The sequence below is a fragment of the Palaemon carinicauda genome, chromosome 1, assembly GCF_036898095.1.
Source record: "Palaemon carinicauda isolate YSFRI2023 chromosome 1, ASM3689809v2, whole genome shotgun sequence".
NCBI classification, from domain to species: Eukaryota; Metazoa; Arthropoda; class Malacostraca; order Decapoda; family Palaemonidae; genus Palaemon; species Palaemon carinicauda.
The window spans coordinates 303,338,370-303,408,766 of record NC_090725.1 but is presented as its reverse complement, the minus strand read 5'-3'; the positions used below and the strand labels follow the sequence as shown (position 1 = coordinate 303,408,766).

The following is a 70,397-nucleotide window of genomic DNA, read 5'->3' as shown; positions in this document are numbered from 1 at the left end:
AGTTCTTGACTTGATTGCTACAAGATGATAGGAAGTAATGAAGATTTCGAGCAAGCAACCTCAAGTCATCACTGCGAGACACTGTCCCAACTCCAAAGACACTCACATGCTCCCGGAGAAGTGGAATATCTATTGAAATAGTTGTATGTAAAATCAGATAATGTAAAACTGGATTGAGATCCTTTTTGCCTGCAATCTTGCAATAAAAGATTGAAATACTGTAATCTGTTATAAATCTGCATGAGAATGTTTCGAGAGTACTTAACTCTCTATTACCAACAAATAGCACGTCTTTAGTCGCCCAGCACATTTTTTTTTTTTTTAATTGATTCAAAAGCTAAGTAGATCTGAATCAAAAGCAGGGTTTAATTTCAAATATGAAGCAAAATTAGTTGCTATCTTTTCATAAATGATAATTTATCTCCTTTAAATGTTGTGAAAGATTTGTGGTAGCCTATTGGAAACGTTCCTGCTGGGAAATTTGCTGGTCTAGGTTTGAAACCCATTCAAGATTGATCTGGTAGTGAGGCAACTTCACCATTCTCGTGAGCTAAGGATGATGGGTTTTGGGGGAGCTCATAGGTCTACCTGCTGAATCCTCAGCAGCCATTGTTTGGCCCTCCCTAGTCGTCCTAGCTTGGATGCTGATCATATGTATATTTGGTCAGACTTTAGAGTGTTGTCCTGCTGTTGCATTGTCACCATCCCTTTACTCTTATAAACAAACCACACTGGCTCTCACAGCTGTGGCTTCAGACTTTTTCTTTTTTTTCCGGAATGGCACTGGTTCCCTTTGATAGCTGTATAAATGCCAAACTTCCTTTACATTGGAGGATGACGATTATGAGTCCTTCACTTCAGAAATTTCCGGGCAGAGAAAGACTACAGAAGTTAGTGGTGCAGATCATCCTTATTTTAGAAAGTGATTCCCAGCAACTAAGTAGGCAGATCAGACAAAATATTCCCGAATAGGCTGGGTAAACCAGGAAGTCCTGTGAGGTGCCAATGAGACCTAGCCCTGCTAAGGTCTCAGAAGAGGAAGTCCTCTCCATCTACTTACTCCCTACAAATACTGTAAGCTTTTCAGTGTTGGTTTGGACTGTGGTGACTTATTATGGGTTGTCTTCCCCCTTCTTTTAGTGGGACTTTCTACTCCTTCCTCCATAGATAATTGACTTCAGGTCAAACGACGAGTAGAATATCTGGCTAAAGGAAGGAAGATTTTTCCTGAGCTCTGGAGAATAACTATAGTTTATGCTAGGGAGAGGAACCCCCTGACTTTACTGCTGGCTAAAGGCTTTGGGAGGATGAGACCCAATGTAGACTTGACATGCCTCACTGTCTTTCTGAAGCTCTCACTTTTTTTCATATGCAAACCCCACTGCTGGATGGTTACATTCATATCACTTTACACTTATGAAAAAAGAACTACGCTTTGCTGTTGGGTAATGTTTTTCAGATTAGTATCCATTACTTCTGTCCGGCCATGGTACCTTAAGTTTTAAAAAATCACTCTAGTGGTCCCCTTTGAGTCCCACAAGTCATGGATTCCATTTCAATGGAGTATTGACAAATTGCTGATCTTATCATCCCATGTGCCATTTATGGACCAGAGATTGAATTTGATGAACCTGTCACTTATTGGGCATGCATATTCAAGTCATCCACCCCCACCCACATACCTAGGGTTGAATACTGTTCAGGTGAGGATGAATCTCTTGGGGCTTCTTTTACCCTATTCTTCTTCTTCCTGCATCAAGAAATGAGATTGTCCAATTCGGCCAGAGTTTCGAGGAACAAGCGATTGGCATTGAAAGGGACCTTTATTTTATTGGTCCAGTTCTTTTAAGATTTTATGACCAAAAGTATAACAGAAGAGGGAGACTTCTATGTTAAGGAAAGGAATCCCCTGACTTTACGGCTGGCTAAAGGCCTTGGGAGGATGAGACCCAATGTAGACTTGACATGCCTTACTGTCTTTCTGAAGTTCACTTTTTCAAATGCAAACCCCAAACTCTGAGGTGCTTCTTTTGAGGGGATAATTGAAACTGCTGGATGCTTACATTCACATCACTTTACACTGTTAATGAAAAAAGAACTACGCTTTGTTGGGGGTAATGTCTTTCAGTTTAGTATCCATTACTTTTCCTGCAATGGCACCTTAGGTTTTTATAAATCCCTCTTGTGATCCCCTTCGAGTCTCACAAAAAAAAAGACGGATTCTAATTCAATGGTACCTTGACAAATTGCTGATTCTATCATCCCATGTGCCATTTATGGGCCAGAGATTGATTTTGATGAACCTCTGTCACCTATTGGGCATTCATATTCAACAAGACATATCCACCCCCACCCACATACCTAGCGTTCAATACTGATCAGGTGAGGATGAATCTCTTAAGGCTTCTTTTCCAATATTCTTCCTCTTCCTGCATCAAGAAATGAGACTGTCCAATTCATTCATCAAGGGTTTGAGTTCAATGGTTTCCCGGAGTTTTGAGGAACAAGGGGTTGGCATCAGCAATAAAAGGGACCTTGATTTTATTGCGCCAGTTCTTTTAAGATTTTATGGCCAAAACCATAACAGAAGAGGGAGACTTCATTACTTTGTTCCATCAATTCCATGTGTGTTTTCTTGTATTGCCAAAGAATCTTTTTGCGCAAGTGGTTATCAAGGCCTACATGGGTCCTTCCAATTGCCTGTAAACACAAAGGATATTTACCGTTCCGGGAGCAGGATGTTGAAGACAGGAGGCCACATTTCCCGAGTTTTACATAGACATAAAACAAAATTACTTTGGACCCCTAACAACCAGTTCAGTTTCATGTGAGGGCCCAAACAATTAATTACCCCAGGACAACTTGTACATAATGCCGGTTGTTGCAGCTAGCCAAATTATACAAGGTCCTAGATGACAACTTATCCAGCCCTTTATTCTTTCATCTATTGTTCCTAATTATAACATCTTACAGAATACAAGTAAGCCATAATGTAACCAATAAAAATGAGATGTCAACCTGTTAAGCAAAATTTAAACTTATGAAGATCAACAAATTCAACTGCCAGATTTAGGGACATTATTTAACTAACACAACCTTGGGGTCATCGATGGAATAAAACTGCAAGAATATAAGGGATGGTCTGAACGGTGAAAAGTCAAATGTAACATGCACAAAGATCTATCTTAACGACAATACCAGAGATTAATATCTAGATCATGAATGTGAAATGTATTAGACGGCAAGTTTCTATTCAACAAATTAGGATGAGGCCGCGGTATTTGTTTCGACTTCCTACTATATGCTTTGTGGTTGATAGAAAACAGCTTATGACTACAGTATTTGGTTTTAAAATTGAAACCTGCATCATGTGAAAAAACATCCCTTCCAATTATTACCCCAAAAGAACTTCTCAAACTAAATATCCCTTGAACTGATTTGGATCATTGGGAAAATATTTTGGCTCCTGGGTGGAGAGAGATCTAATAAGGAATTGATAAAACAATGTGAAGTATTATTTCTTCCTGGATACAATTTCTCGTCATTTAATCAGGTTGTAACAGGCTGCGCAAGAGCTGATTCAAATAAATGACTGGTTTCTATAGCTAGGGAGAATAAGTTTGTCTTATTTTAATTATGAATGAAAATATTTTGAGAATATTCGTGTGGTTTGGTCATGTTCTTAATTATGATACGTCTGTGCGAGTTTCTTCTACAGGTTGGATTGTAACCTCTCTCTTTAAAGACTATTTTTATGCCTAATAAGTTTCTCTCTAGGTGTTGTCCCAGAGCAAAGTCGACCACTACAGAATCTTCTTTTTTTTTTTCATGAATAAGTGAAGCAAGTAGAGAGGAACAGCTCTATTGGTTGGTTGAAGCTCTGGTTATATAATTTAAAGGAATAACAATACTCTGTCTATACTGTATATATATCACTTAACTTGACTTATTTGCTTTGCAGGTAAAATTGGAAGCACTTGAGACTAAAGTGGAAGAGATTAGAAGGGAGCAACAAGAAGCCAGGTTAAGAAGTAAAGCTGTAGCTTCTTTAACAACTCCACAAACAAACACAGCTTTTAGTCCTGGCTCCAGAAATAACACTCCTAGCAAGAACATATCTCCGCACAAACGTTCGTCGTCTCCAGAAAGGTAGAGATTTTCTCTGGTTAAAATTTGTTTGTTAATTAGGGTTGGAGATTACTCATGACGTTTGTATAATAGTTGCTTTCATAAATGTTAAGGATGTCATATAATTGTTATTTTTTATATTATAGAAATTCTGCGAGGAAAAGAAGTGCTAGCAGTAGTCGTTCTAAAAGTCGCAGCCGAAGTCAATCCAGGTCGCCTCATCGTAGGTCTCACAAGAAGCATCGTCGGGATTCTCATTCATCACGCTCTCATACGCGTTCACGAAGCAGAACTCGGAGCAGGTCTAGGTCACACTCGAGGGATCGTCACAGACAAAGCAAGAAGTATTCTCGTTCCCCCTCGCCTACAGTAACCCCACCTCCGCGCTTTACCAAACACAAGTATGTATAGCACTAATTAAGTAAATGGTTATTTGATGATAAAAAGACTTGCCTTTTTTGCCATTGAAAGAAAATTGGAACTTTTTAAAGTTTTGCTAATAATTGTATGTAGGGATTGTTAGTAGTTTTAATTTTAATATTTTTTTTTGCAGGGATAAAGGACCTATTGTTAGGTCTCGTTCAAGATCGCATTCCCGTTCTCCCCAAAGGAATTATGAGAAATATGATCGCTTTGAAAAGGAAAGATATCCTAAAAATGATCGCTATGAGAAAAATGATAGGTACAGAGAGGACAAGTCTAACAAGTACGAAGTAAAGGAGAAAGGAGACAAATATACCAATAAATACAGCAGCAGTAAATACGAGCGGTATGATGTTGAGAAGAAAAAATATGAGAGGGAGGACAAAAAGTATTATGATAATGGATTTGGTAAACCTCACAAAACTAAGAAGAACGGTCGTCATAGATCTAGATCTCGCGATAGAAGACGGTAGGTAAAGTAGGCTATTGGTTTATTAGATAATAATTGAGACAGGTGTCATGCTCACTTTTGGTGCAATGGAAAAAGGGTTTCACTAATTTATGAAGGAATCATATATGTGTAGAATTATCTGCACTATTCATAGAAGAATGGTAAAAAGAACGGGATGCGTGTTTGTGGAAACACGATGGCTATGTTACCAGGAGCTGGTATTTATGAAATTGAAATGTTATTTTATCCAAAGCCAAGTTAATAGTTCAATCTATTTAAGCTATAAATACTTTTCAGAAACCTATTTTCTATAGTTTACTCTTGACAGTGAAAGAATGTTTGAATGGTTTAAAAAAAAAATGTCCATGTGTATGCGAGTGTACTATGTTAATTCTAGGTGTAATCCAAGAGTTCTATAAAATTTAAAGAGAAGTATCTTTTGTCTCAGTGAAAATGTTAGCTGTATAGACTTGGTTTTTTAACTGTGATCATGTATATAGATACAAACCAAGTTTAACTTATTGTAATTTTTTTGGTAAACATGTATATTTACATTTTATATATATTAGAAGATTAAAACTATTTTTATTACACAATGTTCTGGTATTTTTCTCTTCCTTTATGATGAAGGTTCCATAATAGCTCCAGAAATTCTCAAATTGCTTGAGGGTCTCCTATTGGTAAGTGTGATAGTCTTTCCTATTTACTTTTTAAAGTTTTACAGTTTTTCATTTGATAGCAATGGAAAGTAAACTTATTCAGCTAAATGATAACTGATGTTGCGAGGTCCTATGATGTGTTGTTATGAGGGATAAAAAAAGTAAAAACAATACTAGTACAAAGGTATATGATGATTATTTTCAAAAAGATTAGTTGGAACAGTAGGAAAAATTTAGAGGAGGCAGTAGTACAGTAGCATGTGTTGGTTTAGAAAAAACTAATGTATTTTAATAGTTTGTTTATTATACAGAAATTAGTAATAATTTAAACATATCAGTAATTAAATGCCTTGACGGTCACTAGTTTGGAATCCCTATTAACTACTGTATAGGTGAAGAGTAAAATTTATATTTACCTCTGCCAACGAAGTTGGGAGGAGGTTATGTTTTTCTGTTTGTGAACAACTTCCTGGCCATAATTTTACTCTTTTAGTGAAACATTTGGGAATCAATTATTATGTTGAGATGTGTTTGGAAGCCCTAAGATCTTGACCCCATGTTCGCTCATGGTTGTCACAGACTTCAAATACGCCTACGGTCTAAATTTACTCTGGGAAAGAATAGCTGGTTTCGAGAAATAAGCTGCCGGGTCAGAGGCCTGCACTCTGGGTGCTTTTTTAGTCTACTGGGTCAGGCCTACCTGAATGTGCCCTCTTCTACCCGAGGTTCATCTTTCAAATTTTACTTCATAGTTTAACGGGGGAGATTATCCCCAACTGCTTTGTCGCTGAATTCTATAATCTTTCTTCAGTATTGCTATCCAAACTCTATTGAGTAATACTGTATTTCCCTTATTCCTTTTGTTTTTATATAACTGCTTGGCTGAATAGGAGATGGGGTCACAGTTGGGAAAGCATTTACATTCGAAGCTGTATGGGAGAGTGATACCTTAATGTCTGCAGGACTGGAGTTGGAGACCTGTTGAAGCTTGATAGTTTTTATTAGAGTTTGCAACCTCACCATCCTTGTGAACTAAGGATGGGTGGTTTTGGGGGAGCCTAATACAGTAAGTCTACCTTCTGAGTCATCAGCACAGCCAGTGTCTGGTACTAGCTTGGTTGGGGGGGGGGGGAGGGGAAGAGTTGGGTGTCTGTCCTCTCAGCTTTAATCCATTTCTATTTGGGGTTGCCGTTATGAATGAGACGTCTCCGTTGATTTTGGTTCTGGGCTTCGTTTTTGCCGATACCTTTTTATAGCAAATTCCCCACAATGGCTATTCAGGTGAGCTGAAGACATTTTCCTGATTAAAGGACTTGCTTTACTGAATTTATAATGTTCACAGTTTGCTCTTTAGTAATAAAATGCTGGTGGAGGACACTTTTAGGCTGCTATTGAAGTTATAATTAGAAAGACACTTGCTTTTTTTTTTTTTTGGCATTAAACCATAAATTCCAGATTGAGTATTGGTAGCGAGCAAGAGACAAATGTCCAACTGTGAATATTTACAACACACAAGTGTCAAACAGTATTGGCAGCACGCAGGGGACAAATGTCAAAATGTTCAAGTTTGTAGTAGGGTCCAATCTCCAGTAGCAGTATGCCCCCTTGGGTTATTACGATGTCAAAATAAGTTAACTTTTACTTACCTGAAATAAATTTTTCTTTTTTATTACTTACATGAAATAAATTTTTCTTTTTTAAATACTTGGCATTTTACCAACTGATAAAACCATCTTATGAATGGTTAACTGACGAGGAATTTCACTTTTTTCTAACTATACAAATCTGAGTCCTATAATAGCAGTATGTTTTTAGCTTGGCTGAAACTTCACCTCTTAAAATTTATAACAAGGTGTCAATGTTACTGCCGTGTGGCCTGGAAATCGCAGCCCCCAGGCAGTACAAAGAGCTTCACCTAGTAAGGAGGGAAAACTACAAATTATTTTAAATTTGTAATTTTTCCCTTCATGAATACAAACCATTGTCCTAATAGGAGAATTGTCTTTAGGAAGAAGGAAGAACCTATAACCATACTGGTTGCATTTAAATCCTGGGAAGTCAGTGCACTCAGACTTGACAGAGGTGCATGTGTGTTGATCCCTACCGCCTCCCAACACGAGAGTAGGTTATCATGGGTTGAGCTAGGTTTCTGTTCACTGACTGACGTTCGATAGAACCTACTGTACATCCTCAGATGACGTAATATATCATAAATTGTACCCTTTCTCCCCCTCGTTCGGGGGATAGGGAAGATACTAATATAACGGACATGTATAGATCAGCTTCTCAGTATGGAAGCTAACCCCCATCAACATCCAATCTAGCAAATAACAGAATTGTCGCTCTACCTTGAGAGGAGAAGGCCCAGACACACTTACTCTAATCCTAGACTACCGTTGCAACTTATCTTAGCGCAAGTTGCTCGTTTTCCTTAAGAGAGCAAGGCAAGCTCTGTGACCTATGGAAATTGCTCAGCACATTTGTAGGCATACTCCCATGGATAATAGGCTGTAAAGGTTGTCTGTTACTTCCAGACTCCAGCCTTTAATACTTGTGCCTCTGACTGGTTCTTTCTGAAGCTTAGAGTACTATAGATCCACTGTTCTAGCTTTGTGCGATATCGCCTGGAGTGGTCCTCTGTTGGAAGCACTCTTCCGATTATTTTCATGAAGGTAGAACGAAACATCATTTCAGGATCTCCCATTCATTCAGTATAGGAGGAAGAGTCCAAGTCGTTCTTGCCATATAGTCGCCTTTGTAGGGAGGAGAGGAAGGAGTTATGATGTCATGGCTGCTTGGATTCTAGATGCTTACCATCAGCTGCTGAAACAAGATGGAAATCTTGTATCCTTCAGAAAGTTTTGTGTGACAGGAAAATATATGCCTTGTTCCTAGTTGCTTCGCGGGGGTCTAACCTGATTTCAAGCGAGTCTAATTAAGAGACCTGAGGACTTGGAAATGCTCCAAGTGGTGGTTACAGCTTGCAAGGAAGTAAAGACACTGACTATCCCAGTGCCTCTGAAGTCTAGTTGAGGTCTGAAAGGGTTGGGCCCCCTATTGGAAACGTTCCTACCTGGAAATCGCTAGACTGTAGTTCCAAGTCCGACTCAAAGCTCAATAGTTTCTTGTAGTGTTTGCAACCTTGCCATCCCTGTCAGCTAAGGATGGGGTATTTGGGAGAGCCTATAGGTCTACCTGCTGAGTTATCAGCAGCCATTGCCTGTCCCTCCCTGGTCCTAGCCTTGGTGCTTATTATATGAATATAGGGTAGGTCATTGTCACAGTCCCCCGCTTCTGTCATTCATGAGCGGCCTTTCAACACTTAGATCGGGGATGAACGGAAAATTTACTGTGGAAATTTAAAGCTTCTCTAATAAGGGAGAGATAAACAGATCATCTGGGTACCATTCAACCTTTGGCTGCTAAGGAGCATTTAGGGTCTTAATCCACAATCGGTAGAAGACATTGAAATTCAGAAAGTGTCCAGGATTCACATAGATATTGCAAGGTATCTTTGAACTTAGCTGACTGTCAATATTGTAAGGTATCTTTGAACTTCGCTAACTGTCTGTGACTAGGAGAATAAAGTAAGTTTCTAGTCCACTGCATTGCAAACAGGACAAGTGAGGGTGAGCAATGAAGCTTTAATGTCACGCAATGGTGTAAAGATAGCCTAAAACCCAACACTAGGACTGTCGATTGCGAGTGATTGCTCAAATAGTGTTCTTACTTGAAAGAACCCTCGCAGCTGCATTGTCTGCTGCACACAACAATGCACCTGTTTAAGAACTGCCTCCTTTGTAAATCTAGTCATGAACCAGTAAAGAAGCTCTGCAAGTATTTCTAGTAAGTTTAATAGCGTGTGCATTCTTTCAGTAGACACCCAGTATGTGCAGGACATCGTGCCAAGTGGCCTGACAACTGGCAAAATCATTAATAGTGACCAGTGACTTTTCTAACAAACTTGCCACCTCATTGGGAAAATTTCTGAGAAGCTTGCGCTTTTCCTTCTTACGGTCTATACTAAGTTGAGGGTATGCATACTGGTATTGAGACGTCAAATGCACGGCTTAAGGTTTTAGCAGTTCCCCCTTCTTCCAGGTGGCGCTGGTGAAACGGGTTCTCCTCTCAGTGACCAGTCTCTCTTCATGCACCTCGATACCAATCGAGGAGACCCTTCATATTCTTGTTGATGCTTGATACCTCCATAGGCTGAAAAGCTTGTTTAATCTCCCCAGCTCAACATTCCAGTCCACCGACTGGAGCATCACTTGAGTATATCTTCTTGCAGAGTATGCCCCAAAAATTCCATGGGAAACGGGTGGAGCTGTGGCCAGTTGACAAACCAAGAGTCGACTGTAACTATCATGTTAAAGTAGGCCCACATATTCCACCCTCTGTCTAGGGGTACTAAAGATTCAGAGTCTTAATCCACAGATCAAGATGAGGCATTGTCTCTCGATGTTGAAGTAATTCCCCGAAACTAATTGGTACATAAGTGGAGATCGAAAGTGCTCAAAAGACTATCGTGAACACGTGTGGGGTAGTAGCCCAGCCGAAGCAACGACCTTTAAATTGGTAGCTACTTTCCTCAAAGACAAAGCCGAGAAAAGTCCCTGTAGGGCAGGGAAATGATGAGGATGCGTGTCCTGAAGTATACAGGGACGGAGTTATCGCCACTCTTATGATGGACCGCACATAACTAACCATGGCCGGTGTGAATTGTCTGGAGAACCTGTAAACCTTCTCAGCAGCCTTTATTCCTGACTAAAAGAGGAGTTTGGTAGAACAAGCAAAATCAGCAAGCAGGTCTGGAACATGTTTCTCCCTAAACTGACTGGCATACACACTTTAAGAAGATGCAAGTAAAGTCATTGACCTCTGTGACCCTTTCTGCCTTTCCTTTATATGGAAGGCCAAGTCACAAGTTAATGGAAGGAGTTCCGTCAGAACTTTTTCCTGGGGAAGAACAGCCTGGAATAGCTAACTGGACCTGTAGGTCACCAGATTCTCTCTCAGCACTTGCTAAAGGTGTAATGGGGAACTCTTAATAGTTATCCTTGAAGGGCCTGGTCCCTTGACGATAAGATAGGTGGAAGAGGAGACCGGTTTAGTCCTTCCACCCTTACCGTCTTGATGTCTTTCGGAGTGGGAACCAGGTTGTAACTTGTTGCATTAGTGCATTCCATAAGGGACTTACCCCTTTTTACTCCCTTGTCTGGTAAAGCTGGAGACAACCGCATTACTTGTCCGTTAACAGTGTACTGTACTACTTCAAACCGGGGCGTTGACAGGGTCATAGTGCAGTGCATTGTGATCGGCCAGCGATCAAACCTCAATATAGCTTGGAGGCTTACCTTGGGTGTAGATTCCATGGTGAATGACTGTGAAGTCAGGACATAGCATCCTTATTCCATCTGGGTCCCTACTATCAAGTGTGGACTCCTCTGGTTTAATCGATTGGGGAGGGTGTCCCTGAAAAGTCTACGAACTAAGATGCTATCAGTAGATGCTATCAGTAGATACAATGTAAAGACAATCATAGAGTTCCCAATCGCTGTAGACGATTGTAGAGGTCCCAATTTTTGTAGATAATTGTAGAATTCCCAACTGTGGTAGACAATCGTAGAGTTCCCATCTCTTTAGGCAAACTTTAGAGGTCCGAATTGCGAGAGGCAATCATAGTTCCCAATCGCTGTAGACAATCGTAGAGTTCCAAATTGTGGTAGACAATCGTAGTTCCCAATCACTGTAGATTATCGTAGAGTTCCCAATAGAGGTCATCATAATCATCTACGCCTATTGACGCAAAGGGCCTCGGTTTGATTTTGCCAGTCGTCTCTGTCCATTTATCATCATCTACTTCGCGCTTTATAGTCTTAAGCCATGTAGGCCTGGGTCTTCCAATACTTCTAGTGCCTTGTGGTGCCCAGTTAAACATTTGGTGAATTAATCTCTTGGGGAATGCAAAGAGCATGCCCAAACCATCTCTATCTACCCCTCACCATGATCTCATCCACATATGACATTTGAGTAGTCTCTCATAGTTTCATTTCTAATCCTGTCCTGCCATTTAGCTCCCAATATTCTTCTGAGAGCTTTGTTCTCAAATCTCAAAAAATCTGTTGTTATTGTTTCATTGTCATACCATGACAACATGTCCATACAGTAACACGGATCTCACTGAACTGATTTTTATATGTAATTTCAGGTGATTTTATTTCCAAATTTTACGTAACCTACCCATTGTCTGGTTTGATTTTTTCAATCTTTCATTTAACTTAAATTCTAAAGATCCTTTATTAGATATTATAGTTTCTAAATCTTTAATTGATTCCACCTCATTAATCCTTTCTCCTTTAAATATTTCATCTTCAATTGCATACAGTATTCTGTTATATGTCTTTCTTCTATTTATCATGAGCCCAACCTCTTGTGATATTTCAAGCATTCTGGTAAGCAAACTTTGCAATTCCTGTGGTGGTCTGCTAATAAGGACAGCGTCATCATCAGACTCTAGGTAAGCTAATTTCCGGTTATCAATCCAGTTTAACCCTTCTCCACCATCACCAACTGTTCTATGCATTACAATATCCATGAGGAGGATAAACAATGTAAGTGACAACACATTCTTTTGGAGTACTCCACTTTTCACTAGCAGACAATCGTAATGTTTCCAGATGCTACAGACGATCGTAGAGTTCCCAATTGCGGTAGACAACTGTAGAGTTCCCAATAGGGAATGACAATCGTACAGTTCCCAATAAGGGTAGACAATCCTAGAGTTCCCAGTCGCTGTAGACAATTGAAGAGTTCGTAATAGAGGTAGGAAATGGTAGAGTTCCCAGTCACTGTAGACAATTGTAGAGTTCCCAGTAGAGATAGACAATCGTAGAGTTCCAATTTGCGGTAGATAATCATAGAGTTACCAGTTGCTGTGGACGATCGTCGAGTTCCCAGTCGCTGTAGACTATCACAAAGTTCCAATTTGCGGTAGACAATCTTCGAGTTACCAGTCGCTATAGACGATCATACAGTTCCCAGTCACTGTAGACAATTGTAGAATTCCCAGTAGAGGTAGACAATCGTAGATTTCCCAGTCGCTGTAGACTATCATAGAGTTCCAATTTGTGGTAGATAATTGTAGAGTTACCAGTCGCTGTAGTCAATCGTAGAGTTCCCATTCACTGTAGACGATTGTAGAGTTCCCAGTCGCTGTAGACTATCATAGAGTTCCAATTTCGATCATAGGCTTCCTAATTGCGATAGACGATCATAGACTTCCCATTTGCGGTAGACAATCGTTGTGTTCCAAATCACAGTAGATGATCGTAGAGTGCCTAATTGCGGTAGACAATTGTACAGTTCATAGTCGCAGTAGACAGTGGTAGAGTTCCGGTTCCCAGACGCTATAGATGATCGTACCATTCCCAGTTGCGGTAGACAATTGTAAAGGTTTCAATTGCAATAGGCGATCTTTACAAACCACTTAGCATTGGGTATGATCTCTGTATGTATCACCCTCACATACTCCGAGACCATTGAGATACGTAGCTATGTTGATTGGATGTATTTAGTCATCTTCCCATTCAAGCGTTAGCAGTAGCATTCGGTTCAGAGCATTTGACTACCACATTAAGCACTGTACTGCACTACATTGTTTTGATGTGGTTTCTATCTCGACATTGTACTGCATATTATTTTTCGAAGATACAGTAATTGTGTATTACTAAGTTCCAGTACTAGGTAAGACAACTCATAACATTTAAGTCACAATCATAACACCCATGTATAAGCAACAACAAAACACTGTTGTTTCTATGTAACAACACTCACTGATACCGTACTGTAGTGTGTATTCCTATAATATAAGGTACTATCACTACAATACTGTACAGCTTAATTAGCTAAGGTGAGATGACATATCACTCATAAATTAATGTTGTCTTCCCGAGGTTAGCTCACAACCCTATCAGCTCGTCACCAGACACATACTCTGTATCTACTACACAGTAAGGTATTTAGAATATAGTACAACCTATCAGCTCGTCACCAGACACCGCAGCTTGTATCTACTGAACAATAAGGTATGTAGTATACAGTGTATCATAAATACACTACGAGTAGTTCTTTTTTAATAACTTAATATTTATCCTACTACAAGTGAAATATAAACTATGAAAAAAAAGAAAAAAAAAAGAAAAAAAAAAACCTACCGTACAATTCTACCAACTGTTTATGAAATTCTATGTAGTAAAATCTCATGATGCATAATGTAATCCTTGTGTAGTGGTAGCATTCATGAAAAGTAAAGAGTATGCTACACATACAGTAGTGTACATGAACTGTACTGTATAGTGAAAATCCTTACGTAACATGTACGTGAATTAACATCTCAAAAAATACAGTAAATTAAAAATGCTAATGACTTTCTCTCTCACATTCTTTCTGTAAGGATGTTATTTATAAAGAAGTACAACTTACTTGATACTGTGATATACCGCAGAGAGGCACCATTGGTGAAGTAGATGAGGATAAGTCATGCAGTTATAAATGGATGAAAGATGAAGACATAACTGCATGGTACGACACGCGTACATGGATGTGCCATCAGTGCTGTAAAGAAAAACTAACAACAAGAGTTGGTGTACCATACGTATGTATCAAAATCTTCACTTGCTTGATAAATAATTGTGGGATATGCTTTTGCGATCACGAACAAGTGAGATGGCGCTCCCAAAGATGACTGCAATGAAGAGCAGATGCAGAGGCGCTAAGTAGGTAGGAGCGAGATCCCGCACAGGAGACATGGAGCTCCTGCAGGACCTCACAGGAGACATGAGTGCACAGATGTTATGCTCCCGAATGATTCCAAAGGAGACGTGACATTTTCATAGGAGCAAGCGATCCAAACAAGTGATATGGCACTCGCATAGGAGTGCCCGATTGCAAACAGGTGAAATGAAGCACCCTTAGAAGCGAGTGATCACAGTGCATTAATGCTTAGTAACACTCCCAAAACGGAGAGAAGGGTGTCGCCCTTTTTTTCCCACCAGCAGTGTGCCGAAAGTCCTATTAATGCATGGATCCGCGGTCAGTGTTAAGAGATGCAGGTACTGCAAAAGTGAAGGAATAATTAAGTTCTTCTATCGACAGTGTGCAACAATGTTTCATTCCTAAGTTACGATACAACTGTCATCACTATTACACACTAGCGAAGGAATAAACAGCAACAGGAACCAGTTTGTATATTGGTGGGTAAAGTGAAAACAATCCTTTTAAAAGAACAAGGGTTTGTATTCAAGCAGGCACCTCCGAGACATAACCTAACAATTGAAAAGTCACGAAAAATAAATAACTCGTAAGTTATCATCCACCCAGAGGGGGAGAGGTGAGGGAGGGAGAACCCGTTGAACGCACAAAACGGAAAACGGGAAATCCGCTCGCTTACCGGAGCTAAGAAAGAAAACGAGAGAAAGGGGTAACTCGTGACTGCGAACAGAAAACGGGGACCCCAAGCTCTCGCTCTCTTAAACACAAAAACAGGACTAAAAATCACACAACACTATTATAAACGTCTAAAATAAAAATGTACATCCATATAACACTACGATCGAAGAATAGCATCTGCTAAAACTTAAAATAAATAGCACAGTCGAGTGACGAACGCCTCGGAGGGGCGGGTACTAAACAAATACAAAGCTAGATCGCTATCTCGTTCGTAGGCTGGACTTGCTAGCAAAAAGTACCATGAGCATAAATACACAAAAAAAAATAATAACGGTTCTAAAGGCATAAGGCCAGGGACTTAACCAAGAACCTAAGTGACAGAGTACAAACGGGCAGACAAAGATGAATTCCCAAACAAGTGAACAAACAATGGCCGCCATGAAAGGCCAGACGGGAATAATAAAACAGACTATACTGGATATAAAACAAAAGCCCGGTACAATAAAAAACTGTCAAAACAAACTATGGTACTTAACATTGGAATGTGTGAAGATGGAGCTTCGGACATGACAAAATAAATCCACGATTGATAAAAAAGACCGAGAGCACCACAAAACAATTCAACACTTGAGATTCCAAAAAGAAGGATGTTGTTCAGATGGCGCTCGCGTCGTGGCGTGGGTGGTGTGGCGCTGGGGGTTGGCTAGGGCCTTTGTATCGGCCCATCCCTTTGACGAAGGAATTAACTAAATGGAAGACAACCTGTGAATAGTGGATTTCACGCGCCTTTGCTTTATACACGACACCCAAAAGGTGCTCGCGCGAGGGTTGTAACCTCAGCATTCCATGCTTTTATCTTTCTCTGGTATAATTGGAAGATTTTATCAGAAAAGATATTTAAGAAGGACTCTTTTCACCGGGCGCCACAGGTCGACCCAGAAAAACATAGTTATAACAAATAGTTTAACCAAACCACTTGGTAAAACAAGGACAAATTCAAACAAAAATTTATTACTTTCTTTACCATACAGAAGGCCCTAGAGATCAACACTTTCTTGTTTTGTGTGTGTGTGTGTGATATTGAAATCGTAATGGAACCCTTAACCACGCTTTATTTCCAATTATGTGGCACACAAGTCCCTTGACTCAAGTAGATTGTCCTTAACAAAATTTCTCCTAACTAATGTCTTAAGAATTTGCATTTAGTATTTCTTCTCAATCACTTCATAAAAATAGAAGTTTACATCATTCAGCATAATTGCACTTAAATGGACTGTTAAAACAAATATTAATAAACAATGGAAATTTACTTTCCAAAAATACACATTTTCTAATCCACAGATATTACTACAAATGTTTCACAACACCTGTAAGATCTGTCTACACAGATTTAAAAATTCCTTTGTAACCAAGTTCCTTATTTTATTATGCTAACAGAAATGTGGTATTAAGTGCATAGAGCATACTACTACTAGTAGATGAAACACAAAAATTCCTAGATAATTCTTTGGGTACTGATCCTTTACTGATTATATAATGAATGGAGGACCATACATGCCAAAAAAAAAAAAAAAAAAAAAAAAAAAAAAAAAAAAAAAAGGAAGCATCAAAATCATACTCTTGCTTGTTTTTAAAATTAATACGTGAATCGTTCCAATGCAAGGTGACATAAAAGCATTAATTATTAACCCAAATATTAATTTTTTTTAATCATGTGAAAATTAAAGTCAATCTTACGATGGAACTTGGTTTCAACTGAATTCTTACAGACCTTTTCTGCCTTTCGTGCAGACTATCTTGCTTGGTGAGATGCAGAAACACGGGAAGACTTGAAGCAAGAAAGGCATCCAAAGGTACAAACCTAGACCTACATAATATTCATTTCTCAAAATGCACCTTAGAGTTTACCATAGTTTATACTGATAATTAATTGTTCTTAGTGCAATAATGAGTTGTGCCATTTTGGAACAAGTTTGTTCCTTTCTCCTGAATAATTTCTAGGGCATACAATTTGTTCTGTGCTGATAAAAACTCGTGGAATGCATTACCTGTCCATCACATTCATAGTTTGATTATAAACAGCTTGTAAATCTCAACTACATAGCAACATGGCTGTACAAACTACAATAGTTACATTGATATACTGTGACAATTTACAGATACATTAATCAACACACCTTTTATTAATTCTACACAATGTAATTCAAAGCTATGATAAGCCTGCTTAGCTTACATATCACACTATCAACATTAGTAATGAATCTAGAGGAAATGCTCTTGAATTCACACTTTATAATTTTGAAAATGTATTGTGAATGATCACCATGAAAAAAGGTGAATGTGATATAAAACTTTTATATTAACATTGCTATGCACCATCATGTGTGCATTTTCAATGTAAAAAAAAAAAAAAATACTTAAACCATAGTGGCTAAATGTTACTTTTGATAATACTTGATCATTGTTCTATCCAAAATAATACTTACAAAAGTGGGAAAAAGGACAAACAGGGATAACAGAATCATTGCAAAACCTATCACCCCAACATCTCTTCTTTCTCAAGTAGGAGTACATTGCACAGTTCATATTGAGAAAGTCTGGCTGAGAGAATGAGAGAGTAATCTGAAGAGCAAACAGTCACAGGTTCTTCAGCTCATCTTCGCATTTGTAAAATCATCATTCCTAGTATGTACGTCATAAGAAAAATATTAATACTTTGAGTCTTTCCATAAATGAGATGGCTTCACAAACCTTTGATCAACATAAACATACAAGATTCAAGCCATAAAATATATATTTTGAATTTCATTAAAGGTAAATGGAAGGCCTTGAAATTTTATGTGAAAGAAAAATGTACCAATAAAAAATTAAGCAGTTGCAGTATTTGCTATTACACTGCAATGAGCCTTGGCATTGGAATAACACTGAGACAATTAAAATAATTTATCACTGCTGTAAGCAATGAATTTATCATATAATTCAAAACTTTTTCTCATTGTTACTTTTCATGTGAAAAAGTAATAGCCAATATCCATTTGCATGCAAAATTAACAACTTTTGCCTGTTGGAAATACACTCGACCTTTGAAATATTATTAGTCATTCTGGCCAGTAAGAAAAATATGAAACCATATATGTCCGAGAGCTTAAGCATTCCATAAAATACTATTGGTTACACAGGCACCACTCTACGTACAATTATGGACTAACATATAGGCCTTCTGAATTTATTTTATAATGAAAGGCTATAATAACTTAAACCCTGAGAAAAGAGCCATTTTTCCATTATGCTATTATAAAAAGGAATAATGGGGGAATTAAGATTAAAATTTAACCAAGAATAAAGAAACAAGTACTGTAAACATTAAATATGAAAGACAATTCCTGCCATAACTGTTACTTTGTCAAATATTTGGCCCTTAAAATGTAGCAGACAACAAGACAAAATATGTACACTGTCCTTCCAATGATTTATAATAACATAAGAAAGTAAAGTAATCAATTCTGCTATTAGTAAAATGTATGGTCAACTGATAACTGGACAAAAATGTTACATACTGTACAATGATAGTATTACAATGACTCAGTTCTATTCAAGCACAGAAGCTCTGCTGAAAAAACAAGTGACATTTAAATTGTTTGGTGGTGTACTATAAAACTTTAATCTTTCTTTTTGTCTTCAGCAGATTTTGGTTCCTCGATGGCTGAGCCATTAACAACAGCATCATTTTGTTTCTGTTCTCTGGCCTCTTTTTCCATATCCTGGGAGAAGCCGAATTCATTTACTCTGGAGGGATCAACACGGTAGATGTAACGCTGTCAAAGAAGGAAAATAATAAAAGGTTATAAGGTAGTTTATCCAGCATGGAGAGCTAAAAGTTTTAACTTAATATTGCTACCCATTTGGAATTCTTCTTAAAAGTTTTTGGTAAGCAATTATTTTTGTTCAATTGAAAATTATCACTTTTACTTTCTTGTTCATGCATTTCCCAAATCTGAAGACTATAATTTAAAATAGAAAAGGAAGAGTCAAGTTAAGTCTCCCATGTAATCAAGCACATGAGCATCAACGGAGGTGAATCCTGAGCAGGTAATAAGCTAATATGAGTGTTAACAGGGAAGTTTCAAAGGGTAAAAAGAGGTCTCTCATGTAAAATTGAGCAAAGGTAAACAGCTGTCTCCGTGTTAATACCCCAAGAATGGGCGATAGTTCAATATTGTGCATGGACCTGATAAGGTTTACCCTTCCATGGGGAAAAGTCCTGTTAGGCGAGACATGTGTAAGCCCCGATGATCATTTACTTTAGCCAGAGGACAGTGTACTCGGTCTGTCCTGTATTTAAGAAAAATCCAAAAGGAGAGGGATCTGGGATGCAATAGCCTTCCTGAAGTACGGCTTTAAGGGACTGCTGGCGAGCAGTGATGAGTTACCCTCTTCCAATGCTGGTACTGCTTCAGAGCAAATGAAGTCAAAGTCTAAAAGAACCATTGTAATCAGCCACAATATCTTAGCCAAATGGTAAACCCAACAAAATCTAAGTGTAGCCCTCCTGATAAGGCATGAAGTTTGCTAAGGTTAGTAAGAGCACACCATCTTACTAGTGAGGTCTTAGATAAAACATTAGAAAGACGCTCTTAAGGCCACCTGGAAGGATTCTTGGAATCAAAGCTAGGTCCCATAAGGGAGACCTTGCCATGGGCTTCAGACTTTAAACTTCTAGTAGACAAGACGTACAAACTCAGGTCCTGCCTCCTTTAGTGACAGAAGTCTACAAGAGATTTAAAATGCAAGACCATATGGTCTCACCAAGCTGAAAACTTGGTACCCTTCCCTGTGAAGGTTGTAAATCTCCAGTAGATTGTGGCAATAGATGAAAATACAGAACAAAGTAAAGTATCTCAATAGGTACCATTGAATAACATATATATGTGAAGCTTTTCTTAGGGGTAAGGACCCCAAGGCATTTGCCATTTAGTCCAGTAAATCTTGGAAACCATTCCAGTTGATACCAGCATGGGCCATGTAGGTGTTGAAGGCATATCTAACCATCACCAGATTTTAGCAAATTAGGATGAAGGGTTTGAGGGTACACACTTCAAGGCCATCCAAATCCTGTTGTATTGTATCTGTGGCCCAATCTTTGTAGCCACAAAAAGTAAAAGTGAAATAAACTTGCGATTCAGCGATGTTAAAAACACGGCCATCATTGGAGTTCCCACAACTACTACACAGATTGTGCTGGAATAACTAGGTTTATTCTGCTTAGAGTCCACAATTAAGGTATGAGCACTTGAAAGAGCATTTTTGTGCAAGTAATCCTATGCCTACCTGTAGATTCAGACTGCCAAGTCCTCCTTGGTTTTTAGGTATTCCATGGTGGTGCTGTTGTCTGGCTTGACAGCGATGTTTCAACCTTTAATAACACTTTGAATTCTAGAAGGCCTAAGAACATTGTTTGGACTTTTAGGCATGTTGATATATGAAAGATTCTCTTCTATTCATACGTCCTTGTTAGCTTGTACGACGTGTTGGGTTCCTAGCCTGCTTAGATGCATCTATGAACAAGGAAGACCTCCGAATCACTTGGAAACAGAACTGCATTCAGCAGGCTGCAAGGTACTTGCAACCAGAGTATGTCAAACCATATTTCCGACACTAAAACTAGAGGGTTGTCAAGCATGGATGTCCCTTTTCCTATTGTTAGATAATTTGAACCATAGAAAAACTCCCAAATTTGCTGAAAACGGATTAACTTCTCTAGGAAGACCAAAATATACAACTGTATTATTATTTTCCATTTCTATGCAGTTATGGTTAAGTCTAGAGAAAGGGAGAAGAGTGGACTCGGATTACTTGATGTTTTCTGTTAAGGACTTCACTACCCCTGAATGGTGTCAATCACCATGTCCAGGTATGCAGCATGGATAGCCAGATGGGACACACGTTTGACATGATCACCAAATCCCTGGCCATTGCATGGAAGGAAGTGGCCAGGATTAGCTTGTTGTTCAATTATTTACCGCGATGAATGCCTACCATGTAAACCCCCGTCACCAGTAACTTTGTAAATACTTTGAGAGGTAAAATGATGAACTTGTCCCCCCCACCATGAGGAAGATAAGTGTTGTTAGAAAGTATACTGTACTCATTACTACATGGTCTTTCCAGTATCCCTTTGGAGCATAGTTGCACCCAGTTTTCAGCCTTTGAATTTATCTCTGGGTCAGCTTTCAAGTCCCTTAAACCTTTGCTTCATAGTGTAACTGTTGAGTTTTCTCCTAGTTACATCTCTATTCTGAATGACATCCTTGGTGATCTCAAATTCCACATATAGATTTTGACATTAGACAGGAATCTGAGGGATTGCTATGCCAATTATCATATTTTTAATTTACTTGATTATAAAAAAAAATTCAAATACAGCACTGTACCAATGCGTCATAAAATTTAAAGGAATTACTTCTCCCAATACCCACTCTAAAATATGATATTCATAATTTTATGAATGCACATGCCAATATAACTCGGTGAAAATTTTTTTTTGTATACGGATAGAAATTACACCTGCTCAAAAAAAATTAATATACATTTTAATTTTGATGAAATCATTATAGATTTACATAAAAAAACTATCCATTTCTAACCTGAAGTATTGTTTGAAAAATTCTCATTCACATGAAACATCAACAAAATCACTTACCTGGTATAAAAAGATGAAGAAAATTACGTCGTCTCTCAGGCAACCTAATCTGTACATAGTAGGCATCTTGATGACAAATGCAAATATGTCATCAATGAATGTGTTGAGGGCTTTATAAGTAAGCATTCTCCAAGGCAAATGAGCTACTGACTTCAGTTTGTAATTAATGAAAAGCTGCGGTGTCATCATAATGAAGCCTGAAAGATAACATGTGTATTAACTGTAGCCCCAACAAAGAATCTTGCTTGTAATTAAAATTTTAATGTTCTAGCTTAACTAGTAATAATAATAATACAGATATTTCTGGTTAACTGTCACTATTAGATAAACATATTTACAGTAAGTTAGCATGGTAAAGAGCCCTGGAAATGAAAAGATTCAAGCTGAATATTGGAAAGACAGAGCAGGTGATTAGTAGCCAAAAAGGACATGAAGTAAATCTTTGAACGGAAGACGGTACAGTGCTAAATCAGATCAATGAGTTCAACTACTGTACTTGAGATCTATATTAACAGAGGAAGGAAGTACACTGAGAAAGCAGTGAGACAAAGTGAAAGCAGCACGATGGAGAAAAGTAAGTGGAGTGGTTTTAGATGAAAAAATGCCACTATGGTTGAAAATAAAGGTTAATAAGGCAGTTATGGGGTCCAAACTATTATGTGGAGGAGGAACTCTTGAAAAGAAATGGATTGCTGGTATATTACTACTGAAAAGGAGGTTAATTCGAGATATAAGAAGAATGAGTGGTGTATTAACGTAAATGAGAAGGCCATGGAAGCTTGTACGAGATACTATGGCTATGTAATAAGATAGGAGGTGGAACTGATCAAGAAAGTTAAGAACATGCCAGTGATGGGGAGGTGTGTTAGGAGTCAGCAGATCAGATGGAAGGATGTGGTGAGGAGGGATATGGGTGAGGTTGGACTGAAGGAAGAATATACAAGAAATAGATGGAGAAAATCAACTTAAGTGACCAACCCTGCTATACAGTGGGACTAGGAAAGTTGAGGAAAGAAAAAGAAACCATATTTGAATTTAGAATATAAAGAAGACAGAATTATAATGTGCCCTACTAATATCATTCTTCCGCATCCAATCAAATCCAGAAAAATCAAGCTACTGTACTATCCTATTGATTGCTATGATTAGACGATGGCACAAATATACATTCAAAATATATAATTCTTACAATAATAAAAAATTCTAACGTACTGTACAAGTTACCTTTGGTATTTCATTGGATAATGAACTCAAAAACTCATTGTAAGAGTATAATGTTCTCACTCAAAAAATAATCATAAAAGAGCCCCCTACATCCTGAAGAGCATATACTGTATTAGTAATTAATATAATTACATTTAAACTTTTAAATATTGGCTGAAGAGGAAAAATAAAGTACAGTATAATAGCAAGATGAGAAAATAAGAAAACCAAAGCTATTACATCATTAAAAGGGTATTCTATAGTATGTAACTGACAGTAAAACTACCTGTATGAACACAAAATTGAGAAAAAATAAAAGAGAAGTGCTGTACATAAATAAGAAAACAAAATAAAATGAAAGCAAATTATAAAAAATACAAGAAACCGATTACCCACTCGTAGAGATAAAATTATTCTAACAGTCAACTAAAAACACCTTTAGGAAGAAATTAAATCAAGATAATCTTTCCTGAACCAACCAGACCCTTCTTGGATCCACCTAAAATCAACTTCACCATTCATATGTATACAATAATTTTATATGGTGTTAACTAGTACATTGTGCAACAACAATAAGGCCTGAATCTTGTCTCAAAAGTAATCAACAACTAAATTCATAGGTTTTCCAGAAACTGTACACTCTAATAAACAACACCTAGTAAAAAAATATCTTTACTAGCAAATATGTTGAACATGAAAGGTAAAACATGAGGCTATAATAAAATTGAATTAAGAGTAACTTGGGGCAAATAACTAGTGCATTATTTACTAATTTGATAACCTCTAATATGAAGCTTACTGAAGTTATAAAGAATGTAATAACTACAACACTAAACGTAGGTCAGAGGTCTTCTTACACTTCTCTATACACCGGAGGAGCAATAACAAAATTCTTATAAACCTTTAATTAGTTATTATCTCGTCTTTCAAGAAGCTGAATTTGGCTAACCATTTTCAAAGTTCTTTAGAGCAAAACTTGTCCCACACACGAAAATAAAAAGAAAACCAAATCCTAAAACAGGAAAAATTAAGAGTTAAAGGAAACTGGCTTAAATATAAATGTAGTGTTGAATATTAGGGACTTATAAATACCGACTATAATTACTGCTGAAGACGTCCTTGGTTCTAGTCTGTGCATTAATGACCATTATCTTTACTTTCATAAATATTCTAGTTTGGATTATTCCTTGATCACAGATATTTGGGATATTATAATCAATGGATTTTTAATTGAATAATTCACAATATTAACGACTTAAAACTTCAAAACAAGTATACTTTTTATCAATTTTATGTTCTTTCAAAATGAATATTCTTGTATAATGAGCCAAAACAAATATACCTTATGGTGAAATAATATTACTGTAACACCAATCAGTTTATCATGAGGGATGATGAGAACTCGGGTGTTTGATGACACGATACATAAAGTTGTCCAACTAGAACTTGCTCTTTCAAGTATAAAATCAGAGCTGAAAAAAGATTTGAAAGATGGAAAAGAAAGTTAATAAGAAATACCTGAATGCATAGTACTATACAACCCACACCACAAAGGATTTATAAACAGAGACATGCCACTTACCAAACGTTAACAAGAATCCATAAAGCATTGAGAGTACAAAGGAATACCATCCTTTGTGCTCCTGATAGAAGAGTGAATAAACACAGTAACCCCCTAACAAGGGAAACAAGGCTATAGATAAGTAACGGAAGGCCAGTTCATCATACTGTCTTGTATGACTCTGTATGTAAGTGCCTTTGTCTGTGAACTTCAGCATAGGAATGCCAAAAACTCTCTTCTCTCTGTTAATAGACACATCAGTGACCTGGTGAATAGAATATAATATTAGTATGAGTACTTTCATTCAGGTCATATTTTACATCAATATTTTTAAAAAATTTAAAGAGCATAAAACAAATTGCCTTACAGTATCTATATATAATTTACCTCTATGTAATACAAAGTATAAACACAACTGGTTAAATGATTCTAAGGAGAACTGTACTACCTAAGAAAGAATTTTCAAATGTTCCCATAACTTTGAATATAACATTCAAATATAATTTTCATAATCTGTAAGCTGTCAGGCAAGGCAGCTGACAAGTTGTACAGAAGAAATACAAATTGAGGTTATTAGTTATTTTTGGAAGAAGTAATATGATCTCAAGAGGCAAGAGTCCCTTCCTTTACTCATTTATCCTACTTGACATACTGTTTTCTGTTAAGATTTGCAAAGGATATTTTTATATAATTTTCCATGTATTCTATAACCAATATGGTGCTTCAAAGATATACCTATTACATTTGTAGTATTAAATTGTTTGACTAACAACTGTTTGTACTGTAGAATTAAGATCTACAAACAATGAGCAATGAGGTACATAATCTTGAAAATCTCTTAAGAGAGTAAGTGATACCTCAGTACATGTCCATAATTGTTCCAGAACCATGGACTTATACAAAACAAATTTTTGAAATAAGAAATAATGTTTTCTAAAGAAAATTATACTTTATGAGGGATTTTATACATTGATAAAGTTGCCAAGAACAATTTAAACACAAAATGCGGAGAGGAACTGAATGCCTACGAAGATGGTGGTGAGGGAGGGAGAGGAGGAAATGTTATTGTTTCGAAGAAAGGTACCTTTCTAATAAAACTTAAGGCGTCTGTAATTCTGAGTTTTTTCTCTAGCTACTACTGATCATTCTTTCATGAATTGCACCTGGTTAATGCTACCCAATCTTGACTTTTACTAACAAAATTCTATCCAATGAACTTTATTTCTGTCTTCTCTGGATGTTTCTAAAATGTGGTCATTCCCAAAAATTTAATTATGGCTTGTTTGGGGCTTCCTCTCCCACATCTGAAGAGAGTATATCCATCTTCATCAGTGTTCTTCTCAAGCTCCTGCAGCACCTCAGTGATCAGCTTTTCCTCTGATCCTCCACATTATTATCACTGACACCCAGGCCCATGGACCTGCCCAGAATGACGATATTATCCATTCAGCCCTCAAAGTTCCTTTCAGTTATGGCTTCTGGGCATAAATGCCTCCAAGCAGATTTCATAGTCCTGTAAAAAAAATTTCCTGCTTGGCTTTGTCGATAAGACTTATGCAGGGGACAATAGGATTCAAATGGTCATTCCAAACCTTTCTCAGGGTTATTTCTGTCAAAGACCCCGTCAAAGGACCTCTTGAAAATTGCCTTTCTTTACAACTTCTTGAATTTGGAGATAACCTGCTGGTCCATCAACAGAATGAGAGAAGTAGTTGTGTTAAGGAACAAGAACCTCATAAAGCAACATTTCCTCCTGCAAGTTTGGAGGGTGAGCATTATCCATTACAAGGAGGCCCTTCAGATGGAGTAATTACTTTCTCCTTTGAATATTTTTTTTTCTTTTTTTTTTACGCTTGTGCCAAAAACATTAAACCATTTACTAAAATACTGAATTTTCTTAGCAATGTTTTTTTAGAAGTCCTCAAGTTTTCAAAGTGGTAGATTAGCAGACATCCTTCATTGGCTTTTACCCTAATATTGCCTTCTATTTCTGTATGATAAAGGTCATGTTTGGAATTTTCACAATACTGTAGAATTTTTTTTTTTTTATTTAAAAAAAAAATTCTGATTTTAGAGGATTCTGGATTTTAGAATTTCAGATAAAATTCCATCCTGGTTGTCATCACTGCTAATAATATAGAGAAAGTTATTATGACTTGTAATTCAGCAGACTTACCATGTATTCTTTTTAGAAAAATCTATGTTGTATCCATAAATTTGGCACACACCCGTTTTCGTTAACTAATCAATCACGGATAACGAGAGCAGCCATAAAAAAAGATGATAAAAAATGGCTTATCAAAATGGGGCAAAATGTTATTTTCATTAGTAAAATAAATTTTTGAATATACTTACCCGATGATCATGTAGCTGTCAACTCCGTTGCCCGACAGAAATCTACGGACGGGATACGCCAGCGATCGCTATACAGGAGGGGGTGTACTCACCAGCGCCATCTGTGGTCAGGTACTCCAGTACTTCTTGTCAACACCACCTCAATTTTTTCCTCGGTCCACTGGTTCTCTATGGGGAGGAAGGGTGGGTCAATTAAATCATGATCATCGGGTAAGTATATTCAAAAATTTATTTTACTAATGAAAATAACATTTTTCAATATTAATCTTACCCGATGATCATGTAGCTGATTCACACCCAGGGAGGTGGGTGAAAACCAGTATACATGTTAATCAAGAAGCTAAGTATCCCGTATTTCATTTTTATTAGTTATTCAAAATAACAAATAAAATAGATAAGTACCTGGTAAGGAAGTCGACTTGAACCATTACTCTGCCTTTAATAAGTACGCCTTCCTTACTGAGCGCAGCGGTCCTCTTAGGATGCTGAACGACTCTTAGGTGCTGAAGTATAAAGGGCTGCAACCCATACTAAAGGACCTCATCACAACCTCTAACCTAGGCGCTTCTCAAGAAAGAATTGACCACCCGCCAAATCAACTAGGATGCGGAAGGCTTCTTAGCCGACCGTACAACCCAAAACAACAATAAAAGTATTCAAGAGAAAGGTTAAAAAGGTTATGGGATTATGGGAATGTAGTGGCTGAGCCCTCACCTACTACTGCACTCGCTGCTACGAATGGTCCCAGGGTGTAGCAGTTCTCGTAAAGAGACTGGACATCTTTGAGATAGAATGATGCAAACACTGACTTGCTCCTCCAATAGGTTGCATCCATAACACTCTGCAGAGAACGGTTCTGTTTGAAGGCCACTGAAGTAGCCACAGCTCTCACTTCATGTGTCCTTACCTTCATCAAAGCAAGATCTTCTTCCTTCATATGAGAATGAGCTTCTCTAATCAGAAGCCTTATGTAGTAAGAAACTGCGTTCTTAGACATAGGTAGTGAAGGTTTCTTAATAGCACACCATAAGGCCTCCGATTGTCCTCGCAAGGGTTTTGACCTTTTAAGATAGTACCTAAGAGCTCTGACAGGGCAAAGTACTCTCTCCCGCTCGTTACCCACCATGTTGGATAGGCTAGGTATTTCGAACGATTTAGGCCAAGGACGTGAAGGAAGCTCGTTTTTAGCCAAAAAACCGAGCTGCAAGGAACATGTAGCCGTTTCAGATGTGAAACCTATGTTCCTGCTGAAGGCGTGAATCTCACTTACTCTTTTGGCTGTTGCCAGGCAAACGAGGAAAAGAGTTTTTAGAGTGAGGTCCTTGAAAGAGGCTGACTGGAGAGGTTCAAATCTTGATGACATAAGGAATCTTAGGACCACGTCTAGATTCCAGCCTGGAGTGGACAACCGACGTTCCTTAGAGGTCTCAAAAGACCTAAGGATGTCCTGCAGATCTTTGTTGGTGGAAAGATCCAAGCCTCTGTGGCGGAAAACCGCTGCCAACATACTTCTGTACCCCTTGATCGTAGGAGCTGATAGAGATCTAACATTCCTTAGATGTAACAGGAAGTCAGCAATTTGGGTTACAGTGGTACTGGTAGAGGAAACTGCATTGGCCCTGCACCAGCTTCGGAAGACTTCCCACTTAGATTGATAGACTCTGCGAGTGGATATCCTCCTTGCTCTGGCAATCGCTCTGGCTGCCTCCTTCGAAAAGCCTCTAGCTCTTGAGAGTCTTTCGATAGTCTGAAGGCAGTCAGACGAAGAGCGTGGAGGCTTGGGTGTACCTTCTTTACGTGAGGTTGACGTAGAAGGTCCACTCTTAGAGGGAGAGTCCTGGGAACGTCGACCAGCCATTGCAGTACCTCTGTGAACCATTCTCTTGCGGGCCAGAGGGGAGCAACCAACGTCAGCCGTGTCCCTTTGTGAGAGACGAACTTCTGAAGAACCCTGTTGATGATCTTGAACGGCGGGAATGCATACAGGTCGAGGTGGGACCAATCCAGCAGAAAGGCATCCACGTGAACTGCTGCCGGGTCTGGAATCGGGGAACAGTACAATGGGAGCCTCTTGGTCATCGAGGTAGCGAACAGATCTATAGTTGGCTGACCCCACAGGGCCCAAAGTCTGTTGCAAACGTTCTTGTGAAGGGTCCACTCTGTGGGGATGACTTGACCCTTCCGGCTGAGGCGATCTGCCGTAACATTCATATCGCCCTGAATGAACCTCGTTACCAGCTTGAGCTTTCGACTTTTTGACCAAATGAGGAGGTCCCTTGCGATCTCGAACAGCTTCCTCGAATGAGTCCCTCCCTGCTTGGAGATGTACGCCAAGGCTGTGGTGTTGTCGGAGTTCACCTCCACCACCTTGTTTAGCTGGAGGGACTTGAAGTTCATTAAGGCCAGATGAACCGCCAACAACTCCTTGCAATTGATATGAAGCGTTTCCTGTTCCTGATTCCATGTCCCCGAGCATTCCTGTCCGTCCAATGTCGCGCCCCAGCCCGAGTCTGATGCGTCCGAGAAGAGATGATGGTCGGGGGTCTGAACAGCTAACGAGAGACCCTCCTTGAGAAGAATGCTGTTCTTCCACCACGTTAGAGTAGCCCTCATCTCTTTGGAAACAGGAATTGAGACCGTCTCGAGCGTCATATCCTTGTTCCAGTGAGCTGCCAGATGGTACTGAAGGGGGCGGAGGTGGAGTCTCCCTAACTCGATGAACAGGGCTAGCGATGAAAGAGTCCCTGTTAGACTCATCCACTGCCTCACCGAGCATCGGTTCCTCCACAGCATGCTCAGGATGCACTCCAGGGCTTGGTTGATTCTTGGGGCCGACGGAAAAGCCCGAAAAGCTCGACTCAATCTCCATACCCAGGTAAACGATGGTCTGGGAAGGAACGAGCTGGGACTTCTCTAAATTGACCAAGAGGCCCAGTTCCTTGGTCAAATCCATAGTCCATCTGAGACTCTCCAGACAGCGACGACTTGTGGGAGCTCTTAAAAGCCAGTCGTCTAAATAAAGGGAGGCTCTGATGTCTGCCAAGTGAAGGAATTTCGCAATATTCCTCATCAGTCGCGTAAACACAAGAGGTGCCGTGCTCAGGCCAAAGCACAGGGCTTGGAACTGGTACACAACCTCTCCAAAGACGAATCTCAGAAAAGGTTGGGAGTCTGGATGGATGGGAACGTGAAAGTAGGCGTCTTTCAGATCTAACGAGACCATCCAGTCCTCCTGCCTGACCGCTGCTAGGACCGACTTCGTCGTCTCCATTGTGAACGTCTGCTTGGTGACATAAGCATTGAGCGCACTGACGTCCAGCACCGGTCTCCAACCTCCTGTCTTCTTGGCCACCAGGAAGAGACGGTTGTAAAAGCCCGGGGATTGATGGTCCCGAACTATCACCACTGCCTCCTTCTGTAGCAGGAGCGACACCTCTTGTTGTAACGCTAGCCTCTTGTCCTTCTCCTTGTAGTTGGGAGAGAGGTTGATGGGAGATGTGGTCAGAGGGGGATTGCGGCAGAACGGAATTCTGTATCCCTCCCTTAGCCACTTGACAGACTGAGCGTCTGCACCTCTGCTCTCCCAGGCTTGCCAGAAGGTCTTGAGTCTGGCTCCTACAGCTGTCTGGAGAGGAGGGAAGTCAAAGCTTGCTTTTCGTGGACTTGGCACCTTTCTTGGACTTGCCCCGGTGACTGTCTGCACGGGTACTTCCTCTACTGGAGGCTCTGCCACGAAAGGGCGGAATGAATCTGGTAGCAGGTGTATCAGCCACAGGAGTGCGGTAAGATCTCGGCACGGAAGGTAAGGTTTTAGCCTTACGTGCTGAAGAAGCCATGAGGTCATGCGTATCTTTCTGGATAAGAGCCGCAGCCATCCCCTTGATTAACTCCTCCGGAAACAGGCACTTGGAGAGAGGAGCAAACAGCAACTCTGACCTCTGGCAAGGGGTGATACCAGTCGATAAGAAGGAGCATAGATGTTCCCTTTTCTTGAGGACTCCTGAGACAAAAATAGACGCAAGTTCGCCAGAACCATCGCGAATTGCTTTGTCCATACTGGACATGATCAGCATGGCCGAGTCTTTGTCAGAAGGAGCAGTCTTCCTGCTTAAGGCCCCCAGGCACCAATCGAGGAAGGTAAAAATTTCGAAGGCGCGAAAGACTCCCTTCATCAAGTGGTCCAGATCAGAAAAGGACCAGCAGACCTTCGAGCGTCTCATAGCCGACCTGCGGGGAGAGTCAACCAAACTTGAGAAGTCGGCCTGGGCAGAGGCAGGAACCCCCAAGCCAGGTTCCTCTCCCGTGGCATACCAGACGCCCGACTTAGAAGCCAGCTTAGGAGGAGGAAACACAAAAGAGTTCCTTCCCAGTTGCTGCTTGGACTGCAACCAATCCCCTAAAACCCTCAAAGCTCTCCTTGATGATCTGGCGAGGACAAGCTTGGTATAGGCAGGCGTAGTAGACTGCATGCCTAGAGAAAACTCGGAGGGAGGAGAACGAGGGGTTGCAGACACGAAGTGTTCAGGGTACAACTCTCTGAACAGAGCCAGGACCTTGCGAAAGTCTAAGGAAGGCGGCGAAGACTTGTGTCCTTCCACATCAGATGTAGGATCATCCAGATGAGCAGCTTCATCCTCAGAAACCTCATCGCCTGAGAGTTGAGTAGCGAGAGGTAAAGGCAGAGCGGCAGGCTGAATGGTTGAATCCTGCAGAACGGGTGCATGCGTACTAGCGGATCCATCATCATGCCTCTGCTGAATAGACTGAGGGCTGGCAATGACAAAGGCAGAGGGCTGGAGTGAGGGAGGTTCTGCGGCGGTCTGAGGAGCAAGCGAAGTGGTCAGAAGCGAATGCTGGAAGACATGAGGCTCATGCTGCATGGTATGCGGCTCATGCTGCATGGGATGAGGCTCATGCTGCATAGAATGCGGCTGCTGCATGGTAAGAGGCTCGTGCTGCATGGGTTGAGGAGGATGCCTCATAGCATGAGGCTCCTGCCTCAAGGGTTGAGGAGGTTGCTGCGCAGTATGAGGCTCCTGCCTCAAGGGTTGAGGAGGTTGCCGCATAGCATGAGGCTGCTGCCTCAAGGGTTGAGGAGGTTGCCGCATAGCATGAGGCTCCTGCCTCATGGGTAGAGGAGGTTGCCGCAAAGTGCTGGAACCTGGCAACTCCCGATGCGGCAGCTCACGCAAGGAAGCAGGAGGAGCCGCAAGAACATGCGTCTGGCAGGGAGGACTGCGCAGAGGTGGAGGAGCGCTCGCAGGAGGAGGGGTGTTAACCTTCTCTGCCTGATACTCCTGCATCAAAGCCGCAAGCTGAGACTGCATAGTCTGCAGCATAGACCACTTGGGGTCCACAGAAGTTGGAGCAGAGGCCTGTTGAGGCACCACTCTACCTCTCTTAGGAGGTGTGCAGTCATCAGATGACTGCGGCGAGTCCGAACTGGCCCAGTGGCTACACCTGGGCCGTTGGACTAGCTCGGAAGGGACCTTACGTTTGAGAGGTCGTGAGACCTGGGTCCACCGTTTCCTCCTGGAAACCTCTTCCGCAGACGAGGAATTTAAGGGCTCATTCGTCTGGGAGTGGAAGTGACGATCTCTATCAGATACGCCCGCAACCACTGAGGATACAACTGTGCGCCGATCAAGGCCTGCCGAACCCTTTTGCCCTTCGACGTTGCTTCTCCCCTGGGCTTGGGAGCTTGCAAGAGGTCCCGGACTGGGAGGACGACTGGCACGCACAGAAGTATCCTCATGCGCAACACTGACACTGACACTAGGCACAGCACTGGCACTAACACTTCCCACTGCACTCTTCACTTTAAGTTCCTTGACATCTGCCAAGAGAAGATTGTGGTCACTAACTAACGACTCCACCTTATCACCAAGAGCCTGAATGGCACGCAACATATCCGTCATATCAGGCTGAGCACTCGTAGCAGGTTCGGGGGTCACCACCACAGGGGAAGGAAAAGGTTGAGGGACATGGGGAGAGGAATAAACCAAAGAGCGAGAAGAACTCCTCCTAACTCTCTCCCTCTCTAACCTAGTTGTATATTTGAGGAATTCATTAAATTCGAATTCCGAAAGCCCAGCACATTCCCCACATCGATCTTCCAATTGACAGGATTTTCCCCTACAATCGGAACAAACGGTGTGAGGATCAACAGAGGCCTTCGGAAGACGCCTATTACAAGTCCTAACACTACATCGCCTAAATTTAGGAGCTTGAGAGTGGTCGGACATCTTGAATTTAGAGAACAGTCAAGGGGGAATTCCAAAGTAAAGCAAAGATCGTTAACCAATAATTCAAATTAATTCCAAAAGCTATCTAAGCTAAGGGAAAAGCTTCCTGTACAGCGAAGGCTAAATTTTAGAGCAAATACTTCACCAAAACCGTGAACAAAGACTCCAAAATCAACAGCGTATCCATGTAGGTCTTGCCGGCGGCACGACAGAGGAAAAATTGAGGTGGTGTTGACAAGAAGTACTGGAGTACCTGACCACAGATGGCGCTGGTGAGTACACCCCCTCCTGTATAGCGATCGCTGGCGTATCCCGTCCGTAGATTTCTGTCGGGCAACGGAGTTGACAGCTACATGATCATCGGGTAAGATTAATATTGAAAAACATGATGCATTACACTCAAATACTGTGAAGAATCTATATGTAATAGACAAGCCTGATCCTGAATTTTACCATAATTATACCAAATTATTGGTAAAAATAATGAGGAAAGTTATGGTATTAGCAAAACAAAATTAAGAGCTCCTCTCCCTCCTATTTATTAAACCTTTCATTGAAAAGGTGGCATGGGCCTGATGAACGTGTCCCCTCAAGTGATTTTCGTAACTTTCATCCCAAAATGCCTCTCACTTGATGATAAGTTGCTTTTCAGCATTAAGGAATTTGTAGATTGGGGTTTTGGGCATCTAGAAGTATGAGAATCAACTCTTCAAGAAGAGGACAATGCATCAAGTGAATGGTGTAGATGGCACGGTAAATTAAAACACTTTTTGATTATGTGGCAATGAAAGATAGAAGGTCCTCATGTTTCACAGAAGAGGAAGGTAGGTTGAAAGTAATGCGTCTGTAATTAACCATTGACGAATAGTCTGCTTTTCCCCATTAAGAGCTGCAAACAAAATGTTTACATCCGTAAAAAACTTAGATACACAGGGAAGTAAGCATTCAAGAAATGCCAAAGGCCACCACCTACCGCTAAGCTACTTTTCCTACAAAAGTATGATGTGTGAGGGATTTCAAGTCTCACATAAAATGGGCTATAATATAAGTAATAAGTTTGCTATGAGGCACAACTTGATCACAGAGACAAAATAAATTTTCAGAAAATATATCAAACTATAATGTTACTTACTTTTGTTATCTTCCATAGTTCAATAGCCAATCCAATAAAGCACGAGACTTTAATAACAAAGTTTGTTTCATTATCTAACACATACAGAAGAACAATGACAGATTGAAAGACATTGAAGAAAACTGATCGTACGGATAAACCTTCGAGAGATTGCCTGTTGTTCCAAAATTGTATGTCTGAAAATAGAAAATACAGTAATTAGTGAATTGAAAGAAAAATGATAAAAAATATTCAGAACAACTTGAAAGAGTGAAAGGGATATTTATATCTTCATGGATTTACATTAATATTCTCAACTTGAATAAACTATCAATGTATCCCCCTAAATATTTGACAGAACATTTCAAAACATTTTTGGTTTATAAATAAACATTAGCCTCCTTCTTAACAGCCAAAGACAAATCAGCAGTACTAAGTTTCTGCTATAGAAGAATCTTGAATTGCTTTCTCTGTTAAATAAAAGGAGATTTTCACTATTACAAATCTTCCTATGCATTGATTTTGTGCATACTTAAAAGCATACAGTATATATGGATGTGAGGATGTCTCTACAGTGAAAGTAAATTTTAGCTTGGAAAGTGTTTACGAGTGTATAATGGGTTTATTGGTATTGGCTGGGTTTATAAGAACTTAAATTTATAGACAATAAAAAAAAATGAGACATCATAGAACTAATGATTTTAGTATCTACTTATTGGGTTTCCAGCAATTGGGGGAGGGAGGTGGCTGGATTGTAACACTAACGATGGCTGGGGGATTATTGTATATCCTAATTTTGTTATTTCAAAATCATTGTGGACCTTTTTGATACCAAAACATTCATAGAACAAAAAGGATGATCATAATAGTCAAAAACAAAATTAACAGCTCCCTCTCCCTCCTCTTTTATAAATATTTCATTGAAAAAGTGGCATGGGCCTAATGAAAGTAACCACTTAAGTGGGTTTTGTAACTTGGATCCCAAATTGCCTCTGACTTGATGACAAGTTGCTATAAATCAAGACTGATGATGAATCATGGGTTTGCCATAGAGCAAACTCACTCTTAATTAACTCATAAATTTTTCATATTTAAGTATCCTGAGATTAATTAAATTTCATAAGCATAGTGAAGGACTTCCACAGTTTAGAAGTTTCTCTTAGAATGTTAGGAAATAAGAAATATTCATCATCTGCACAGTAAAGGCTCAGCACGTAGCTAAGATAGCGCAATAAGTTTCTGATAATCCCAAGTCATCAGAGTAGCAAATTAGATTGAATGAATTTATGGATTAGGGCCACATGGCCATGGGCCAGAGCCGGGAAGGCCTACAGTTCACTGAGTGAGGTGCACTGATGCTACTAAATCTTTACGGGACAATCGATATATTAAATAAAAACTTTGTAAAACTTACCATTCTTAAAGGCAAGGAATTCAAACACTGAATGCAAGAGAGATATGACCATAGTGAGGCCAAGGAGGTAAGGCGAAGTTTCAAGGAAAGCTTCCTTAATTGTGTCCTGATCTTCGTCGTCTTCTTCACCACCGAAGTTCTCTAGCATTGCCGTTCCCGGCCACCTGAAAGGGGTTAAGGAACAAGGCTGGAGGTTCAATTAGTTAAGATAACAGTCACTTTTCTGTTAGGTAAGGAGGGCCAAATGGAGACTAAGGGTGTTGGGAATTCATATTTAGAGCTTAATAAAGGATATTTATTTTGGGTTAACTTAAAATATTCAAAATCATAAACATAAATTATAAGGAATTCTAAGCAGTTATGCTTTTCAATACATGAATTTCCCAGTCTTATTTGAGATTAAACTATTATACTTCAAAGAGCAATAAACTTCAATGAAGCCAGAACTTTAAATACTCCTATAAACTTCAATGAAACCAGAACTTTAAATACTCCAAGTCTTTGCTGGGATAAATAATGTACGTACTAATGTGCGTACCTTGTGATAGATCATGAAAAAAAAAATTATACTACTTGCTGAGATTTAATTTCCTAAAAAAACCTTATTTATGGATTAAAAGTTGAATTTATTCAAGGAACTCCAGCTATGGTCAATCATTAAATATACGTCCAAAAATTTATTTATCAGAAGACATACAATCCAAATTTCATAATCAATTTCATATGGCTAAAACATGTATAAGCAAGCTCCATTCAAGCAATTAATGCTTCCTCATCATATTGAAGAAACAAAGCATAAATACTAACCCATATGAAAATTCTAAAGAACAAACTTGTTTCATAGACAAAAAACACTTATGATCCCATATCTTTTTAGTTAAAAAAGATGACATAGAATTTACTAAGAGCAGGATATTCTTCCAACCAGAGAGCAATTTCACTCAAATCATCGTCTTATCATTAATTAATCGAGCTACCTTGATTGATTGTTTGTAACTGATCAGCTGGGAGAAAGTATAGTTTGCACAAATGAATTCTTACCTCATTTCTATGCCCTAGTGGAATCCTACGTCTAATCAAGTTGACAGGTTTTTAGACAAAAAAGCAGTTTTCTAGTTGGAATGCCACCATCAACAGCTCTCAAATTATAAGATTTTAGGTAAAAAGTACTATACCTGAAGCAGTTATACTGTCAATCTACTCTAGACTATAAAAGTACTGTACTCCAAGTTTGGAATGAGTTTGATATTACTAATTTGAAAGAATTAGCTCCCTGAACACAGCCAGTAGTTCTATGTAATTTATGTGCATCTGTGACTCCACAATTGATCTAGTTCTTGACAGATAAAGACTCTCTCAAGAAGCACCCTATCCTGACACAGGCTTTGCAGAACAGAGAAAGTTCTGAAACCTGTAGCTTGAGATTCACTTCTATGGAGATAACATTGATGAGAATCCCACAGAACAGGCACTTTTCAGATCCTTTGACCCACCTCAAAATTGGTTTAGATGAAATTGAAAAGGCTTAATCTTCGGTTGACAATAAGGGATGAATTTCTCCAGAGGTGTCTGGGTTCCTAAAAGGTTTATCCATTTATGAGCCAACAAAACAGGTTCAACAGAACCTTCTGGTCTCAAAGAAGACTCTTTGGAGAGTTGTTGAGGAACTACTAATTGTGTGAATAAAGAATAATCTTATTCCAAATAAAGATTAATGTTATTCTGAATACAGTAAAGATTAACTTTTACTCTGAATAAAGATGATCTCTTATTACTAGATGTAACCACTTTGCTATTGGATTACTCCCTCTTGTGATGACTTGAGGAGCAGTATTCAAACTTAAACATAGGCAACTGAACTGGTACATGCTTTATTGAAACGTAAACCTGAGGTATTTCTGTAAATCTAGTCGAACTGAGAACGGGGCTCAAGGGGTAGAATACTTGAGGGAAAAAGAAGAGAACTAGCAGGATTCTTTAACCCCCTCTTGCCACATTCTACCGACTGCGACCAAACGTTCATTACACTCCTTGCTCAAAAGAAGACTGCGAGCAGTCATGCAAGAAGGGCATAAGAAATGGGGGTCAATGTTGTACCTAATCATGAAAGTGACGCACATCCAATCACCAATTCCAGAGCAGGATTACATGCCTATACATTGTTTTTCCTTTTATTATAATATACTGTATAAGGATAAGGGAGATGTGCATTAGTGTTGTAATTCAAGGGGTATTAGTTTGTTGAGTGTCCTTGGAAAAGTGTATGGTAGAGTACTGATTAATAGGATTATGGATAACACAGAGAATGCAATTTTAGAAGTATAGGGTGGGTTTAGAAGAGGAAGGGGTTGTATGAATCAGATTTTTACAGTTAGGCAGATATGCGAGAAATATTTAGCAAAAGGTAAGGAGGTGTATGCTGCGTTTATGGATCTGGAGAAAGCGTAGATAGAGTTGATAGGGAAGCAAAGTGGAATGTGATGAGGTTATATGGAGTTGGTGGAAGGTTGTTGCAAGCAGTGAAAAGTTTCTACAAAGGTAGTAACATGTGTTAGGATAGGAAATGAAGTGAGCGATTGGTTTCCAGTGAGAGTGGGGCTGAGACAGGGATGTGCGATGTCGCCGTGGTTGTTTAATGCTCGAGTGCTTTGACGAGGATTGAAACTGGTAGACGAGAATGACCATGAATGGGAGGTAAATCACTTGTTGTTTGTGGATGATACTGTACTGGTTGCAGACGCGGAAGAGAAGTTTGGCCAATTAGTGACAGAACTTGGAAGGGTGTGTGAGAGAAGGAAATTGAGAGTTAATGTGGGTAAGAGTAAGGTTATGAGATGTACGAGAAGGGAAGGTGGTGCGAGGTTGAATGTCATGTTGAATGGAGAGTTACTTGAGGAGGTGGATCAGTTTAAGTTCTTGGGGTCTGTTGTTGCAGCAAATGGTGGAGTGGAAGCAGATGTACGTCAGGGAGTGAATGAAGGATGCAAAGTTTTGGGGGCAGTTAAGGGAGTAGTAAAAAATAGAGGGTTGGGCATGAATGTAGAGAGTTCTGTATGAGAAAGTGATTGTACCAACTGTGATGTATGGATCGGAGTTGTGGGGAATGAAAGTGACGGAGAGACAGAAATTGAATGAGTTTGAGATGAAGTGTCTAAGGAGTATGGCTGGTGTATCTCGAGTAGATAGGGTTAGGAACGAAGTAGTGAGTGTGAAAACGGGTGTAAGAAATGAGTTAGCAGCTAGAGTGGATATGAATGTGTTGAGGTGGTTTGGCCATGTTGAGAGAATGGAAAATGGCTGTCTGCTAAAGAAGGTGATGAATGCATGAGTTGATGGGAGAAGTACAAGAGGAAGGCCAAGGTTTGGGTGGATGGATGGAGTGAAGAAAGCTCTGAGTAATAGGAGGATAGATGTGAGAGAGGCAAGAGAGCGTGCTAGAAATAGGAATGAATGGCGAGCAATTGTGACCAGTTCCGGTAAGCCCTGCTGCTTCCTCCGGTGCCTTGGATGACCGCTGAGATAGGAGCAGTAGGGGATTCAGCATTATGAAGCTTCATCTGTGGTGGATAATGTGGGAGGGTAGGCTGTGGCACCCTAGCAGTACCAGCCAAACTCAGTTGAGTCCCTTGTCAGGCTGGGAGGAACGTAGAGAGGAGAGGTCCCCTTTTTTGGTTTCATTAGTTTGATGTCGGCTACCCGCCAAAATTGGGGGAAGTGCCTTGGTATATGTATGTATGTATGTATGTATGTATGTATGTATTATTATTACTACTTGCTAAGCTACAACCCTAGTTTGAAAAGCAGGATGCTATAAGTCCTGGGACTCCAACAGGGAAAATAGCTGTGAGGAAAGGAAACAAGGATAAATAAAACATTTCAAGTGCAGTAACAACATTAAAATAAAGAGGAGATAGAATAGTGTGCTCGAGTGTATCCTCAAGCAAGAAACTCTAACCCAAGACAGTGGAAGACCATGGTACAGAGGCTATGGCACTGCTCAAGACTAGAGAACAATGGTTTGATTTTGGAATTTCCTTCTCCTAGAAGAACTGCTTACCATAGCTAAAGTCTCTCTTCTACCCTTACCAAGAGGAAAGTGGCCACTGAACAATTACAGTGTAGTAGTTAACCCCTTAGTGAAGAATTGTTAGGTAATCTCAGTGTTGTTAGGTGTATAAGGACAGAGGAGAATACAGTATGTGAAGAATGGGTCAGAATATTCGGTGTGAGTGTAGACAAAGGGAAAATTAACCGTAACCAGAGAAGGATCGAATGTAGTAGTCTGCCCAGTCAAAGGACCCCATAACTCTCTAGTGGTAGTATCATAATGGGTGGCTGGTGCCCTGGTCATCCTACTACCTAGAAAAAAGCAATTTTCACACACAGTAAAGAGAGAAGAACAATTAAACCACCCAAGTAAGGGACAACAAGAGTACATCCATACTGCTCAATGGCTCAAGTAAAGGTGAGATGGAGTAAACTTTACTGATAGTAACCACCGATGCCTCATCGTAAATTTTAACAGACGAGTTTCCACCTTCAATGAAATCATAATCCTATTAAAGAAAGAGGGATTGTATTCATGTCAGAACAAATGTGAGAGTAACAGAAATAAAAAGGAAATAGAGACAAAGAAAGAATAGGAACCTTTTAGCCCTTGGGCCAATATACCCTTTACTTAAAGCACAGCTTTACATCAGCCTACTATATCACAAATGGTGTAGTAATGGCACACATTTTATTTTGCCCCGTGCTTCCAATTTACTGGGTGCAGATCAGTAAATTTTTAGCGCATATTTTTTTTAATGATGGTATCAATAATTCAACAGTGGATAGCCAAATCAGCAGTTTGAGAATTGGTGGATAATTAGGTTTTAATGTACAGTATATACAGTAGAATACATGAAATATTAGCAGCTCCGTTTAATTATTAAAATCTTGATAATAATAGTAAAGAAAAGATGAAAACCAAGGGACTACAGTACTGTAGTTTCTTCAACCCCAAAATACGCCTCTAATGGCACTGGAAGAGAAAACCCTTTCCTCTTTCGTTTATTTTTAGACCGCTCTAATCAAAACATTACTGACTCTAAGTATATTAAAGCATGTATTAGACTAACTTTAAGTGGAAAGAAAATCAGGGGCAGGCAACCAGTAGCCAAAAACAATAATGTTGGAAGTAACTAATAGCAGAGCATGGCACAAAACACACCTGAATAATCCCAGCAGAAAATTAATTTAAAATAACAAAAAATAATCTATTAACACTAAATTCAAAAGGAAAAATCACTACCACCTGTTAAAACATCAAGTCAATATTACGAAGTAGAAATTGAAAGGAGCAAGAGGGGTAGAGCTTTTGGGAGCCCAATTGCAACACTCAAGTACCTAATCAGGATTATAAATTGGGTAGTGAAATATCTTTCTTAACAAATTAGATTACTTCATAGGATGTAACAAGAAGTGAGACACTTGAAGAAGTGAAACAGTTTAACTCGAAAGATGTGGAAATCCATGCAACCCAGCGCAAAGCTACGAACTTCAGCCAATCATTGTTCCACTGAAGACTTTATGTGCAACACATTTAATGGGCTAAATCTAAGTTATAAAAACATTTTTATGCCCTCTAAATATTTTCATTATAATTATCATGGCCTTATTTGTTCATACTGTAACCTCAAATCATTTCTATGCCCTCTAACTATTTTCATTATAATTATCATGGTCTTATTTGTTAATTCCATAAACTAAAAAAATTAAATTTTAAGTTATATTTATTTTTCCTAGCTATATATATACAGTATATAACCAATTCTTTTAAAATAAAGAATATCTTCAGAGGAGCTAGAACAACCATAGTATTTGTTAAAGACCTGACAAAGACTCACTACTTCAACCTTCGGCTCACGACTGAGAGAGGTAGCTGAGGTTGGAAATTCAACTTTAAATAATACTGGTTTTTATACTGTAGCTAGGAATCATTCCAAAATCCATTTGTATTATTTCTTTCTATACAATCCCAAGTCCTTTGAATTAGGGAATCTTTACAGCAGAGCAGGGAATAACCACAGAATTTTTATTTAAACCTTAAACTAACAACAGATGGTGAACGTGGGTAATTAGAACAGCCCACTCTCTTGCCAAAGACTCTTTGCTTTTGACCTTCGGCTCTGGACTCAAAGGTGTGGTTGGGGTGGAAAATTTAATTCTAAAAGATTCAGGGTCTCTTCAGGTATGTATTCTTGTTAGGAGAGGATGGGGTAACTACTACTTACAGATATAGTCTAACAAGAATGGGTCTCTGAAGTATAGCGTATCAGCATGACATACCCAGATACTATTGTACAATCTCTGCTTGGATGTAAGATTCAACTTTTAACAATTCATCACAATCCCAAGATGGTGACAGAAGATCAGACTACAGTATCTCGATCCTATAACAACTGCCTCTCTGAGCAAGGTAGGATCAACTAATTGTCAAGATAGATTATGGGATGTATCCAATGCAATTTGGCCCAAGCTCCAAGCTGACAATACTGGGAACATGCAAGTGAACACCTGGTGAGCAGCACAGTCCGAAAAACAGGTTCTTGAACTTACACACCACTCCATTAAGGATGAAGCAGTGGTACATCAAAGATGATTGATGGATGGGTACTTAGAAGTACTGTATATGTCTTTCAAATCCACTGAAATCATGAAGTCCCCTCTCTGATGAAAGTCAGTAAAGTCCTTAGGTCAAACTTGTTGTCAGCAATCTGCTGTGTAGAGCTCTTAGCGAGTGTTGGAGTGGGACATTTACTGGAGGAACTCTATATGCCACCAAACCCTGAAAAACTTACTAACATAAATACGATTTCCTATGGCTCTTGATGTGTACTCCCTACAGAAAGAGCCAGGGGCATATACGCAGGATATTCAGTAGCATGTGCTCTCTATGGAGAGAGAAAAGAGATAAAGCGTTTCTTCGGCACCGGACTTGGCGATGCCAAGAATAAGGCTGAAACATTTTCTTTACTTTTCTGTTTAAAGCAAATGATTGCCACTGAACGGGAGGCCATGATCTACACCCGCCACATGGGGATGATTACCCACAATTATGACCACAAAAAAAAGCAGTTTGTGCTTGGATTGATCAGTGTCTCAGTCTTAAATCAGTTAAATGGTCCATCATTTCCCCAGCATTTACTCATAACCTGCTTTGTCTCTATAATGAAAAACAAAGCGAGAAAATATCTACCCAAGACTGAAAGAACTACAGTATGATGAAAGACAAAGCCAGCAATTATCCCATAATACTGAAAGAACTACAGTTTAATGAAAGACAAAGTCAGAAAAATATGCCATGAAACTGAAAGAACTAAAGGATAATGAAAAACAAAGCCAGCAAATATCCACAGAAGACTGAAACAACTTTAGTATAGTGAAAGACAAAGCCAGCAAATATCCATCGAAGACTGAAAGAACAAGACAGAATCGATAGCCTTGGTCATAGGGCATAATAGTAAGTCTGTACTAGTTGTGGCAGACGACAAAGTTTAGTGTGTTTGGCAGGAGAGCGGGAGGTATTACTGACCCTCGCTCATCACCTGTTCTAAGTACCTCATTAACGAATCCAATGGCCATTATAGTTCTGCTGAAGACATTCCTTATTTCAAAGGATGGAAGATTTGTATATATGTAGAGAACACCTTTATTTCACATCATGTACTGTACTGTACAGGTAATTAATAAATTTTGCAATAAACAATAGCAATAAGATCCAAAATTTAATCTCAGATTCACTGTACTTTCCGTTTTGAGAGAGAGAGAGAGAGAGAGAGAGAGAGAGAGAGAGAGAGAGAGAGAGAGAGAGAGAGAGAGAGAGAGAGAGAGAGAGAGAGAGAGAGACTACTACGTTCTTATGCTAAAGATTACTGTATATCAATCCAACCCAGTTGGCCAATAAAATAGATGATTATATCCAAACTATCAAAACTACTTAAAAATTTTAGTTTCCTAGACACTAATTAATCCACAAAAGCACAGTGAAAGGAGAATAAGCGAGTCAGTTTGAAAAGCAACATTATTTATTGCAATCTAGAAGACAAGAGCAAATTTGATAGTAACATTTGTAGCATTTCACAAAAATAACTCTTAAAGATGATGGCACACCATATTAAACAAAGCTTACAGTAAGGCACTGATTCTTTAAGTCACACAACTGAGTAAAGCACAGGAAGACAATCAAATATTACCATACAAGAGATAAAAATATGCGCTAAACCACATCATACATGAATAAAGTAGACCTAGAATTTTCCAATAATGAAAACTAAATCATGAGAATATCAACAAAATGACCAGCATAGAATAGTTGTCCAAAAGATACTCTATTTATTTGAGTATTCCACCTTACATACCATGAGCTACACATTTCTGGAGTTAGAATTTTCAATAATTAAATCTTCCTAAAAGATCAAAATATTCAAATGTCCAAAGAAATAAAATCAAAATATTCCATGTCCAAACTAATCAGCCATATAAGTGTGAGTAAGCAGGTGGTTATCACTGTATACAAAAAGGGTTCAATGGAATACTTAGGAGACGGAATAGGTCAGGTACCATGCATCCAATGTTTTCTCTTGGGGTGCTGTAAATAACTAGCCTCCCCAAGAATAAAGTATCGCAGACGGTTTATACTTTATGCATGAATGAGAAACGAACAAGGCAGACTTTAATGAAGAGCAGGAAGTGTGCGGAACACAACAGAAGTAGTCTACGGTTCTTGCCTCTTGAGGGCTTAGTTCCCTAGAGATGGTTACAAATGACACTTATTGGATAGAGAAGATCATTCATAATAATGGACATCAAAGCTGTTCCATTTTAAAACCTGGTAAAAAAAAAAATAAAGAATGAACAAGAAAGTTGAAAACCTGCTTCTGGCATATGTGATGCTGCAAAATAAGGTCTACTGTACTAGCAAGAGATCTGCTTCAATGAGACTGAGCAGGGCTACTTCTTGAAGCAGTTCCAAAGGAAAATAGTGAGGCTTTGTAAGACTAAGGAGAAGTCCCATTTAGGTGGCTCTACAAAGGACAGCTTTCTTAAAGTGATGAAAAACTCTTCTGAGGTCTATGAATGGGGTCAGTTCTTCCACTACAATCCAGTTTTAGGGTGAACCACTCTGTGGGCTTAAATAAGGCACTAACAACTTTTTTGGGTACAGATTACTACCATAACTAGTGTAGCAGACATAAAAAATTACTTCTAAATATTTAAAAAGATATGCACATGCACAGGTTCAACCCTTCCCCTTTCCTAATAACAACCCGCTGATTCGGCAATTTGTGGGAGTGTGTGGTTTCTGAGAGTACTTCTCGAGGTAACCCCTTCTCACCAGGGTATGACTACTCTTTCTTCCCATGAGCATGACAGGAAAGAAATACCTACATATATATTCATAGCCAGACTCTTGTTCTTTATTATATGAGGGAGATTACTAGCTACACTACAACCCTTGTTATAAAAGCAGGATGCTACAAGCCCTAGGGGTCCAACAAGGAAAATAGCCCAGTTAGAAAAGGAAATAAGGAAATAAAAAGAATATATATGAGATGTAATGAATGAAAAATATGAAATATCTCTAGATCAGTACTGTAATGTTAAAATAAATATGTTCTACATAATCATAATTATCATTACTAGCTAAGCTACAACTCAAATTGGAAAAGCAACATAGTATAAGCCCAAGGGCTCCAACAGGGAAAAATAGCCTAGTGAGGAAAGGGAATAAGGAAATACACTATACAGTATAAGAAATGAACGACTAAAATCAAATATTTTTAAAATAGTAAAAACATTAAAAACAGATCTTTCATATAGGCCTATACTGTAAGCTATAAAAAGACTTATGTCAGCCTATTCAACATAAAAACATTTGCTGCAATTTTGGACTTTTGAAGTTCTACCAATTAAACTACCGATTTGGAAGATCATTCTACAACTTGGTTACAGTTGGAATGAAACTTCTAGAATACTGTGTAATATTGAGCTTTATGATGGAGAGGCCTGACTATTAGAATTAACTGCATACCTAGTATTACGAACAGTTTAATACTGTCTGGGAAGATCTAAATATAAAGGATTGTCGGAATTATGAAAAATCTTGTGCAACTTGCATAATGAACTAATTGAACGACAGTGCCAAAGATTAATATCTAGATCAGGAATTAGAAATTTCATAGACAGTAAGTTCCTGTCCAACAAATAAAGATGTGAATCAGCAGCTGAAGACCAGACAGGAAAACAATACTCGAAACAAGGCAAAATGAAAGAATTAAAGCATTTCTTCAGAATAGATTGATCATAGAAAATCTTACAAGACTTTCTCAATAAGCCAATTTTTTGTGGAATTAAAGAAGACATAGACCTAATGCGATTCTCAAGAGTAAACTTGCCGCCGAGAATCACACCTAAAATTTCAAATCATACAGTTACTGAAACATTATCAATGCCGAGATCCGGATGTTGAGTACCAACTGTCCTAGACCTACTTACAATCATACTTTGAGTTTTGAGTTTTATTAGGATTCAACTTTATAATTTGCACCATGCAATAATTTTAGCTAGATCTCTATTAAGGGATTCACCAACCCCAGATCTAAATTCAGGAGCTGGAAATGATGCAAAGAGAGTAGTATCATCTGCATATGCAACAAGCTTGTTTTTCAGGCCAAACCATGTCATGTCTATATAGTAGGAAAAATAATGAACCAAAAACACTACTTTGAGGGACAATAGATATCATATTCCTATACTCACTATGGTGCATACCAACAACAACTCTTTACGACATGTTACTTTAAAAAATTCAATAATGTTGCTGAGAAAAGACCCTTCCCCTGCCAACTGTTTGAGTTTGAAAACAAGGGCCTCATGATTAACACAGTCAAACGCAGCGCTAAAATCAAGGCCAATCATATAAACTTCCTGACCACAATCAAGGGATTTCTGAACAGCATTGGAGATTGTAAGAAGGGCATCACATGCTCCAAAGCCTTTACGAAACCCAAATTGCAAACTAGGGAACAGATGATTACCATCAGCGAATCTTTCTAATGGCCAACTAAGTCATTGTTTGAGATGTTTGAACCAACTGTGATGTAAAGAGGGGTTGGAAGGGTGGGAAACAAAGTATGGGGAATCTCGATTTATGAGCTCGCAACCCAAAATGCTCGTAAACCAAAGCATTTTTCTCATAAAAATTAAAAGGAATTCATTCGATTCCACAATCCATATACACTTATACACTCCTTTTTAAAGGTTTATAATGTTATTTAAAGAATAAATTATAACCTTTAACATCAGAAATGAATAAAAATTAATAATTTACTAAAAAAAAAAAAAAATATTTACAAATTAAATTGTATTTTACCTTTGAGGCGAACCATGGCTGGTGTGAGGGAGAGGAGAGAGGAGAACAAGAAGGAAGAGAGGGTTAGTGTTTGCAGGGAGAATTTCCTTCCATGAGAAACTTCTGGTAAAATATCAGAAGTTCTCTCTCTTGAGAAGCATTCACTATCACTAACTAAATCACTTCATTTATGCTTTTTGGGCATCTTGCCACCTTTTTCATTACACTCTTCGTTCAAACTTTGCAAGGAATCTATCTAGAGACGGCTATTTTTATCTTTTCTTTAAAATGGTATAAAAATGGCATGTAGCACTGTCCATAAATAGATTTGCTGCACACCCTGCCGAAGCCTTACCTGGGTTTTTTTTTTTTTTTTTTTTTTTTAATTTTACATGGATTTCCTACTTTGAATTTACATTTCCTTTATTTCACTGAAAGCAAGTGGTTTGTCACTGTCCCTCCTCCTCAGATAAAATTTCTTCCACTACCTCATTTTTCTGCTCCTTCATACTACTCCAACTGGTTCTTGGTCGTCAGATGCTCACTGTGTTCTTCAGCAAAAACGCTAATGTCATCCCTGTCCACCTCTAACCCCAATGTCTTTCCCAAGGACACAATTTCATCATATGCCTCCTGCAAGGGTTTGCATCACCCAAAATTACATTTCCCACCTTCTTCAGGCCATAGTTCCCTCCATGCAGAATTGAGGGATTGTTCCCTCTAGGCAGAATTGAGGGTTTTCTTGGTGACATTCCCAGGCTTTATCATTCAGTTTGAGACCGCTAATGATGTGGACACGTTTTTTTCAAAACTCTCTGAGTGGGAAGTTGGTCCCTTCAGTGACTTCGTAAAATCTCTCGAACATTGCCCTCGTGTACGGTTTTTTAAAATTTGAGATCACCTGTTAATCCATGGTTGGAGAATTGGAGTTGTATTCGGTAGAAGGAACTTGATCTTGATAAATTTGAACTTGTCCATTAGGTCATCTTCAATGGCTGGAGTATGGGCAGGAACATTGTCCATAAGCAACAAAAATTGGAGTGGGTTTCTTGTCCAAAAGGTATTTTTTTAAAATTCTAAACCAAAAACCTCACTGACCCATTCCACAAACAAAATGTGGGTCACCCAAGCCTTTTTGCTTAACACCTCATGATTAAGAAACATATAAGCTTATTCATTTTACCTTCACCAAAATATTTGGGTTTTACTAATTTGCAAGACATACCTGTAACATTAAAAAACGGAAGCAAGAAATTACCCCCTATAGCATATGACAAAATTAAATCAGACAACAAAAAGTGATTGCGACTGACACTGCAACTACAGAAAGAATTAATATTAATAAAAGCAGCTGTTTACTCATTTGCTCGTTTCACCGGTCTTTTTCATCTTAACCGAGTTTTTTCAATCAATGAATAACACTATGAACCCTCATGAATTCCAATATAAACTTAGTATACTTAAGAAAATATTAAGCCGATACCATAGTAAATATATTCAGATTTCCACAGTATGAATATATCTCTTAACAAGAAACTATTCGAGGGAAAAAAGGCAAAGCAGAATGATATGTAATACATGATGAGCTCCATATAAACTATATTCAAGGAAGACTTGGTAGCTTAACACAAAATATATAACAAAATTAACTTGATAACAAATGATAAAACATTTTACAAATATTACTGGACAGTATTCATAATTAGTGTATGACCAAAAATATAAACTGAAATAAAATAATGAAGAATATGGCTGATCATAAGAAAGTCTTAATACTGAAAAAAACTGGAAAATAGGGATGTTAAGCCTAGTCTGTACAAGCTGATAATGACCGTATCTCCTTCACAGAATAGACAAAGGCAATTCACACTTATTTGTGACCTAAAAAGATTTTGCTTAAATACTAGTAATGATTGGAAATTATGACAGAAGAATTGTGAATATATGAAGTGAAGCATGAAAAAAGTTTTAAATAAAAGAGCATAGTTTGCCAAATGTTTACAAAACAGCGAACACAAATTGACTCATTCGGCAACAAAGGAGCTGGTACAGAACGAGATATATGGACTGCCAGCTAGAATTGTAGAATCTCTTCTTTCTAATCGGAGAGTCAAAAGTCTTAGTGGAACCAACGCTATTATAAAGAAAGTGGTTTGTGATGACCCTGTCTTTAGAACTAAGTTTACAATTTGTGTAAACCTACAATAGGAAAGTAACGTGTAAGAGTTAGGAGTTTGGAGATAGGTTAATAAGCAGAAATACTTCAATTCACCAGTACACGAGCAGTTTGAATACATAAAAATCACTAACTAATAACAAGTGATACTTAAACTCATATCTGATGATGCCCACCCAATCTATTTTAAGTTTTTTGAGAGATCTAATAGCAAGTCATTACTTTGGAGGAATCTGGATCCAGAAATACTGTACAAAATAAAATAAAAACAATAATCTAAGCTACCAAAACGTTGTTAAAAAAGGTCAAATCTTAATAAGTAAAATTGGTATGGACCATGAAGCCATAAATAAATACAATACACAGATTCAACTTGAACCGAGTCAATGAAACCACTTATTTTGACAATTCCTAGAGCGCACACAAACTGCACCACTGTAGGCTACTAAACGGTTTCCCTCTGGATAGTAGTACGGTAATATTGATTGTCTAAATGGAAGCCTAAAATATAATCCACAATATAGCAGCCAGCATGATAAAATGCAAGCAATATGTAAACTTGCTGTTCCAAAACACACTAAATCAAACTCATACAGTGGTTCATAATGCAATACATGTCAATGGAGAACAAGCAGTTATAATAATTCCCCCTTGGTGGGTATTCTTAGTATTTCTTCAACATAAAATACCTACTAGGACATACATATTCCACCTGACCACTGATCAACTTTATCTGCTGGGACGTATACATCTCAAGTGCCGACAGCACTTCAACTCGCAAAGACCTCATACAACTCAAAAGCAGGACATTCATTTTCAGGTAAAGCCTCTAGTTCCAAAAGTACAGAATCAATTGGCTGTGTATCACTCTCCAACGTGCATTCAACTTGCAAAATACATGGACTGTCATACCTGTTCTTCATGGCTTGTGCGGCATACAGTTGCCATTTGAAGAGGGACAGGGGCTGGAAGGTGACTGTTAGGTCTAGCATCTTAGTGGTGGAATTAATTGCTTTGTAGTCTTTCACAAGGTTCCAATATGTATTCAAAAAGGTGATAGGCCTATATCTGAAAAAAAAAATCATTCCAAATTAGTGTCATTTAACAATAAAACTAGAGTGCATTGGAGCAAAAAATTGTAAATTCATCTTGAAGAGATAAATCTTCAAGTCTAGTTAGTTAATCCTACTATTACTTATTACATACAAATCCTCCTATACAATGCTAGCCTCAATAGTTATGCTATACACTGTTAAAAAAAAAAAATCCAAATGATAAAGAGATAAGGTCTATTCTTTGTTTGCAAAGTTCAAATTAATAAAGATACCAATAAAATATCTGGCGGATGATTTTGGTTAAATATTATTTTCTTCATATTGGTTATTAACCCTTCAAGTAGATTTAAATGTATCACCATCCCACAGGCTACAGATTTGGTAGGTGGAAAAGGAAAAATATTCAGCACCTCTCATGCCAGAAATTAGAGAAAAGTCCACAAATTCTAAAACTTTAAGAATACACACATACATATAACAAGGCACTTCGCCCATTTTTGGGGGGTAGCCGACATCAACAAATGAAACAAAACAAAAAAGGGGACCTCTACTCTCTACGTTCCTCCAGCCTAACAAGGGACTCTACCGAGTTCAGCTGGTACTGCTAGGGTGCCACAGCCCACCCTCTCATATTATCCACCACAGATGAAGCTTCATAATGCTGAATCCCCTACTGCTGCTACCTCCGCGGTCATCTAAGGCATCGGAGGAAGCAGCAGGGCCTACTGGAACTGCGTCACAATCGCTCGCCATTCATTCCTATTTCTAGCACGCTCTCTTGCCTCTCTCACATCTATCCTCCTAACAGTAAATAAAAGTGAATACGTTTGACAATAGATATCAATATACAATTGAAACAAAATTCTTACCTGTCACCTGCTGGTGTGAATTCCAGGTATTCATCCAAAGGTGCCGGCACCATTCCTCTCGTCCACTGAGTAAAATCATGCACAATATTTACGGTGATATTTGGGTGCCAGTGAGATACTATTTCTTCTGTTAAAGTCTCTGCCTTCTGCAAGTTAATAACCAAATGATAAGTCACATTTCAGTAAAGACACAGAAAAGTTTTCTTTTATCTTTCTGGTTAAAAAATTATATTCTGAAAAAAAAATCTAAAATTACTTATAGCATTAGAAAAAAAGGTTAAAACATAACCCTCAATGCTTAATATCAAGAGAAAAACGAAACAAATAAGAATAAAAGAATTGTCAAAACACTATAAAATGAATCACTTCAATACTTATCATACATGGTCTAGTTGCAAAAGAGTTTGAAATTAAATACAGTAGTTTGTTTTTATATATAGAATTTCAAATTTGGCAAAGGATGGCTGTGGACTGATTTTTTTCTATCGAGATAGTAAATTTATGCAGAATTATTATTGACTGGTGATATGGGTAATGTTACCACTTAAATAAAAGTTACTATAATCTTTAAGTGATCGGAAGCATACATGTTAGGAGATCGTGGCAAGAAATTCCCCACAGCTATGGCAAAACAAAATAATTTTGATAACCTACAATATCATACACATCTACGTAGCTTAAATTTAATTTCATCCTTTTGAATATTAATTATTCTTACTGATGGCTCCTTAAGGAACACATACAGAAAAATATTCCCACATACAAACAGATACAGTATATCAAAAGCTTCTGTGTAAAAATGAAATTCTGATCACTTTATAGTTTTCAACTTCAATTCCACAGTCTTCATTAACATTTAGACGGTAATTAAAATCTAAACTACTAATTAGTAAATAATTCTAATTGGAAACATTTTACAATACATTAACTAATAATAATTATTTTCACTTTGAAGAACCCTTCACATAGCACACCATTCTTAAATCCAAACTTACCAAACGTTCCTCTTCTGACAATTGTGTCTCTCCTGTTAGGAGATTTGATGTTTTCCTGTAGCGACGCCTTTTGTATTTGTTTAATCTTTGAGAGCTTTGAGTAGTTAATTTACGGTTATATCTACCCTCACCAGCCTCGGGGTCCGGAGAGAAGCCAGATTTCACAAAGTATGCGTGTAGAAACAATGAGCCGTTGTTCCGTAAATTCTGGAAAATAGAGGATAGCTTTAGTCATGAGAATCTCTATCATATAGACAACAAATATAGAACATTTTGAGAACTAAGTTAATTTTTCCTAGCCCCTTACTAATATAATCAGTTTTAATCATACACTGGTTTGCTATTAATAATCTTAATTATTTGTAGGAAAGTCCTGGCAGTCCATAAAGGAATATTTATGAATATCTATTCACAATTACATAAAAATAAATACAGAACAGGCCTAACAGTAAAGAAAAAGAAATACCACTGTACAGTAATAACCTACTGTAATTAGTTAACATTTCGAAATTACAAATATTTTACATTTTATGACAATCTCGTGGAGGTACGGCTAAACATAGCACAATGATACATTATATTCTCTGTTCTACGTTCTACGATCATCTCCACTCTAATCATAGTGGGGGTCAAATCAGTTATAATGCCGAGAGTACTATATGAGGGTCAGTTTTTCAAAGATTGCTTCACATATCAATATGGGAATACTGACATCTCTTTGGTACAAATATTTCAGGAAGTTAGCAAAGCCACCATTACTTCCTCAATCAGTTTTGAAATAACCCTAATTCCAACAAATGCTACCCTTCCCAATAATCTAGACAGTTTAAAGAGGAAGCGAGGTTGGACAGCAAGGTGGGAGACAGTTGGTAAAATATGAAGGAGGAGGAAGTAATAAAAGAGAGAGGGAGGTTGGAGAGCAAGGTGGAAGAAAGTTGGTAAAATATGAAGGAGGGGGAAGTAATGAGAGAGAGAGGGAGGTTGGACAGCACGGTGGGAGACAGTTGGTAAAATATGAAGGAGGGGGAAGTAATGAGAGAGAGAGGGAGGTTGGACAGCACGGTGGGAGACAGTTGGTAAAATATGAAGGAGGGGGAAGTAATGAGAGAGAGAGAGGGAGGTTGGACAGCACGGTGGGAGACAGTTGGTAAGATATGAAGGAGGGGGAAGTAATGAGAGAGAGAGGGAGGTTGGACAGCACGGTGGGAGACAGTTGGTAAAATATGAAGGAGGGGGAAGTAATGAGAGAGAGAGGGAGGTTGGACAGCACGGTGGGAGACAGTTGGTAAAATATGAAGGAGGGGGAAGTAATGAGAGAGAGAGGGAGGTTGGACAGCACGGTGGGAGACAGTTGGTAAAATATGAAGGAGGGGGAAGTAATGAGAGAGAGAGAGAGAGAGGTTGGACAGCACGGTGGGAGACAGTTGGTAAAATATGAAGGAGGGGGAAGTAATGAGAGAGAGAGAGAGAGAGGTTGGACAGCACGGTGGGAGACAGTTGGTAAAATATGAAGGAGGGGGAAGTAATGAGAGAGAGAGAGAGAGGTTGGACAGCACGGTGGGAGACAGTTGGTAAAATATGAAGGAGGGGGAAGTAATGAGAGAGAGAGAGAGAGAGAGGTTGGACAGCACGGTGGGAGACAGTTGGTAAAATATAAAAGAAGGGGAAGTAATGAAAGAGAGAGGTTAGACAGCACGGTGGGAGACAGTTGGTAAAATATGAAGGAGGAGGAAGTAATAAAAGAAATGGGAGGTTGGACAGCAAGGTGGGAGACAGTTGGTAAAATATGAAGGAGGGGAAGTAATGAAAGAGAGAGGTTGGAAAGCAAGGTGGGAGACAGTTGGTAAAATATAAAGGAGGGGGAAGTAATGAGAGAGAGAGGGAGGTTGGACAGCACGGTGGGAGACAGTTGGTAAAATATGAAGGAGGGGGAAGTAATGAGAGAGAGAGGGAGGTTGGACAGCACGGTGGGAGACAGTTGGTAAAATATGAAGGAGGGGGAAGTAATGAGAGAGAGAGAGAGAGAGGTTGGACAGCACGGTGGGAGACAGTTGGTAAAATATGAAGGAGGGGGGAAGTAATGAGAGAGAGAGAGAGAGAGGTTGGACAGCACGGTGGGAGACAGTTGGTAAAATATGAAGGAGGGGGAAGTAATGAGAGAGAGAGAGAGAGGTTGGACAGCACGGTGGGAGACAGTTGGTAAAATATGAAGGAGGGGGAAGTAATGAGAGAGAGAGAGAGAGAGAGGTTGGACAGCACGGTGGGAGACAGTTGGTAAAATATAAAAGAAGGGGAAGTAATGAAAGAGAGAGGTTAGACAGCACGGTGGGAGACAGTTGGTAAAATATGAAGGAGGAGGAAGTAATAAAAGAAATGGGAGGTTGGACAGCAAGGTGGGAGACAGTTGGTAAAATATGAAGGAGGGGAAGTAATGAAAGAGAGAGGTTGGACAGCAAGGTGGGAGACAGTTAGTAAAATATGAAGGAGGAGGAAGTAATAAAAGAGAGAGGAAGGTTGGACAGCAAGGTGGGAGACAGTTGGTAAAATATGAAGGAGGGGGAAGTAATAAAAGAGAGAGGGAGGTTGGACAGCAAGGTGGGAGACAGTTGGTAAAATATGAAGGAGGGGGAAGTAATGAGAGAGAGAGGGAGGTTGGACAGCACGGTGGGAGACAGTTGGTAAAATATGAAGGAGGGGGAAGTAATGAGAGAGAGAGAGAGAGGTTGGACAGCACGGTGGGAGACAGTTGGTAAAATATGAAGGAGGGGGAAGTAATGAGAGAGAGAGAGAGAGAGGTTGGACAGCACGGTGGGAGACAGTTGGTAAAATATGAAGGAGGGGGAAGTAATGAGAGAGAGAGAGAGAGGTTGGACAGCACGGTGGGAGACAGTTGGTAAAATATGAAGGAGGGGGAAGTAATGAGAGAGAGAGAGAGAGAGAGGTTGGACAGCACGGTGGGAGACAGTTGGTAAAATATAAAAGAAGGGGAAGTAATGAAAGAGAGAGGTTAGACAGCACGGTGGGAGACAGTTGGTAAAATATGAAGGAGGAGGAAGTAATAAAAGAAATGGGAGGTTGGACAGCAAGGTGGGAGACAGTTAGTAAAATATGAAGGAGGAGGAAGTAATAAAAGAGAGAGGAAGGTTGGACAGCAAGGTGGGAGACAGTTGGTAAAATATAAAGGAGGGGGAAGTAATGAAAGAGAGAGGTTGGAAAGCAAGGTGGGAGACAGTTGGTAAAATATAAAGGAGGGGGAAGTAATGAAAGAGAGAGGTTGGACAGCAAGGTGGGAGACAGTTAGTAAAATATGAAGGAGGAGGAAGTAATAAAAGAGAGAGGAAGGTTGGACAGCAAGGTGGGAGACAGTTGGTAAAATATGAAGGAGGGGGAAGTAATAAAAGAGAGAGGGAGGTTGGACAGCAAGGTGGGAGACAGTTGGTAAAATATAAAGGAGGGGGAAGTAATGAAAGAGAGAGGTTGGAAAGCAAGGTGGGAGACAGTTGGTAAAATATAAAGGAGGGGGAAGTAATGAAAGAGAGAGGTTGGACAGCAAGGTGGGAGACAGTTAGTAAAATATGAAGGAGGAGGAAGTAATAAAAGAGAGAGGAAGGTTGGACAGCAAGGTGGGAGACAGTTGGTAAAATATAAAGGAGGGGGAAGTAATGAAAGAGAGAGGTTGGAAAGCAAGGTGGGAGACAGTTGGTAAAATATAAAGGAGGGGGAAGTAATGAAAGAGAGAGGTTGGACAGCAAGGTGGGAGACAGTTAGTAAAATATGAAGGAGGAGGAAGTAATAAAAGAGAGAGGAAGGTTGGACAGCAAGGTGGGAGACAGTTGGTAAAATATGAAGGAGGGGGAAGTAATAAAAGAGAGAGGGAGGTTGGACAGCAAGGTGGGAGACAGTTGGTAAAATATGAAGGAGGGGGAAGTAATGAGAGAGAGAGGTTATACAGCACGGTGGGGGACAGTTGGCAAAATATGAAGGAAGGGGAAGTAATAAAAAAAAGAGGGGTTGGACAGCAAGGTGGGAGACAGTTGGTAAAATATGAAGGAGGGGGAATTCATAAAAAATAGTTGAAAAAGTATTTGAAACCTTCTGAGTTAAAACCGAGGGAAAAAAAATATTCCCAGTTTCAGAGCTCTCCTGCTGGTCAAAGCATCAACATTGAAAATATTCCATGCAGAAGCTGAATGATTTTGTATGGAGGAAATGATAAGAGACATTGCCCTATACAACACTAAAGAACATTGAACTTATTTTGGAATAAATCTTTTCAACAATTTAAATGAGGATTGATTGTCTATAATTCATGAACATATGAATTAAGCAAAGCTTACCTCCGATGCTGGAAACGTAATGGAATGCGAGTGAGTGCCGTCTCCCTCCGGCCCGCTTGTCCAGTCTCCATAAATCAAATCTTCCTTAAGCCAAACTAAAGCTTCAGAATTTTTGAAATCCGAAAAGAATTCTGACTCTGAAATATATACATAGAGGTCTAGGCTGTCCCCATCTTGGAACAAATTGAGAGCTGGAACACGACCGCTCGGATCGTGTTGTCCCTCCGGTGCACCCTGTGGACCTGTTGGTTGCTGGGGACGTCTGTAAAAAGTAAAAAACCAAATATAAATTCTTGACATTCATTAATACAATGAAAAATCTCATAATTTCTTCATACAAAAAAGTAATTTAATAGCTTTTTTTTATGAGAGCACGCCTATTTTTTATGGAAACCCCAAAAAATCTAACATTTAAAAGCAATAAAGCAATATGCATTCAAATTCTAGAACAGTATAATTGCTTGACTGCATTACCAATCATGAGCTTCATGATTAGGGTAACTATCCTTTTAAATAAACCATTCGGTGGAAAAAAAGAAGAAATCACAGTGTAATGTCAAATTTTAAAAGTAATTTGTATTTTTCCATGCAATGCAAATCTGAGTCCTTCATTAGGAATATGACTATAAATCATTAAAAATTTACCAGAAGGTGGCATCCCGTCCCGTCAGTCAATCGACATTCACTTCTGACCTTAGGCCCGGAATTTGTACGGTGGTTGAGGCAGGCAGTGTAATTTAAAAGACTAGTGTTTGTATAGTACATACATACATACATATACCAAGGCACTTCCCCCAATTTTGGGGGGTAGCCAACATCAACAAAGAAACAAAAACAAAAAGGGGACCTCTACTCTCTACGTTCCTCCCAGCCTAACAAGGCTTTAGTACTTTAGTAAAAATGTTCCCACACAAATACAAACAATCATCCTTTAATAGATGACATATACTTAGGACGGATTAACTATCTATGAACCAAAATCTGGCTGGTTTAACTTCCCCGGAAAATGTTTGAGCATCCGTTTCTTGACTCTTGCTAAACTCACAACAATCAGAGCATGGAGATGTCATAAGCATTAGGTTACAACCATACTTAGTGATCTGACAGAGAATTTTGTTCAAAGGGGTAGTTCTCTCAGGCTCTTTACCAACATTCTGATGGATTGGGATCCCATTACCAATCTGGGAGCTATCAAGGTATAGTATTCCTAACACGAGGTACGATCAACACTTGGGTTGATCTGCCGACAAATCGGGTTGAACGGGAGAAAGGCTTAGGTGTACCAATTGTCAATAAGTATTGGACAGTGTCCTAAAACACTTCTCATGGGTCTGAAATGGAGAAACAGAACAATGTAGTGAACAGGTCGATCGCCGTTGATCTTGCACCTAAGAGAGCACAATAGAACATTCCTCTTGCTAGAAATGAACCTTGCTGACAGCTCTATAGCACTGTCCACTGCCCAGTTGTATACATGCTCAGTCAGCTCATGAGACTCTACAAGACTGACCTCCTTCCTTTTTTATATATATGACCATACTGTAGTATTATCACTCATTAACACTACAGACTGACCTATCAAATACTGTTGGAAAGATTTCAGTGCTAGGAATACTGCATTCGTTGAATTGTAAGAAAAGGGTCGTGCAACTTCCGAATTTGTGACTTGATTTGGAAACACTCCCTCTGCTGCTGTATCTATCAAAATCCCAGGTACTTTGTCCTCTTCTTGGACTTGAGGCAAGGCTTCTTCCAAATGACAATAATCCCCAGATTGTCGCAAAAGGTTAGGAGTCTGTCTCAATCCAAGAGCACCGGTCTTCCTAAAACGACAGGATCAGCCAAATGTCAAGATACCTCATGAGGCAAATCTTGTTTGAATGGGCCCAGACTAAGACTAGCTCGAATACCATAGTAAACACCAGCAGAGAGATGGATACTGTAGTCTGAAGTACAAGGCTTTGAACTGATACACCACTTCGTTGAAGCACATTCTGCTTGATACATTGACAGGTACCTGAAAATACGCACCCTTCAAGTCGGTACAAGTAAGAAGTCCTCTCCTCTGGCAGTGCCTGCTTGCCGTTCCACTTTGAACGGAGACTGTAAAACAAACTCGTTCAGAGGAGAAAGGTTGACAACACCTCTCCATCCTCTTGTCGACTTTTCCTCAGGAACAGTCGACTGTAGAAGCCAGGAGACACGTCTCGAACAACTTCTAGTGCATTGGACCCCTTTATCATCATTATTGCTGAACTGCTAGACATTGGCGATGTAGTTAACAAAGCGCTTTGTCTTGCGAACATCCCGGGGCAGGAGAAGGGAGACAGTAGTTGCTAACGTCCTGACATTCAGTGTTTGCTGTAACAGACCTAGCGGAGGTAAAAGAAGCATGAGCTACCATACCCAATATCCTAAGCTCTTCTTGAGTTAAGCTTGGTATGGTACAGTACTAATCATCCCACAAAAATATGCAGAAGGATCAGTCAATGTCATGTGAGAATTGATTCAATAGGTTGTCCGCTGTCCTAAGGTGACTGCTTCCTTCTGTGTGAGTAGGATTTTTTCAATAAGGAAAGCCCTTCCTGCTTCCCACTCTACCAAAGAGCAAGAGAGAAGTCGAACAATGAAGAAGGGAAGCCAGAGGCCTTTTCTTCGTACTAGTCGTACCTGTGCTCGTTCCTATAAGAAACAAGTACTTTTAGTGGGTAAGCACGCTTGCTAGCAGCGCGCACTTGTTCCTGTGGGAACCAAAATAGGGAGCTATTGTGTGTCTCCACTGTCGTTAGGAGCTGGAACACCGGGAAGCCGTATCAGCCAGTAGAGGGATACTAAGCACTCTCATCACTGAAGTGTCCCAGGAACGACCCCAGGCAAGAAGTGACGAGGCCATGTGCCCCCTCCTAGACCAGCAGTACTTGTGTTCATTCTAACTTAAGAGCTGATCACTTGGCAGGAGAGTAAGGTCCCTTTATAGTGTACCAAAACCCTTCCACTTGGGGTTGACTTCAGTGCAGGCATGGCTCCTCCCCACAAAGTCATAATCGAGCAAAAGCTCTAGAGATTGCAACAGTAATAGGTGAACTACCAATAGTTTACCTGGTGACTTTAAGGTAACTATCACCATAGAAAGAGTGACTTTCTGCTTGCATGATTCTAAATCATGGGCTACCGATTGCATGATTCCCGAACGTGGGCTCCAGATTGCATGATTCCTGAACATGGCTCCAGATTGCATGATTCCTGAACATGGCTCCAGATTGCATGATTCCCGAACGTGATCCCGATTGCACGATTCCCACAGTTAGCAATAAACATCAAAGATCCGGTCATTCTCCATACAGAAAACCATATAACATATCCCATTAAAAAAATCGCCTATTTGCAGGCTCGTGATAATTACTTTTTTCAAACCGACGGCAAAAAGAAAAACAGCCCTACTTCATATCTAACACGTAAACTACGGTATTTAGTGATAAACCCTCTGTATAGTAACACAAATACAGTAATAGAAATTATTAAAAGAAAGTTCATGCATACATTGTTAAAAGAGTCTCTCTCTCTCTCTCTCTCATCACCTGATATGAAATTATTTCAATTATAATTACCTCAAGTTTTGATAAGGTATTATAATGCACATGGTTAAAAAGGATATTAATTTTACCCTCAGGTTCCCTAGAAAGTAAATCCCTTACAGCTGTCAAACTATAATTAAGGTATCTGCTTTAAGGCCAGGTGTCAATGTTATTAAATGGAGAATTTAATTTCTGCATAAAATTTCAACGTAAAATTTAAACAGGCTTAAATATGTTGTCTTTTTCATTCTGTTCACCATTTAAACTAAAATGCTTGTGTTGATTTATTATGCAGGAAGGAATCAACTATTCTTAAAAAGAAATAGGCTGAAAATAATGTGGGTAATAGGGATGAAATGAAGGGATATGTTTAAAATTTAATGCAGAGGTGTTAATTTACATACATACATACACACACACACACAGAGAGAGAGAGAGAGAGAGAGAGAGAGAGAGAGAGAGAGAGAGAGAGAGAGAGAGAGAGAGAGAGAGAGAGAGAGAGGAGAGAGAGAGAGAGAGAGAGGAGAGAGAGAGAGAGAGAGAGAGAGAGAGAGGAGAGAGAGAGAGAGAGAGGAGAGAGAGAGAGAGAGAGAGAGAGAGAGAGAGAGAGAGAGAGAGAGAGAGAGAGAGAGAGAGAGAGAGAGAATATTTTGTAAACGTTGGTGATGTTTTAGTCACTATTGGTTATATTTTTTTTCAACTTGCGGTACTGTGGTAAGATAAATATTCCTACCTTAAAAAAACTGTACTGGTCTATACTATTGGTATTTACAGTACTGTATTAAACTAGATATGAAACCTTAAAACACAGTACTAGATTTTATCAGCTAGGACCAACTAGCTTAAGCAGAAATTACCGCATTCTAAAATATCCAGACTTTTAAAATGATAATTGTGCTTCAATAAAGCATACAGTATTTACTTTTGTTTTCAATTTCTGATGCAATTCAACCATCAACTATTAGTGACGTTGGTTTCATGAGTCGTCTTACCTTGCACTGAGCTATGTTAATAATGTACAATTAACCTCTGAGTAGTAGAAACTAAAATACCATGATAGAAAGCAAATGAAAAGATTGCAGGGCAGTACAGTGGGTTACCGAGTGTGTTAGTCAACCGCACATAGGTAATGGTCAGCGAATTGGTAGGTAATAAGTTGACCCACCCTAGAGCAGCAAGCATTCACAGATTCTTGCTTTTTTCTGCATGTCTTTGTTACCTAACCCCAGGAATAAGGGCAGACTGTATTCCTAAATCGTGGCCAGTGATGGCATTACAGTACTCCAGAATCACGGCCGGCAATCGCATGATTCCCAATCATGGCTGCCGATAGCATGATTCCCTATCACATGCTTACAGATCATGGTTTCCAGTTGTGGCCCGCGATTGCAGTTCTCAATCATATAAGTTTCCAAATTGCGGATAATGGCGATCGTGGCAAGCAGCTGGGAAATAATGATTGTGCATAATACTTGCAAGAAGGCTTGTATTGGCATGGACAAAACACAATCAAACCATTCCCATAAAGTTGAAATATCTCAGTTCAGAATCAAGTTTGCTGATCATAAGGGATACCGTCGTTCTGTTACCCAAAAGTCATGGAAGAGTATGTGCACCATGTCCCAAAACATTTTCTTGGGAAAGGGAATGGTGCCAGAAGGTAATCTCTCTCTCCTCACACCCAAGGTGAAAATTTACTGTGTCCATTTCTCCCAAGAAAATACGTACTGGGTACGTAACATCAATACCACGAGTGCAGTCATTCCCATGCTATCAAGCAACTTCATCGCTGTATCAGAATGACCGTGATCTCGACTTGTTCTTGACAAACGCATTTAGGAGGAATGGATTCGTGTCACTTGTAGGTGCAACCTTCCTGTTTCATAGAAGGTGAGGGCAGAGTCGACTACTTCCTCTCTCGTGGTAAATGAAATGTAGAAGCACAAAATTTCTTAGTCACTAGAAGGAGAAGAGGGGAGCTTGGGATCTCCTAGCTCATGATGAGCGAGATCAAGATGATCAAGTTGGTCGAGACCCAGACCAAGTGGTTCGACTGCGTAGTTGACTGTGCTCGTAGTGATTGTGTGCGTGGCTGACTGTGCTCATGATGATAGTGATCATGCTAGTGGTGAGCATGTGTTTAGTGATCATGCTTGTGGAGAGCGTGTCTAGTGATCATGCTCCGTGGAGAGCGTGCACATGGTAATTCCAGGGGATAAGAAGTCGGAAGCATCACTTTGCCTATGCATCTGTCGGGTGGTCAGCCACCGAAGTGTCCTGAGGCAGGAGAGGGACCAGAATCTTCACTAGTACCACTAAGGATTGAGATCATATGATATCGATCCTTGGAACCATGTGGGGTGAATGCTGGAACTGATACCGAGCTCTTTCCCAAAGGTCAGGGCTCAATGTAGCATTACTTTCCCACAAAACCATGCAGAGGAATAGTTTCATCTCTCAGGAGACTCCAAACAACTAGTCATCCTGTAATTCAATATCATCTCTGAAACTCTGCAACAGGCATAAGGGACTGTAGCAATAGCAGTAAGTACAGCTTTTACCTCTCAAACAACCAAGAACGGGAGAGCAGCGTCCTTCTTCCTACCAACAGCACATTATGCTCAGTCGGTTACAAGAATTGTTAGAACCGATGCTTCTTCCCAGAACAACTCTCAGAACTAACTCACTCCCTATACAAAACTGCACAAAGGTAAAATGTGTGAAAACATCTTTACTAAGAACGAGGCACCCCCATGGTTGTGTCTACCGGTGTTTCTTCCCGCTAAGATACAAAACAGGAGGTTTCTGGGACTCACAGTGCCTCTCCATCAGGGAGAGAGCCCGAAGAGGTTACGGGGAATGTAACTCCTATCAATAGAACTTCATGGATAACAGATGATGTCTTCTACATGTTTTTCTTAGAAAAGAAGATTCAGCAAAGATGCGGGTGGGGAGAGAAGAACTAGAAGTTTGTGGTATCCGAAGTTGTGGTGCCGAAAACAACACACTCACGGGGAAGAGAACAACAGTCAGTATGTTGGATATCAGAAAGTAACCAGGAAACTGTAACACAAATACAGTTAACAGGAATAACTGTATAACATATCCTTACTCCGAAAATCCCTCAAACATGACTGCATGAACCAATTTCAAACTAAAAGAGAAAGCAAATGATTAAAATAGCCAGACATGGACGCCGAACAATACGTCAGTACCTGTCGACAGCCAAAATCAAAGTTGAGGTTGCTCTACTTAGTGACGGGGCTTAGCGAACATCATTGTGTAGCCAGATCAATACTCCTAGGAAAATTCGATGGCTTGTATTACTTGTAGGAACACACCAAATCTTTAGCAATATAAGTTAAAAAAAAAAAATAAAAAAGCTAGCTAGCTATTAGACACACTTAACCATGAGGTTATGGTATGGAGACCAATGAAAAAGCCGAGAGTTAAAACTACTAATCATATAGGTGCAATGATTCAATTCTTTAAGGAAACCATGTTCAATTTACTGTACCTGAAAAACGAAGTGATAAAATAAATGATGACAGCTCTGATTACAAGAGATTTGGTGATGGCCATCGAAGGACTCCCCAGCAGTTGGTTGCCGAGCCTGTTGCGCTGCATCTTGTGCTTGCGCTGCTGTTCCATCTGCAGCACCGTCAGCCACTTGCTGTTCTGCCCCACTTGCTGGGACAACTTCACCCCTGAAATAAAATCAGTATTCAAGTACAGCACCCTCGACTATAGAATATCTAGCATCTGCAAAAAAAAATCATAAAGCAGGAAGTAGTCATCATACTCTTAATCTATCTGAACCAAGAAATTTTGATAAAATTACATTCAAAATTTGACCTTATCAATGTTTTTAAAGGGATACTATAGTAATATATTGACAATGAAGCCAAACTGCCCCTTAAAAAAAATCTACATAATGCTAAAAACTACAAAGTGTGAGGTCTGCAAATAAATGTGTACAAAAGAAACACATAACAGAATCATCATTACATATTATTTGGTAAATCTTAGCTAATGTAAGTAAATTACTACTGTTTAGCATTATGTTTTAATCAAAGCAACTCACAAAAACATTGCAACTATTTTAACCAATTTGTAATTTTCCTAGCCATACAAACATGAGACTTATCCTAAGGTGTGAAAAGCTCTATATGATCAAATTGGCTGGTTCTATTGACTCTGGAAAAGTAGATGTACTCTGTACCTGTATGGGAGAGAAAGTCCTCAATTCTATTCAACTATATTCTCTGACTCATGTGGACTAGTGATGTTCTTCAGCCCACCAAAATTGACAGCAGGGATGAACAAAAGTGAAAATATTAAAAGGTATGATTTGTTACTGTACTACATTTATAGGTGAAGTTTCTGTTATTGACTACTGTAGAGTACTGGTATCTAGAGTCATAAGTCTTTGTGTATAGGATAACCTTCTGAGCCTTGTTCAAGATGTCTTTAGATGGTATCAATTATTTGCCAGTGACATATCCTTTCTGTTACGTTCTCTAGGACATAGGCATAGTAATTACCCTGCACTGTATTATTTTCAAGTAATACTCAGGGTGTCATGCTTTCACGTGCAAAAGACCAAAACTGGGTTCTGAAGTGTGGATGGTGTCCAATGACTCACTACTCCTCGGCAGAGGGGTCATCTCATTCTAGGAAGAGTAGCGAGATGTTGAAGTTCTCTTCTCTGGACCTAGTAGCATGCTTGGATGCTACTCCAGAGACTCTTCTTTGCTTCCATGCTAGCTTTAGGTGACAAAGCATACACCTTTACCTCAGAAGGGGATAGCACATTCATGCCGGAAAGACAAATGGACTGAAGAGACCCTGGGATACCCAACCCTCAATGACAACCATCTGGGAGAGTGAGCTCTGTAAGAGATCATTTTTGGTGCTTGAGGGAAATCACAATCCCGAATGGACTCCTTATCCAGAAATTCTGGTGGAGATCCTTCCTCTCATACACATTGCTCTCAGTATGAGGGTATTGAAGAGGGGCCTTTGCTCCAGAATGAGAGCTCCCATAGTAGAGATTTCTTGATTAACTGGCTGGCCATATGCCGATGCATACCTGATCGTGCTCGAAAAGGTGATACTACTTCAGGTGAGAGCATTCTCCTAGGGGAGCACATGTAAGCAAATTTGTGCGTACAAACAGAAGAAAGTACAGTATCCAGAAAGAGAGCACACTCATATAAGTGCGTGTAAGTAGTAGATTGTTCTTTAGGCAAAAGATATACAGTATACTAAAAAGTTGAGTGTGCTTACACATGAGAACTCTCTCAGAGAAAAAATCAAACAAAAACAGATGAATGCACGCTATTTGAAGTGCACTCAAGCAATAAGCTCTTCCACAATTAGAGGGAGAGTACGCAATGTGTAAATGAAGAGCATGCGTACAGTACATATAAAGTCCAAGGGACTGGTGAATATTCCTTAACTGGTGAGAATGCACTAACAGGAGTGTTCATATTCCAATGAGAGAATCTACAATACAGAGCATGTACCATGCGAACAGATGAAAGAGAACTAACAAGAGAATTCTAACAGTTCTGAAGAATGTTTGCTAAATGTGGATTGCAAGTGAACAATATAAGTAGCACAATCTGCGGCAGTTAAGCAAGTTAGTATGCAAACAGGTATTGACGTCGAGATCCGATATGTGTGCACATAATGAAGAGTATGCACCATCTGCAGCACACACAAGAGCATGCAAGTGCACAAGGTACAATGACTGTGCATTAAGTGAAGAGCAGGCACGAGCACGTGAATGCTCTAAGGAAAGTGGGATTCTGTCTCAGGGTTGTGGTCTCCCTTGGTAGTGGACCTGAATTGGAGGTGGATGGGTATCCCTCGTCTTGAGAATCCTAAAATGGAGGTCTTGACAAACTAGGGAGTGAGTTTCTCCATTTTGGATAACCACGAAGTGAACAGAAAATGGTCCCGGGTCAGTACTTTGCAGCCAATAAAGTTGGTCATAAATTGATAAAAACACAATACCAACTACTGTATTGGAAAAGATATATGGTTCATGTACCATATATCTGATAATAACCAGTTGGGAAAATGTATGAGTCATGGGTAATTCTATAGAATAGCTCCGCTACTAATAATTTTGATTTTTTTTTTCTGATGAATTACTTAGTGCTTTTATCTATAGCTGACCTTTTGAACAGTATTTTTACCCTATTTGTCAACATTTCCAATCTTGGAGACCCCCCGAGGGAAACCAGACTTTTTGGATGGGGAATGAATTAAAGAATCCGTTTTTAACATATTAATACTGGTACATGCAGAATTAGCAATAAACAAGGCCACCAGCTAACCTAAACAAACCATCTAACCTTACCTAGTGGCCCGTATCCTTACCTAGAGGAAGGGGGGGGGGGCCTGCAATCCCCCCTACACAGCCATATTGAATATAAGATAGCCTAAAACCCTTTGTGCACCTTCTTAGGTTGGAGGGTAAAGGTGAACTGCACCTTTCCAATTCAATAACCAGTGCACAATAACCTCATGAATGAATGAGCACCAATCATTGTTTTGAGAGAAATTCTTGATTCGATTTTCAACAAATTTATAACTAAATTTAACACCAATATCATTATATACAAGTAACAAATTAGATTCTATATCTAAAAGAAACTTTTCAAACCAATTTCCCCTAAAATTGGATACGTAAAAACACCCTTTTTCACTTCTTGTTTTTCAATACAACATGCCTTCTGTCACACCAAAACGCTTTTTTGTTAAATCATCAGCTTTTATTAACGCCCTGATCTTGGCAGTACTGTACCTGGTATTCTTTCGATGTTACCACAATAATGCAAAACAAAATCTTTATTATTTGAATCCTGTAACAATTGAGACAAGAACTTGGGAAAAATTCCACAAAAATTGATGTCAAAGTAGATGGTAAATAAGAAACCGCACCAGAAGTTGAAGGTTCACTCTCCTCCGTGGCTCTTAAAAGACTGAAAAATTAGCGGTGGAAATTGTGTGAACAGTTTTGAAAAGTGTTCAGTTACTTAGTAAAACTGTCACCTGATTGGGTATCTAAGTCACTTGATTCTAATTTTGTTAAAATGCTAGTCCCAAGTAAAATGTGGATAATCATCATTGGTTAAAAACTATGACGTTTGGGTGACGTCTTGCTACATAGAATATAATTGATGATGTGATGACATAATCTTTGTTTTTAACGTACTGTACAAACGAACAAACAAGAGCTCAGTCTGAAGAGGAATTTGAGTGTTATGGAGTCAAGGGACTTATTTTTTTTTTTAGGTGGATTAAATTTAATTTTGATTTTCAAACCACTTCTAGACGTAGCGCCGCTTAGATCTATATATCAAACGAAACGTTGGACTTCCCTCTTTTTAGTGAAAGTACTTAAATTTGATAACTTGCTGGCAGAGATATTGTATACATTAGAATTACTAAATCAAGCATTTACACAGATATCAAAATATCATATCATTACAACTTTTTGTTTCTAGATCAGCGGACACAGGTTGATTCAGGTGTATAAAAATGGAAGATTTATCCCATTATACGATATGGCCTAACTACCACCAGCATTATTATTGTTGCAGTCAGGACATTTCCCGACGAACTTTTGTACGTAAATGAAAATTTCCGTTTTCTTCTAAAATTACCTTTATTTCCGACCCCCAGGTAGTTGGCAAGTATGTTCACCATTCTACAAACTACAGAACCCTGGTTATCTACTGTGCTTCTCCACTTTTATAGTTTTCTAGCAGGGTCCTGTATTTCTGAATCTATTCGGTATTATTGTACTGTATTACAGGGTAATGTAACCTAGGGAAAAAACTACTTAATCCTATAGAAAAAGGTCCGTTCTCTTCGAAAATGACACTCGTTCCTCTGGGAAATTAATAGTTTCAGAAATATATATAATGTACATAATATAAAAATAGATATATATATATATATATCCATCGATAATGGGGTACCCCCAGTGAGAAGTCGGGGTTTTGGGTGGGGAAAACATACTGGGGAAACGGTATATAATGGTAAAAAAAAACCTTTTCTTCTCTATACATTATCTTCTTGGATGTATAATAAACCGAAGAAAAGATACCTTATCTATATCCTATGCTAACGGTATATCTATTTCAATTAATTATTTTGACAAATTCTATTATTACAATACGGGAGTAGTTTGTAGCGCTACGGCCAAGCGTTCTAATTTGCTTATTATCGCTCCGACTGCTATCTTGTATAGAATAAAAAAGTTTGGAAATGGTCTACGGATCTTAAATATGTGCTTAAACGCACACTTTTATGTTTTTTGTCGAAAACCCTAAATTACCTGAAAATTTGTGGCTCGAGTTCTTACTCCGGCCACGAATCTTCTCGCTCCCGTAGTAGGTAAGGAGGGGGGGGCGGAGGGGCGAAGCCCCCCTGGGTAAGGATACGGCTTTTAGCATAGGTTAGGTGGGTTTTTAAAGTTAGCTTCTCCCGCCAAAATCGTTTTTAGAACGACGGCCACAGTTCAGAATATTCCAGTTTTCTACGAACTCGATTTTAGAATGATGGCCACAGTCCACCCCACTTTAAAATATTCCCATTTTCAATGAATGAAAACGGACCTGGCAGTCACCCTACAAAGGCTCCCAGTACGGCAAACCATCTACCAAAAAAAAATCGCATCTTTAATTTAACCAACTTATCCCACAATGTCAAGAGCCATTGTCCTGGATTAGGTTAGTTTTCATCCATGAATTTCAATCGTTTACAGATTCCCCTATTCGACTTCGTATATTTCTCCTATAATTATATCTTAATTTTTAATTTTGGAAGCTACTCACCATCTCTAAAAACTTATTTCCAATTGAAATGCAAGCCAATTATTTCGTCACCCACGAGCGAAAATATATTTCAACAAGAGATATAGTCCTGTAATAAGCCAATAATTTACCTCCATCAATTTTTTAAATGTTTAACGATACTATAAAGGCAACGCCTACCTCCAAATAATAATAGTACTTCTAATCTTAAAATTGCCTATCAAATTTTACGATTCTAACTCTTCGAATAGCCGCCGACATTCTGTCAATAGCCCGCACCGTTTTGCTCAATACGGTAATTAAGCTGGACAAATTTAAATACTTATTACGTTTAAACTACACAAGAATAGCCATTCTTTCTATTCTTGGTCTTGTTATTCACCTGATTATTCCCATCTTCGTTATTTTCCGTCATATTAACGACGTCCGCAGACTCACTCACGTCGTCTGCACAGTTCTTCTTCCACTCATCCTCTACTTCTACCTCATAGAATTAGAGGATATTACGTAATGTTTTAAAACTAGTTTTCTGCTTTATCACTGTGGATATATATATATATATATATATATATATATATATATATATATATATATATATATATATATATATATATATATATATATATATATGTATGTATGTATATATATATATATGTATGTATATATATATATATATATATATATATATATATATATATATATATATATATATATATATATATATATATATATATATATGTATGTATATATATATATGTATGTATATATATATATATATATATATATATATATATATATACATATATATATGTATATATATATATATATATATATATATATATACATATATATATGTATATATATATATATATATATATATATATATATATATATATATATATATATATATATATACATATATATATGTATATATATATATATATATATATATATATATACATATATATATGTATATATATATATATATATATATATATATATATATATATATATATATACATATATATATGTATATATATATATATATATATATATATATATATATATATATATATATATATATATATATATATATATATATATATATATACAGTGATAAAGCAGATACTCAAATATTAATTTCATAAATTTAATTTCAATAGAAAGTAAGATATATTATGTTGAAATTAACAGATATATATATATATATATATATATATATATATATATATATATATATATATATATATATATATATATATATATATATACAGTGATAAAGCAGATACTCAAATATTAATTTCATAAATTGAATTTCAAAAGAAAGTAAGATATATTATGTTGAAATTGCCTGAGACGATATAAAAATAAGATCAAATACGGCGAATACCAACTTCTATGTGTAAAATTAACTAAAATATAATAAATCAATATAGTTCAGTAAAAATAAAGTTTATGGTA

General features: G+C 38.7%; 2 protein-coding genes across 2 annotated transcripts in view; one reads left to right on the top strand and one right to left on the bottom strand.

Annotated features, from left to right (window-relative positions):
- The window catches only part of LOC137658471 (cyclin-L1), a 42,654-nt gene extending 37,056 nt beyond the window's left edge, over positions 1 to 5,598 (top strand). The window contains exons 6-8 of the mRNA XM_068393215.1: positions 3,962 to 4,149; positions 4,275 to 4,529; positions 4,682 to 5,598. Of these exons, the coding sequence (XP_068249316.1) occupies positions 3,962 to 4,149; positions 4,275 to 4,529; positions 4,682 to 5,024 (786 nt within the window). The 3' untranslated portion in view covers positions 5,025 to 5,598. The remainder of the gene's footprint in view (positions 1 to 3,961; positions 4,150 to 4,274; positions 4,530 to 4,681) is intronic.
- Positions 5,599 to 16,106: 10,508 nt separating this feature from the next.
- LOC137658464 (putative lipid scramblase CLPTM1) lies at positions 16,107 to 69,366 on the bottom strand. The gene is given in 12 exon segments (XM_068393202.1): positions 16,107 to 18,926; positions 21,812 to 22,008; positions 24,597 to 24,840; positions 34,308 to 34,483; positions 35,701 to 35,864; positions 50,184 to 50,339; positions 51,196 to 51,341; positions 52,191 to 52,397; positions 56,528 to 56,789; positions 63,620 to 63,684; positions 63,686 to 63,809; positions 69,320 to 69,366. Coding segments are annotated over 12 exon segments (1,929 nt in total). The 5' UTR covers positions 69,352 to 69,366; the 3' UTR covers positions 16,107 to 18,770.
- Positions 69,367 to 70,397: the final 1,031 nt, after the last annotated feature.